This window comes from Cavia porcellus, unplaced genomic scaffold (assembly GCF_034190915.1).
Source record: "Cavia porcellus strain 051 isolate PalLab524CR breed Dunkin Hartley unplaced genomic scaffold, mCavPor4.1 scaffold_27, whole genome shotgun sequence".
Lineage (NCBI taxonomy): Eukaryota > Metazoa > Chordata > Mammalia > Rodentia > Caviidae > Cavia > Cavia porcellus.
Window position 1 is genome coordinate 35,301,707 of NW_026947510.1, and position 72,089 is coordinate 35,373,795.

Sequence of the window (72,089 nt, forward strand, 5' to 3'; positions counted from 1 at the left end):
TTTGGTGTGTGGCTTGTCTTTTCATCATCTAAATGTGTTTTTTTGAAGAGCTGTTTCAAAAATTTTGATAAAATACAACTGATCCTTTTGTTCATTTGTTGGAAGTGCTATTAATGTCATAGTTAAGAAATTATTGTCTAATTGTTGTCTAAATATTATGAAACTACTTTTCCATTTATATTTAAGTCTCTGATACATTTTATTTAATATTTGTGTATGGTGGAAAGTTTTAAATAAAAATTTGTCTTTAAAATAACTATTGCAGCAGTATTTGTTGAAAGAGTGTCTTGGACCAGGGATACAGCTCAGTGGCATAAGCACCTGCCTGGCAAGTCCAAGGTCCTGAGTTTGGTTCCCAGTACCAACTTTTAAAGAAAAGCATCTTTCTTGGTTCACTAGCTTTATAGCTACACAAAGCCAGTTGTCTATTAATTATTTAGAGGATGGATCATAAGGTGTCTGTTTCAAGGCAGTCTTGGTATCTTTACACATCCAATCCCACGCATTTGTGGAACTCTCAAATCACATAGAAGTGTCATTTTTCTATTAAATAAGTGAGTTGAAATTATTATCCATATGGAAAACATATTAATAAATGACTGCCTCATACCAGATCAGAATGATGTCAGTAGCTCCAATTGAATACAAAACTTAAATTTCTAAAGCCAAAATTTTAAGCCATTTAACAAGCAAGATTAGGGAAACAACCCCACCATCTAATAAGTGTTTGCTGCTATCCTGGTAGCTAAACAGTTATTAGAAATACAAGAAATGGAAAAAGAACTAGTAAAACTAACCAACTAGTAAAACCAATGAGAATGTATTTCTCTCAGGTAGATCCACTGATTTTAAATCAATTCATATCAGAATCCTATTAGACATTTTTGGAGGAGTGGTGGTACAAGTTTACACTCTCTCATGGTACACTGGGGCTGATATAGCAAATTAACATTGGCTGCCTTGTTTATACATAGCAGAAACGTATTTCTGGTATTTCTACAGGTTGTGAAGTCCTAGAAGGAAGGCTTGATTTCCAGTCAGAGCCAGTTCCCTGGTTTGTGAGTGGTGTCTTTTTTAGTCTGGGCTCATGGTGAAAAGCATAAACAAGCATCCTAGACATCAGTGCTGTTTATGAGGGTTCCACCTTCCCAATGCAATTACTTTACAAAGGTTTCATGTTTTAATATCGTCACCCTGTTAGTTTTTGCTTAAACATGTATGTTTGGGCAGATTACAAATGTTTTGACCATACCTGACCCTAATTTTAATTTTTTAGAATAGTTTTAACTGTGCAGGAAAAATGCAACGATATCACATGATTCCATCTATTCTACAGTTTCTTCTACTACTACCCAGCTATATTAATAGTGCATTTTTATAAGTCAAAATATACACACTTTATTAATGTATGTTATACACAAGAATGGTACATGCACATCAGGTACTTTGATCCTTTCCTCCATTACCCTTTGTCCTCTCTTTCCTCCATCCCCTTCTTTATTTACTTATTTTTCTCTAAAATATATTTACAAATTTACATATATTTACATATTTTCCTCTCACTCTCTGTCAGTCACTGTCTCTATCTCTGTCTCTCTGTCTGTCTCTCTCTCTCTCTCTCTCTCTCTCTCTCTCTCTCTCTCTCTCCAGTTATTCCCAGATACATTTCTTTTCTTATTGGCTTACTCTTCATAATATGGTATTCTTCAATTCCATCCATTTTGCTGCAGTTGGCACAATTTCATTCTTCCTAATCACTAAAAATGCTCCATTAATTAGTGGTCAAGTACTTGCCTAATATACACAAGGCTATGAACTCAATCTGCAGCACCGGCACCATATGAAAAAAAGAAGGAAGAGAGAAAGAAGAAAAGAAGGAAAGGAAGAAAGGAAGAAAGGAAGGAAGAAAGAAAGAAAGAAAGAAAGAAAGAAAGAAAGAAAGAAAGAAAGCAAGCCAAAGAAATAAAGACAAAAAGAAGCAAGGATCCACTCACAACTCTACTCAATGCTATAGTCAACCTAAAATTCATACTTTATTCAGACTTCCTAGTTTTTATCTGTGTTCTTTTCCTAGTGTAGAGCCCTATCTCTGTTATATTAGCCTGACTTGCTGTATTTCTGCAGGATCTTCTTGGTCTGATAGCTTTTCTTTGTTTTGGATGGCTTGGATAGTTTGGAGGCACCAGCTTAAAAGGTGGACTGGGCAGATCTGTAGATGTGCTGCTAGCTAAGATGGTAAACTAGATCACAGTCTCATGATATCAGAGACTTCTGGCTTCATACTTTTAGATTCATTTGTTTTCCACTGAGCATATAAAATGGGATCATTTATTTTAGTGAAATTGAAAAAACTATCTCATGCTCTCTCTGAGAAGACGGAAAGGCCCATTTTCCTCACATCACCATCTCACTGGGTACGAGTGAGTAAAATATCTTTCATGTTAAGGAACAGAGTGAAGGGGACTCAGGTAAAGGTGGTCTCGAACCTTGCTTCATCACCTCCATGTGTCTTTAGGTTATTCTCTCCTTTCTTGTGGAAAGGGAACTGGCTCCATCCTCCTGGGGTCAGCAGAGTACATTCTGTCACTGCTTTGTGACTGAGCAGTGGTGAGGATATTGATTATGTGGTCATCAGTAGAAAATTTGGAGAATTTACTCATTTTTAAAAGAGAAAATATAACTTAAAATTCCATTATGTATTGCCATTTCCAACGATAATTTCTAAGAAACTGCACGAAGCATTTTCCTATGTAGGCACATTCTACTGATCCTTTAGTAACATTCTTAATGCCTCTGTATGCAAATAATCCCAAATGATAATTGGTTCTCATATGTCTCTGAACGTTGGCTTAAAGGTGTCATGGTTTCTGTCTGTGGCCCTTAGGCCTCATGAGTTTGCATTGTGCATTTGTAATGGTTCATTGTCTAGGACTTGGATTGATGGTGTCAGTGCTCCATGCACATAGGGATGGAGCCAGGATGTGATGTAATGACAGGAGGAAGGCGTGTCTTGCTTTTTGCTGGTTCCTGCTTGCTGTTTGCGGCTGCCATGAACTGTGGCCCAGCCATGCCAGCCTGCCTTGGAGCCAACTGAATGTGGACTGAAACCTCCAAAAGCTGTAAGAAGTAAACCTTTCCTTTCCCAAGTTGGGCCTCAGGTATTTTGTCTCAGCAAGGAGTAAAAAGTAACTAAGACAAAAGGTTTGTCTTCTTCAATTAACTGTGAGGTAATTTTGTTCATAAAATTACCAGCATTGTGAAAAGTGTTTGGCACTAGTAGGGCTACAATAAATACTTTTATAATCAAGTGAATGAAAAAATTTGAGATCTTGGTAGAAGATCATGAGTTCTTTGTTAATTTACTTTACAATGTTTGGTATATTATCTCTTCCAAATACACAATTGGATAAAACTTGCAAACAGTATATACACAGCATTATCATACCACCTGATATAAACTCTTCTCTTCTTACCCTTTTGCTTTGGAATTCTGGGCATTCTTTATAGTGTAAGATCATATAATTCCCCTGAACTTCTTTTACAATTAGACATTATTGGCATATTTTATATATACATAACAATTACATTCACCATAGTTTGTACCTGTACATGATACAGCTTGTTCCTTTTTTTCCTTTCCCCTTCCTTCCCTTCAACCCCTCTTCCCTTCTTCATTTACAAATCCTTTATTCCCATTTTTTCCTTTTCCACTTTTCTTTTTACTTTTTTCCCTTCTTTCCTTTTTGCCTGCTCCATCTCTTGTTCTCCTCCCTAATTGAACATTTTCTTCCTATTTCACAATACTGTGATCTTATTTACACTTTTGGTTTCTCATACAAGAGAAGCAATGTGGTCTCATACAAGAGAAGCATATGTGTGTCCAATTTAATTCACTTAAGAATATGGTCTCTAGGTGCACCTATTTACCTAAGAATGTCTCCAGCATATCCTTCTTTTATCAGAATAGTAACCTATTGTATAAACCTCTTTACTCACATTTCCTTTTTTAAAAATTTTATTTAAAGAAAGAAAACAAAATACTATAAGGGTACAAGTAATACAGAATTTAAAAAAGCAGTAAGAAATCACTAGCTAATAGATTACATATTGTCATCTTAGAAATAGTTGCTCAAGTTACAGGATTAAAGCATACAAAGTAGACATTCAGGAAGTGAGACTGCAAACAGTTGTGTTCAATGATCCAACAAAACCTTAGTAATATGGTCATGTATCTTACACACCTAAACACACTTTCAGTTGGATCCTTTGAGCACTTTCTTCTCCTCTCTTTTTTACAATAATATTTACACATTTTGAGTTTTATTACTCTCATAGTTCTTATTACTTTTTTGGAAAACAATAAAGCCAAATATGACAAAACAAAGCAGTCAGTCAAAACAAAGAATGGACATAGTAAATGATGTAAAAACAGAATACAAGCTAATCAACAATCGTTACCATAATGCCTCTTGCTACCTTAAAAAGAATTGCCTTGAGTCTTGAGAATAATAAATTGCTGAAAAGAGGATTGAATGCACAGAATAGAGAAACATTTGTTTCTCTTTGTTTAACGTTTATTCATATCAAAATATATTTGTTTAGTTATAATGTACTTCTGTTGTTCTATGTGTCCTTTCTTGCTTGGGTAGCGCTGACTTTCTTTGCAAGGAGTGTCCTGATATTTGACGGCTTTTGTGATTTGCATTTTTTATTTTGCTAAGATCAATGCCTTTGGCCTGTACATTGGCCTCAGGCTCTACTCTTGGTCCAGATTTCTCTGGTGAGTTTCAGTAGGCAGGTACAACTTCTGAGAACCCTAAAGTAAAAATTCTTTTCCTGTTTTAAAATTGCTTCAATGTGGTAAGCTTTCATTCTGCTTCTGCTTCTGCATCTGCTTTTTTGTTTTGATGCCAGGAATCTAACTCATGACCTTACACTTGGCAGGCAGGCACTTATGCCGCTGAGCTAAACCCCTGGTCCTAAGCTTTCATTCTTGGCAGCATATGCATGGCTCATTGTTCACAAATTACAGTAAATACTTGTACACAGAAGCTAAAAGAAACCTCATAACTCAATATTAAGAAAACAACCCAATAAATGTTGGCTTAAGATTTAAATATGTATTTTATCCTGGTAGATGTGCGAATGATAAAAAAACTCAAGAAAAGATATTTACATCCTTTACTCACAGAGAAAAACAAATTAAAATTACAAATATCATATGGCCTTAGTAAATGGTTTTGCCGACACACAATTCTAAATAGTAGAAGGATGTGAGCATATGGAACTTTTCTGTATCACTGGTAGGAATGCAAAATGGCACAACTTCTTTGGAAAACAGTCTAGAAAATTTTTACTCAGAGGAAATCGCGAGTCAAAGATTGCATTTGCCAATTAGCAGAGAAGTACTGGGTGTGGTGTAGGCAGGAGATGTACACTTATAGGATACAGTTCCATTTCTTAGTACACTTATAGGATACAGTTCCATTTCTTAGTATACCATGCTGTCCTTCTCTTAGGAGATCATGTATCATAGGATAATTCACAACAATTCATACAGAATTATGACTTTATTTACTATTTCAGCTGGATAGGCATGGTCACTCTGGAAGTTTGGAGAAGATCTCTATGTTTGTGTGAATTGCAGACAGAAGATGTGCAGAACCACGGTTCTTTAGTCCTCGTCAGAAATTCCTGTGCTCTTTTACTTCACCAGTTTACACTTGAAGGTGTGAATAGATTATCTTCATGTGAAAGGAGAAGAATTTGTGAATCTGTGGCACCTCATTCTCATGTTTCCATCATCTCAATCATTCAGAGACACCCCCAAAATACGCTTCCATGGGTCAGGGTTTTTACAAGGAAAAATTATTGTGTTCATTTTGTTGAGGATGTTCTCATCCCATAGTAGCAAGACAAACGTTTTTCTTTTCACAAATACAGGGTGTTAATTTAGAACAGTCATGATCAGTCACATTTGTTGGCGTTAGACTTCCACAGTTTCCAGAATCTGTATCTTTCCAAACACTTAAAGTGAAATAAAAGGAAGTAAATGTTGTAAAATATATATTCAATACTGCAGACATAATAGAACATAATAACATCCAAAATTAGGCTGATGTATTTTGTTTGCTATAGAGACTAAATGTCAGTGCCCAAATGGTCCTCCACATCACCTTACCAGAACTTAGGTGTAGAATTAAAGGTAAAAAAACATTTTTTTTCTGCATCGCCTCACCTCTGTAGCCAAGTTTATGACCTTTGGGAATGTATGTTTAGCAGTGTGCCAACCTATTCGTTTAGATATATATGTGTGTGCATATACAATGTACATATTTTATCTATATGCCTTTGGGACTGTAAACCAGTTCTAGAACTTATTAGCTCTTATCCTATTGGAGAAACTCACCTTGGGAGAAAGGATGTTGAGTTATCTTCCCATGTCCAGTGTCTACTGATTCCTTCACGAGACAACCCAATCCAAGTGAAATAAGATACTTGGCTTTGAATAAAGTTCTGTAATAAATAGAATATTATGTATAGATAGGAATATATTTATGTTCCTGAAATGAATAACTAAGTTTGTTAAGATTTTATACTTAATGTGAATATCAGGTGGTGTTAAAAGCTTTATTCAGATGCTTTTAAGGACATAAAATAATGAAATCCCCTTTCTTTAACCTTTACTAAATGTGGAAGCATAAATAAGACCTAAAGTAGCTTTGGGTTTGGTCACATGTATTGGAACTCATCTAAAATCTCTTAAATATCTCTTAAAACTTATGGTTGTGGCTCAAACATGAGTTTTGAGTAGTCTGATTTTGGGGCCCAGGGATAGTAGTTATGAAATTTCTAACAATATTGTTTTATATTTTTGTTTCACAAGTGTTGTGTTCATTCTCTGTGAAACAGGCAATTTTGAATGGGACTACTATGAAAACAGCTGATATTCATCCAGCTATGTTTCACTTAGGGACAGAAGCATGTTCTAATTGATGCATCATTAATACTCTCTTAATCAGTGATTTTAGTGATTTCTTCCTTGTGGAAAAACCATAGGGGGTACCTCCCTAATCTCAGCTTGCTATGAAGCCACTAGGCCATATGGTTGTTTGTGATTATCATCTATCATTGATTGGAGAAACTTAATTATTTACCACATGACTGGATGTTACACTTTACACAGCCTTGAATTATGTATTATTTTATTTGATCTTCACAAATATGTTGGGAAGAAAATTGTACCAGTTTTATACCCACTCCTCAGTTTTTCCAAGTTCAGAGACCGATATTTTGTGAAAGATTTAAAGGAAATTTTTTGACTATGGTTCCATATCTATCCATCTTTCTTTATTTCATTTTCTTTTTGTTTTCTAATCATTTGAAACAATAATGAAATTACAAATCATCTATTCTCCCAAAATGCATATATGCATTGAGACATAACATTTGAAATTCAAATGGATTTTCATTGATGATTTAATTTTCAATAGAGCTATCCTGCAAGAAAACGTAGGAAGTTCAGACTTGGTAATTCTCATACTGTGTATCTAGGAATTCTAGGCTATCATCTCTTCCATCAAAGACATGTTATTAATTATTCAATTCAAAGCCTTCTATGATAGCTTTCTAATGTTCTATATCTCCAAACAGGTTACATATAAAGAGAGGCACAGCCCCTCCCGAGAAAAAAAGTTCCATATTCTAATACATTTTACTTCTTCTGTAAATTTCTGTAAGAATTCTGGTGGCATATATACAGTTGCATAAATAGTTTCTGAAATTCTATTACTGTCCATATAAATCCTATGATTCTTTTGCAAGAATATTATAAGATTTTTAATATATTAAAGTATTATTGATGTTAAAGACAAATTTCATATTCATATCACTCGATGGCTACTTTTAAATACATTACAATTTCAAAACTGATTTTAATTTTATTCTTAAATGTCTGATATCTTTATGCCATTGGTAGCGATTATGTTTTCTAAGCCAGAAGACCCTAGATTAATTCAGCCTCTATAAATGTCTTTTTTTGGTGTCAAATTTTGTTTGTTTTTGTTAATATTTTAAAAGGCTGTTTCTGAATTGTTGAAAGCCATCTATGTGGAAAATTGAACTAGGTCAGAGAGCTGAATAATTTTTAGTGTTCACTGGTCTATTATTGAGAGGGTATTAATAGATTATTCTTAACCCAGAAAATTAGGATATATTTCTTCTTTAGCAAGAATAATTACAAATTATTTCTATATCTTGTTAATAAAATTTCAAAGCAGGACAGAATTACTAGTGTATTGAAATATATTAATATACAATATCCAGTTTCCTATGTAAGATAGTATATGTTCAAAATTAACTTTAATTAGTATTAATTTTTTTTTTTTTGTCTTTTGAGATAAGGTCTTGCTATGTAGTTCAATCTGGTGTTACATTGTGACCCAGGCTGCTGATCTCAAACTCACAACAATTCTTCTTTCCTCAGCCTCCTGGGTGCTGGGAATACAGGTGAGTGCCAACATGCCAGAAAAATTAATTGATTTTTAATGATAAATTTATCGTGTTTTCCCTTTAATCTCAGACTCAGTATTTACCCTGTTTTTCCTGATATTGTTACACGTATAAACCTTTCATAGAGAGCCTGTTGCTAAATTTCTATATGCTACTCAAAAAAAGATATATAGAAAGTCATCAAAAAGCAGGATGAATGTTTCAACATTTAAAAAATATTATTACAGTAAAGTCACCTTGCTGTTAATCTCCCTTGTAACACTCTCCTCACTTGAAACACTCTTACCCCACTTTCTTCCCATTTACTGAAACAGTATTTAAAGTACCTTCTCCTGTACTTAGTTGTGTGGTTATGGCTGCTTCAGCACTCTGTTAATAAAAATGTTTAACTTTTATGGTTGTTTTGACTTTGGGGGAAAGCTGAAGTTTCATGATGCCAAACCCAGTGAATGAGGTGGACCAGGGCACCCCACAATGTTTTTCCATGTCTGCTTTTCGTTGAAAGACACAGCAACAGCAGCAGAATTCACCCTCTTTTTGACCATACCTTGTAAATGTATTAATGAAATAGGACTTCACAATTGCTTCAAAAGTGACAAGAATAATGGAAAGATTGTGTTTGAACAAAGATGAGTGTTTTGAAGGTGAAAAATGCCAGTGTCTTTTACCCTAAATATATTTCAATTTAAACATTTGATACGTATTTTGATCACCTTTTATACAAATTACTTTCATTGTTTCTCTTGATATTAGATGGGAAATGTGCAACATGTTAACAAAGTTAGTGGGAGCCGCATCTCTTGCATGTGGCATGAAAACCCAATCATCACACTCATGCACTCATGAAGGGCTTTGTACAACTTTAATGGACAGAACATGATCTATTTTAAGGATAACTTTTTCTGATGACTTAATGTTTTATCTATGTAAAGTATACTATAGAAATTCTACTTGTGGATGAATGAGATCGAACTACTAAGTTCTTATATTATTTTTGGTTGTATTTCTAACTTTCAACTGGACTCCATTAAATGTGTGTCTTTTTACTTGAAGGTTATTAGGAAATAAAGAGCTTATCAATAATGTAATGTAAAACTAATATGGTGTGAAATACAAAAAATATACGTCACCAGTTCCTGTGCATCATCTATCTTGAGAAGTGTGGAATTCATTTCTTTGCAGAGTTTCCTACTGTCTTCAAAGTTCTTTACTTTCATTGAGAAATAATAACAGCTCTGTCCACAACATGACCATTTATCTTTATATCCAATATATTCTCCTCCTTGAAAACAAAAAAACTTTCCTCAGACACCATTCATGGTGAATCCTGAGAGGAATATGATGGCCTGGGAAATAGCAAGACATTTTCTAGTTTTTCTAAAATCATTACATTTTTTTTAGTTGAATGTGTTCTATTTTTACCTTTGGAAAGAACCCTGGCCTAGGGGCCTGGGGATTTAGCTCAGCAGCATAAATGCCTGCCTTGCAAGCAGGCAGTCTTGAGTTCGCTCCCTGGGTACCGATAAAAATTAAAAAGACAAAAAAAAAAAAAAAAAAAAGAACCCTGGCCTAGGAATGATGTCACATTAGTTATGTCTCTCCAAGTTTATGTGCAGTACTGTCCACATTTTCTAGGAAATGATTTTTGAAAATAAAAAAATTCTTATTATCACTCATAACCTTTATAGGAGACACATTCCATTGGGAAGAGATTCTTTGTATTTTCCAGAACAACAGCTATTTTCTAAGTGTATTTTAACTATAGTTTCCAAGCATACCTCCACTTAATTCTTAAACTAAATATGCATAGTAAATGATAAAAGAGAATATGATAAAGGATCTTTGAGGGTGATTTTGATAGCAAATTTATTAATTTGAGCAATTGTGATGCAAAATAATATCATACACAGAGAAAACTCATCTTCCAGATTTCTGACACTGTTTCAATTGAATAAGAATAAAAGCTGGACCTAATTAGTTTCTATAAGAAAAGCCAAATTGAGAAGAAGTAGAGGATGAGGGCAACTGAGAAGACCCTTGTCGATCTCTGTTCTGACTTTTTCCTACATACCTGTGGTGGTTGGTCCCAATGTGAATGGCAGGCTTTGAACATGGGACTCGTCCTCTTGTGTTGTATTTTCCAGAGTACACTTTGGTGATTGATCTGTCAGGGAACGCTGGAAAACTTTATTGTGTATGGTTAATTCATGGAAAACAAACCAAGGAACTGAAGAAAAGGCTCAGTTTCAATTTGAATAGGTTATTTAATCATCAGCATTAAGGATGGTTTTTACTCAGTTCTTTTGTAGGCATCTACCTTTGACTATGATTTCCACACCCACATCTCATTTATTAAAAAACACATTAATGATAAGCCTTTTTTTGGACCTTGATGATGGAGACACAAAAGTTACAAATCTCTGTTCTCCAGAACTCACTGATTACCATGGTAACAGTAGGCATCTGGAAGATATGATGAGTGATGTGACATAAACTCAGAGAGTGTTGAGAATAAAGATTGAGCTACCAAATGTAGACGGAGGAAGATGACAGCTCAGCAGGACCTCACGTTACTAAAGGTCATATTAAGTTTGATTTTTTCCTATAGAAGAAATAGAATTAAGAAAGTAAAAAGGATAAAACTAGAAAATGCTAGAATTTTTGAAACCAGTTTGCCCAATTAGGCAAATCGATAGAACATGACATTAGGATGGTCCAAAGTTAGTCAGTAATTTCAGATGATGGACTGTGTTGAAAGATTTGTTGAAGTAGTCGGTGAATGATAAAGTATTAGGTTTCAGCCTGAGTCTCAACATTTTATATTTTTGCACCAAAACTAGAGAGAAAAGAGTAAATTTAATCATTCTCATCCTCTTTCTTGTCACTTCAGAAGTCAGATTTTAAAATGTCATTTACCTGCTAGGACAAAGTTAGACAGAGATGCAAAAATTCTGGAGTCAAAGAGATAAATTCAAAGTGATTCTTTCCTGAATGTTTTTCTAATTTCCAGTCATAGGGCTATAATATTTCACTGGCCATAGCTCCTTGGCTGATAACCGTCAGTTAAAAGATCATAAAATGTGTTCTCACTCTCCTTCACAGAACACTGTAATCTCCAATAAAAAATCATTTTCTTTTACTTAATTCTAGCCAAAAGACAAAATAAAGATGAGGTTTTCAATTTCCTTCATTTGTGTTACCATAAATCCGTGTAAGCTGACCTTCACATTCGCAGACTTCTTTGATTTACATTCCCCCTTTCAGTCCACAACTCGTCAGCATAAGAATCAGTCTAGTGTATTCCTTCATAAGTATCTGTTTTTCTGTTTTATCCCTTTCTAATTCTTCGTTATGAAAATGATAGACATTCTCTTTGTAACAAAAACATAATCTGAACATTTATGAGTGTATGGAGTGCTTTTGGAAAAGTATGTGGTCATAAGGTTCCTAAATAGTTATATGGTTTAGTTATTACTTTTGTAATTTAATCATGAAATGATAAAACTAATGTTTGAATGTTTGCAATATAAATTATTCTTAATGTATTGGCTCTATGATGTTTTAAACTTAATTCTTAAGGTAACCGAAGCTGTTGGTTCCAGCTACACAATAAAAATTTGTTATCTTTAGGAATTTTGTACAGTATATTTTTATTGTTGTTAAACCTTGTTTTACCAACTTTCTAAAGTATAAAAAAGAAAAGTTTTTATTAGATTTTTTTTGCTAACTTTCTAAAAGGAAAACTTCCTGTTAAAGCTGTTTAAAATATTGTTGATCAATGCTTATAGACTGAAACCTTCCACTGCATTTATCAGAGTATGTTCTTAAAAAGGAATAGAAGTCATATTTTGCTTTTATATGTAATGTATTGCTTTAAAAATTGCTTTTTAAAATATAAACTTTTATATATAATGTATTGCTTTAAAAATTGCTTTTTTAAAAACATAAATAAGTCTTAGAATATAAAGAAATGTTTCTTTAATCACAAAAACTGTTATGAAAGAGTTTTTTGAACTTCATTTATATTTATACCACTAGTAGTTTTGGTATATCATACATGTAATTATTCATATAAGTTTTAAAGTAAACTGTTGTTCAATTTAAATAATTTATTTTAAAAGAAAAATTTGCATGATTGCCTTAAATGGGGCCTCTTGTTTTCTGGCAAAAATTACACAAGTAAGATCTAATTGTTGAAAAGTAAATTTCATTTATGTCTACAACTATTCATTAGCCAGAGTGATTTGACAAGGACAATAAATGTGTTACATTAAAAATGATTGTGCATGTGATATCTATATATGCCAATCTCCAGATTAGTATATTTATTGTATATTATAAATATATACTAATAAATTAAAAAATCATTCAGGCTTAATTTTATCATTACATTGCACTTGTAAAAAATAAAACTAAAAGCTGTTTTCAATCTTATTCTTTTAGGCACTTACACTTTTAGAAGTAAAATAGAAAAAAATTGATTTAGAAAATTTTCAACATGTGTATTAATACACTAAAGAAAAGTCATATGGATAGGAAGATGTACATAGTAGGCTGAGGATGTGGCTCAATAGTAGAGCTCTTACCTTGTACACACAAGATCCCAAATTCAATCCCCAGCACCACAAGTGGGTGCAAAAAAATCTGTAAGGATTTAAGCACTTCCAATGATGGGCAAGTAATGCCCTACAGTGAAAGAGGGTGAAATATCTATGTCGATTTTGTTATGCAAATATAAATCTTGTATCAATGGCGAAAATTGGCAAAATATTAGTTAGAGCAATTTGTCGTTATCTAGTTTGTGTTTGATGCTATTATTGCTATTGATTATACTACTTTAAGTCAAGAAGACCTTGGAGTGAAGTATTTAGAGAGGTAAAAGAAAGGACCCTCCAACCCAGGCTTACATACCCTGAAAGATTATCTTTCAAAGTTCATGTAAGAAAGTATAAAGATGAGAGTAGACATTAATAGAATTTAGAATAAGAAAACACATAGAATCAAAGAAGTGATTCATTCAAAGATTAAATAAAATAGACAAACCATTACTCAACTCAGCAAAACAAAGAAAGAAAAGACCCAAATCCAACCAAGTAGGTATGAAAAGAGCAAAATTACAACAGATCCTGAAGAAAATCTGATTGTAAGTACTTACTTTGAGATCCAATACCTTAATAAAGTTGATAATTGGAAGAAATGGACAGATTCCTAGACACATATGAATTATCAAAGCTGATATAAGAAGATATAAAAATTCTAAATAATCCAATATCAGTCAATGAAATTGAAGAACTAATAAAACAAAAAGCCTACCAATGAAGAAAAACTCAATGGCTGATAGATTCACAATTGAGTTTCTCAAGACCTCTAGAGATGAACTAATGCTACTAATTCTCAAAATCATAGCATTGAATGAGAATCAACACTATCAACGTCATTGCTGGAAGCAAGCATTACCCTAAAACCAAATCCAGAGAAGAATCTAGGCATCTGAAGTGAATAAACACTCCAAATCCATAAAAGAGAATTATAGGCAAATTTCTTTAACATAGATGCAAAAAATTCTCAATAGGATACTGGCAAACAGAATGTAGCAAATCTCTACATATATACAATGATCAGGCAGGATTCATCCCAGGGATGCAATGATGGTTCAACATACACATATCAATAAACGTAATACAGCAAATTTTAACATAACCAAAGAGGGAAAAACACATGATCATCTCAATACACAGAAAAGGTATTTGCCAAAATCTAATACCAGCTTATGATAAAAACAATAAAAAATTGGAATAGAAGTATATCTCAATCTGATAAAAGGAATCCATCACAAACCAACAGCCAACATCATACTAAGTGGTCAAAACCTGAAAGCTTTCATTCTTTAAAGCAGGAGCAAGATAGAAGTCTGCCATCATTACTTTTTTTGAATATAGTAAACATTAGCCAGAGAGATTTGACAAGGACAAAAAATAAAAGGAATGTGGATGGGAAAATAAAGAGTTAAATTATCATTAATTGATGATGACATAATGTCATCATAAGGAATACTTTATATTTAAAATTCTATTAAAAGATTCCTAGAATTAATAACCAAATTTCAGTAACAACAGGATACAAAGTCTAAATTCAAAAATTGGTAGCATTTCTGTACACAAAAATCCTCACTATGAGAAAAAGTAAGAAAACAATAGAATCAAGGAAAATGAAACACTTAGGAAGAATCATTCTAATGAAGAAAGTGAAAGACATATGAATTAAACACTGCAGTATTCTGAAAAAGGAGATTGTCTGTTCTTGGACAGGCAAAACCAACAGAGAGAAACTGGCCATATTTCCAGAATTGATGTGCAGATATAATAAAATGCCAACAAAAATACCAATAGCAATCCTAATGGAATTAGAGAAAATAATTCTAAAATTCGTATGGAGTCAGAAGAGATGTGGAATAGCAAAAGAATTCTAGGCAACAGAGGAATGCAGGGAGTATCAAATCCTAAAGTTGAAGTTGTAGTACCACAAAGCTGCCATGATAAGTGTGGCAATGTTACTGGTAAACAGACTTCTGGATCAGTGAAACAGAAGAAAAGATGCATAAACAACTCCAAACACACTCTGATAAGCTATTTTTGGCAAAGGGACCAAACACCTTCAGTGGAAATAAGATCGCCTCTTTAATAAGTGATGCTGGGGAAACTGGTTTTCCACATGGCAAAGATTACACCTAGATCTACATCTCTCACCATGCAGTAAACTAAAGGCAAATGGATCAAAGATCTAAATATTAAGCCAGAGCCATTTTATTTGGTAGAAGACAGAATAGATAAAATAGAACACATATCACTTGAAGATATAGGTGTAGGAAGAATTGAACAAAACCTCAGGTACATACGAAATATTACAAATAATCAACAATTGGGATTATACAAATTAAAAAGCTTTTGCACATCAGAAGAAACCCTCACAAAGTGAAGAGACAACACTTAGAAAAGGAAAAAAAAATTACCAGCTACTTCTCAGACAAAGATTTAATATTTGGAATAAATGAAGAACTCAAAAAAGATAAAAATTCTTCCACAAGACTCAGTCCCAAAGTAGGCATCTGAAGTGAATAAACACTTCTCAGACATAGTAATGCAAATAGCAAATAAATACATGAAAAGAATGTTCAACATCACTGTTAATTAATTTGAGAAATGTAGATTAAAACAATTCTGAAATTCCATCTCCCTCAAAAAATAAAGGTTACCATCAAGATGGAAACTAATAACAAATGCTGGTGAGATTTTGTGGGAAAATGAGCCCTTCTCCATTGTGGTGGGAATGTAAATTGCTAGAGTCACTGTGGAAAAGAGTGGTAGTTTCCTCAGAAAGCTAAAGCTAGTAATTGCATTTGACTCAGCAATTTCCTTTCTAGGTATTTTCTTGATAAATTTAAAATTCTCATACTATAGTGATATATACTTATTCATATTTATAGAAGCTCAATGTATAATAGCTAAATTTTGGAAAGAGTTCCTATGTGCAACTAAGATGAACGGATAAAGAATGTCATATTTATATAAACAGAGTGTTACTACACCAGAAAGAAGGATAAATTTGTGATATTTCAGGTAAATAGATGAATCAACAGCATACTTTTAAGTGAAATAAACCAGATGCACAATATTAAATATCTCATTGTTTCTCTTGTGTGAGAAACCCAAAACATAAATAAGAAGTGGTGAAGTAGGAAGAATTTCTTTAAATGGAAAGTGGAAGAAGGCGTGGAGTCGAGGGAAAGGACGGAAAGCGAAAGTGATTAAGAAAACAAAGAGATTGGAAGGAAAAATCGGAAACAAAGCTTTTGCAATGAGGAGGAGACTGAGAAAGAATGAAAACATATTACATAGAGGACCAAATTCCCCATGATGAATGTGATCATTACATATGGAACACCTGTACTAATACAAAAACAAATCTACCCTAAAAGAATATCATATATCATATATTTAGACTGGAAAAAATAGGAAAAAAAAGCTACCTGTCAGAGTACCTTGATAGTTTATATATGAAAACAAAAGAAGTCTGCTGACAGTTAGGACTAATGAACAAGGTCTAAAATGTTGCATACATCTTGGAAAGAGAGTACTAGTACTTGGGTAGGGAATTAGAAGAGATATAAAGGAAGAATTGAAAAGTATTCAATGTCCTGTAAGAGGGATCTGATGGTACATATTTCCACAGGCTGATATGTATGCATGCAGAGGGCTGAATGAAACCCCATAAGCCAATGTGGAGACAGGAAGAGAGAGAGGGAGAGAGAGAGAGAGAGAGAGAGAGAGAGAGAGAGAGAGAGACAGAGAGAGAGAGAGACAGAGAGAGAGAGAGACAGAGACAGAGACAGAGACAGAGAGAGAGAGAGAGACAGAGAGAGAGAGCCAGAGAGAGAGACAGGGAGGGAAAGGGAGAGGAGGGGAGGGGAAGGGAGGGGAGGGGAGGAGAGGAGAGGAGAGGAGAGGAGAGGAGAGGAGAGGAGAGGAGAGGAGAGGAGATAGAAGACCAGCTTAGGAGGATCCTTAGGAACACTTCATCTCAAAAACAAAAATGATGAGCAAATTAATTATAGCAATATATCTCAGCATAAGGAAGGTACATACAAAAAGCCAATGGCTAACATACAAAATCTGAAAACTTTGTTTAAGATCTAGAGCAAGAGAATGATGCTCACTCTCACTACTTTTATTCAACAATTTTCACCCATAACATTCAGGAAAGTCAAAGAAATAAAGGCCATCAAAATTATTAAAAAAGTCAAATTGCCCCTGCAGTTGGCATGATATAATACGTGGAAAACTCCACAAAGTACTAAAAACTATTAGAATATACACATTCAGCAATGTTGTAATATACAGAATCATCATACAAATATCAGCAGCACTGTTCTACACAAATAGAAGATCATCTGAAACAGATATCAAAAAAGTGAATTTTTAATTCATATATTTGATGAGTATTGTTTATACAGATTAATGTATTTTATTTTGACAGATTTGTACATACACAGAGAATACTTTAGTCTTTTTCATCATTCTCATCTTTTCATCATACCTCATCCTCTTTGAAAGTAATCTTACTTAAAATAACTACATAGGCAAAATAGCTAGTTAAGTTTAGTAAAAAAGATCAAAGATATCCATAATGAAAATTCTAAAATGCTGAGGAAAGAATTTCAAGCAGACTCCTACAAATTAAAGGAAAAATATTCATGGTCAGAGATTGCTGAAATCGATACTGTGAAAATGTTCTTACTATTCAAAACCATCTTGAAAATGAGATGTAAGCTCTATCAAAATATGAAGGTCAGTTTTGCATAGATCTAAAGCTGTAATCTTTAAACTTGGATGGAACAACAAAATACCTGGGAGAAGCTTTGGTACATCTCTCTAAGCCAGGTAAGACCCTGCCCAGTGTCCCACATCACCAGAGACCACACCAGAACGTCCCTCTGGGCCTATTTGGGCCATGCCCAGCAACCCACAAGTAGCCTTCAACTGCCTGTGTTCCTCGTTGTAAGCTAAAAGTGCATGCAGTGATTTCCAGCCCATGGGGAAACTTTGGCACATTGCCCTGAGCCTGGGAATATAGGAAATTGACAAAATGAAAGAGCAAAATGCAATCTTAAACCTCCAGCCTATCCAAAGCAAGACCCCAAAAACTCCATTGAAAGAATCCTAGGTATTATAAATACATTCAGTAATGTAGCTAGATACAAAATCAATACTCAAAAATCAATAGCATTCCTATACACAAACAACAAAATCACTGATAGAGAAATAAGAGAAGTCACACCCTTCACACTAGCATCCAAAAATATGAAATACTTAGGAATAAGTCTAACAAAAGAACAAAACATCTATTCAGGAAAAATTATAATACCCTGAAAAAGAAATCAAAGAGGATCTCAGAAAATGGAAAGACATTCCTTGCTCATGGATACAAAGAACAAATATTGTGAAAATGTTCATTCTCCCAAAATTGTTATACAGGTTTAATGCAATTTAAATTAAAACACAATCAGCATACCTCAAAGATCTAGAGAAATCATTTCTAAATTCATCTGGGACCAGGAAAGGCCTCTAATAGCAAAGGCAATTCTGAGCAACAAAGGAAAGGCAAGAGGCATCACAATGCTTAACTTGAAGCTTATCCTATAAAGTTATCCTATAAAACTACTGCAATAAAAATCAGCATGGTACTGGGATAAAAACAGACCTGAAGATCAATGGAATAGATTAGGAGATCCAACTACAACTACAAACACATTCAGGCACCTTATTTTGTTAAAGGAGCCAAACATGTTCACTGCAAAAACGATTGTCTCTTTAATAAATGGTGATGGAAAAATTGGCTCTTCGTATGCCAAACACTAAAACTAGACTCATGCCTATCAGCATGTGCTAAACTAAAGTCTAAATGGATTGAAGATCTAGATATTAAAAAAAAAAAACCTTAAACGTATTAGAAGACAAAGTAGGTAGAATCTTGAAGACATAGGGTTAGCTAGAGAATTCATGACAAAAATCAAACTGCATGGGACATACTTTCCAGATTCAAAACTTGGGATTATATCTCATTACAAAGTTTTTGCATGTCAAAAGAAATCTCCAGCATAGTGACAAGAAAACCCACAGTTGAAAAAAATCTTAGTGAACTCTCTCAGAAAAAACTTTTGTCTAGAACATATAAAGAATTAAAAAAAAAATTAGATCCCCAAAATTCAAAGACCCAACCCAAAAATGGGGATCTGAGATGAATATACAGTTCTCAAATAAAGAAATAAAAATTGCAAATAAATGAAAAAAATGTTCAGCATCACTGGTCATTAGAGAAATGCAAATTAAAACTACACCAAGATTCCATCTCGCTCCAGAAAGAATGGCTAGGATAAAGAAAACTACCAACAACAAATGCTGGAGAGACTGTGGGGAAAAAGAAACTCTTGCACTGTTGGTGGGAGTACAGACTGGTTCAACCAATATGAAGGTATGAAGGTCAGTCTGGAAGTTCCTCAAAAAGCTGGGAATGGAAGTCCCACTTGACCCACCTATTCCACTTTGGGGCATATACCCAGAAGAAAAGAAAACATCATACCACAGTGATATATGTTCACCCATGTTTATAGCTGCGCAATTTGTAATAGCCAGGTCTTGGAAACAACCTAAGTGTCCATTAACTAAGAAATGGATAAAAAAGATGTGGTATTTTTATGCAATGGAGTACTACTCAGCTATAAAGAATGATCACATTGAGATATTTATAAGCAAATGGATACAACTTGAGACAATACTCATAAGTGAAATAAATCAAACTCACATGTGTAAATAACAATAGTCTCCCTAGTATAAGAAATGGTAAGAGTACTTAACATACAAAATCCTCAATCATACAGGGAAAAGATAAGAATATGCTCAAAGGGGAAAAGTAATATCTCAGGGTAAAAGAGGGAAAAGAAAAAAATATCTAAAACTACATAAACACACTTAGGATAGCTAAGATGATTGTGCTATGAATTCTATAAGTTCTTGGAACAAAACAGTTAACTTTCATAGGAGTGGAACAATTTTGCGTGTTTGTGTCTGGTGATCTGAGGAACTCTTGAAGATCGTTATGTAAAGTAACAACCCTAGTTTTACTCCTACCTCCTTGCTTTGAAGGCCTATATTGTCATTGTTTTGAGGTCTTTGCTCTTGTTATTTATTTGTCTTTTTTGTTTTTCTAGTAATCTGTTTTGTTTTGTTTTGCTTTGTTTTTCCCTCTAATGCAGAGAGGATAGGTATATGTGTAGAGGCTCATACATGCTTACAACTTATCCGAAACAGTTTATGAGAATCAATTATATTATGCATGATAAAATGAACCGCTATGTTGAAGACAAAGAGTCATTATGGTATCCATTACTGATTTGATATCATCTTGCTGTGAAATCCAGTAATGCTTTATTCTTTGTTCTGCGTGGTTTTAGCCTGTTTTATATTGTTTAATTTCAACATACATGAAAATATGGATAGCTATTTTGAGAACAAGAGACATTATGGCGGCTATTGTTGATTTTCCTATTGTCTGGTTTTGAAGGCCTGTAATGCCTTCATTACTCTGTTCTGATCAGTTTAATACTATTTTGTTTTGTATGAATTCACTGTGTGTGAAGATATGAACAACTATTTAGAAGAAAACATTAGAAACATTTCTTCTAAACAACTATTTAGAAGAAACATTATGGTAGCAAAACCAAACCAAAACAAAACAAAACAATAAAATACCTTGAATGACCAAAACAGTATTGAGCAAAAAAAATATAGTAGGTAGTACTAAACTATCTGACTTCAAAATATACTACAAAGCTATAGTAATAATAATATGAAAATAAACACATTGGTCAAAGGAACAGAACTGAAAGCCTAAAATGCAGTCCATGTATCATAACGAATTGATTTTTTGGACGAAGTTTCTAAGGACACATGCTGTAGAAAGAACAGTCTTTACAGTACATGGTGCTGTGCAAATTGGGTCTCCACATGTTGAAGAATGAAAGTTGGTCCCTTCTTTCTCATTTGTTACAGTAATCAAGTAAATAAGGATTAAAGAAAAGTATAAGACCTGAAAATATGAGACTACCAAAAGAAAGCATACAGTAAATGCTTTACAACATTGAAACGGGCAAGGATATTTTTTGGATAAAAGGACAGGAAAAAAGCAAAATAACTGACCAATGAAATTAGATTAAAAAGTTTCAGTGCAGTAAAGAAACAATAACCAGATTGAAGAAACAACATATGTAATGAGAGAAAATATTTATAAACTATACATCTGACTACGGGTTAGTAACTAGCACAAGTAGGGAAATCCAAAAATCTAACTTAAAACAGCAATCAAAACAAGCAAGAAAAAAACCCAGTCAGATGTTAGAAAAAGTCAATAGGTTTAGAGAGACATTTCTCAAATGAAGGCATTCAATTGGCCAACACTATTTGATAAAACACTTACTACCACTAAGCTGCAGAGTCATGCAAACCAAAGACACAGTCAGATATGATCTCACTCCTTTAGTAAGGATGGGTTTTATATAAAAAAAGATAGTGAGTACTGGAGAAGATGTGGAGAAAAATGAACATTTAACTATTGTCCACAGGAGTGTAAATTAGTAAAACTATTATGGAAATTAATGTGAAGGTTTCTTTAAAAATTAAAAAATAACATTACTATTTGATTCAGCAGTTTCACTCCTAGATATCTGAAGGAAATGAAAGCATTGTGTTGAAGAGACCCCAGTACCCCTACATTTACTGCAGCACTGGTCACAATCATCAGGAAACAGAAGCTGATGAATCCCTAAAGAAAATTTGGTGCATATACACCATGGAACAATTTTCATCCAATGAAAGAATGAAATATGATTATATGCATCAATGGGAAACATCAGGTAAGATAAGAGTAGGAAGATTTGACATGCTATTGCACCATGGTGTGTATGGACTATTTTTTAAAAATTTTATTTAAAGAAAGACTAAACAAAACAAAACGAATGGAAATAATATATGCTTTCAAAGAAAAAATAAACAGTAAGAAATCACTGCTTGATGATTACATATTGTCCTCTTAAAAATAATTGTTCAAGATACAAAAGAGAAATATACAAAGTGGAGGTTCAAACATTGAGACTGCAAACATTTCTGTTCACATTGATAGCAACTATGTACTGTATAATGCAAGAAGTTGGAGGAATGCATTTGGAATGTTTTAGTCATAAAGAATTACTAAATGTTACTAAATCTGAAACAAATTTGTACAAAATATTGTACATATTCATAAAATTCTAGGCTTTTCTAGTAGATCTATAGTATAAATAAAACTTTTCATTAGCTTAAGATCTCTATCGAAGTAGACAAAGTTTGAAACAATGATCTTTGAGGCAAACAATTCTGTTAGTGAAGAATATTAATAAATTTTATAGTCTTGCATATACTTAATGAGATTATACAGAATGAGATTTAAATATGGTTTCATAATTCTCAGAGAACAGATTTAGGGAAATAAAAGATAATTGCATTTTTGTTTGACTCACAGATATATTAAGTTTATCACTTTAAATACTTGAAAATTCTATTATAATTACATATTTAATTTTGCAGGATCAATAGATCAGTTTTACAGTAGAAGCAAATAATGATGCTTTAAAGGAGTCAGTTCTATAACATGCTGCTGTAAAACATAAAACACTTATGAGTAACAGATAAAAACAGCTAAAATAGTAAAATTGTTTTTTGAAGTTTCAAATTCAGTGTTTGGTTTTCTGTATTTTTATACTAAATTTATATATTTACCTACCTTTGAGAGATGTCAGTTTGTCTCTTCTTATATTATTATGTAATGGTACTTACTTTATACATTTTCCTTAAAATTATAATACCTTCAGGTACAGGCACTGGGTAGTTTGGAATTACTTAGAATAATTTCACATCAAACCAAATTAATGACTCTTTGGGAAAATGCATTTAAATGTCCAAATAAATGATGACACAATAAAATACTTCCTTTGAGGAGACAATTATTTTAAGCTCCATACCTAGTGACTTACCCATGAAACCCAGAACTCCAGCTGTCAAAAGGAGAAAGAAGCACAAGCCTGCAAGAATCACTACTGTGAGCCGCCAGACTATGGGAACTGAAGACTCTGTAGCCAGAAAGAAAGAGGCAGAGAGGATTGAATGACACAGCAGGTTTATGGAAGAAATCCCTGAAGGTCAGCACCCTAGCTCTTGGGCGCTTTCAAACTGGAAATAAAGACCAGTGTGAAAGAACACTGAAGTGAGAGTCAGGTACCGAGCTCTGCTCACTGTAGTTACCGCGCATCTCTAGGGAGGTCGCTTTGTACCAATGTAATATCCTGGTTTTTCCTCAATATTTTCAGAATGCAAAGTAGAATATTGGATGTACAGAAATGTATACAAAAGCAAATTTTTCTAAAATACTATTGTATAGATTAATTTCATTGACGAATAAGAAGGGATATTATTTAATAAGTATCTTGTGCCTCTATACTTATACAAATCAAAACTTTCACGTTGGAATTAATCTAATTTTCTTCATCATAAAGAATAGCCACAGTAATGTACAGAAGAAACGATAATCACAAATGTATGACAAATACTCCTAATCATAATACAGTTTGGTGAAATTTCACAGAACACATGTTCAACAGTTGGAGATTTACCACTGTTTCTAAACAAATGGAAAATTTTAATTTTTGTATCGATCAGTATATATAGAAACTGGAACCTAACTACACCTAGTTCTTTGTGATATATGTAACTTGTATTATTTTTAATTTTAAAGAGAAGGAAAATAGAAATAAAATAAAACAGTTTCACATTAGACTAATAGTGTAACAACAATTAACACATTGCGTATGCTTATCTTCATAGAAGTTACTCAGAGTGCAATATATAGGTATGAAATATGCCCAAAAGTACTAACACCAATTCTTCTTCTCAGTCAACTAAGAGAAATTCACTGTATTACTGTCTTAACTATCTTGTATATACATACATATATGTGTGTATACATATACATGTATGTATTTCCCTTTTCTTTTCCTTCTTTTCTTCATCCCCCATCAGTTACTCTTTTCTTTAAATAGTTTCCTACCAATTCACAATATTCACTGTGTCTTTTGAATCTTACTCATTCAGCTTTTCACACTAGTCAGGCAATACTATGCTTATGTATACGGGTCTGATTTATATCAGTTTATGGCTATGATCTCAAATTGCATGTATTTATCTATAAATGTCTGAGTAGTACTGCACTATATTTATTAAAACATATGGTTTTTTTCCCAGTCTTCAGTTGAAAGGTTGGGTTCTTTTCAAGAGTTAACTGTTAGAAATTTTCTGCTGTAAACATGAGTGCACATAAGCTTTGGTATGATGTTTTTAATTTCTATACACTAAACTTGGGTGTTTGGCTTTCAGTCTTTCTTTTTTCATTTGGATATAGTTTGAGCGGTCTTGTGAAGTGAAGTAAGCTAAATTAAATTTATAGCAGTCATTTCTGATTTACTTTAATTGCTTACAAATAGGCTAAGATTATGAAGGATAGCGAAGCTGTAGAGCCCTTATCTTTTTCTTTAGGTGATTCAGTTTTTATCTTTGTTTGGTTGATGTATAAAGGATATTCTTCCACTTCTGAGCAAATTTTCTGCTCTTTTTTCTCTAGTGCTATAAAGAATATGGGCTACAGTGTGTGAAGAGAGCTAACACATAGGATTTCTTTCAAATACAGAAAAGCAATGCAAACATTTTATTTCTCTGTAAATTTTATCATGAAAACTTTTAGGTCATAAAATCTTGGAAATGAGGTAGATACAAATCATATTCTAAATTATAATGGGATTATTTCAAACATTTATTTACAGAAAATAGTCAAGTCTCTCTCTGTAGAAGTTGGGGAGGAAAAATACTCACTATTCATTTCCATGTGCTTCTTGGAAGTAAGAGGTTCCTTCACCTGTGCAGATGTTGGGTATTCTTCATCCGTCTCTGAGAAATTTGCGGATATGATTCTAAAAGATATATAAACTAACAGTTTTCAAACCAAAATTTCAGATTCTGTTCTGAATTTTCTGTATGACATTGAGGTGAATACTTTATCTCACTTACCATTGATGTCTGAAGTTTTACTTTTTCCCTCCAAGGAAGATTTTTTTCCTTGGATGTTCTTTATATTCTTAAAACTATCAGCTATTTATATGTTTATTTACATAAATGAATATTGTGATTTCAACCACAACATCGGATTCTCTACATATGTTGCTTTATTATTTTTGTTATATTCCTTAATTTTGAAAGGGTAAATTTTATGATCTATGATGCATTTACATGTCTCTGAAAAATTATATGCATACATAATAATATCAAGGAAATATTTTTGAGTCACTTACATTGAAAATATAGAATATAGATTGTTGAGAAATTACTTAAAATTTACTTCCTGTTCTCTCTAGAACATTTTTTTCAAAATACTGTCATCTTTATAATTCTTATTTTGCAAGACTCAAACATTTTACTTGCCTTACTTCTAAAGAGTTCTTGCCACCTTTCCAATGTGTCACAGATGTCACTTGGGACAAAAATTGGTTTAGTTGTAGTCTTGTGTCATAACTGTAATACTGGAATTTTCTTTTTAGAAAAAGCAATCCATTTTTTTGAAATAGTACTTTACTTGAAAATTTCTGAAAAAGTTTGTTTCAAGCATTTAGATTATGTTTTATAACAAAAAATTGTAGAATTCTGACTCCATAAAAATCTAAAGAAATTACACTTTCCAGTATGCAATCAAATTATATGTTCTTCTATCTTTTTTTTTTTTTTTTTTTTTTTTTTTTTGGTACTGAGGATCAAACTCACAACCTTGCACTGGCCAGGCACTGGTACTGATGAGCTATACCCTTAACCCTCAGATTATATGTTCTTTACAAGCTGTATTTTCAGGGGGGTATCTGAAAAAGATTTATTTTATAAATCTTTTATAAAATCCATTTTAAATGGTATCTATATCTATATCTACATCTGTATCCATATATCTACCTGTGGTTAAACATTCATTTAGTAACACTGAATAATTTTTCATGAGAAAACATTCCCTAAGGAAACACAGTTTTATAGAAATATCTCAGTAAGTGGAAGCTATATTAACCAATAGGCCAATCATAGATATAGATACAAAACACACAAAGTATTACAAAAAATATATAATTAGTTAAATAAACACTTGAATTGCCCAAACTTTACTCTCACTATTGTAAGAATAGAAATTGCTTTATTGACACTTGGTCAGACCAAAGTTGTACTGGAAATATTTCCTAAAAGAATTGTTATATTAATGATGTCATGAAACATTTAGAGGGCATAATTCACTCAAAAAGGACCATCTAAATCTGACGTGGACAGCATTATTGTCTTCAAGATAGAATTTACTAATTAAAACTATCCATTCTTTGTGCTGTGTACCATAATCACGAAGCACACTGGATCCACCTTGGTGATACGATACCTGCGTCCGTTTATGGTTTCTGCTGCTCCTGGGGTCTGGTCCAGGTGGAAGAGCTGAGCCTCGGTGCCTGTGAGATACACTAGAAGATGATTCTTCCTGGTGTCCTCTCTGCTCCTGTTATTCAGGGACTTCAGTATTTTTCAACCACAAGCAATGATATGAGACAGCGATTCATATTTGAGCTTCAAGCTTCACCATTTGTATCTGCTGTTACTGAGAGATGTGTGGTTTTTCTTTTTTTCTTTTTTTAAAAAGAGATGAATGGAGGAGATAATTTAAAGGGACCTGCCCATTTTCTAGAGAATACAAATCAGTACTGAACATTGAATGAAAATATTTAATGAGATATTTAATCCATCCTCAAAACTAGTATAATATTGCTAAGAAAAATATGTGGTCGCTTCCCTGCATTTATCTGGAGGAGATTTCAATTTAAAAAAGGTCGTAAAGTTGATTAGTAGAAAAGAACTCATTCTCTGTTTCCTTTAGGACACACCTAATTTCACTTACATTATCATTTCAAAATCTGCTTATCAGTTTATTCTAGCATGAAGCATAGAGTATACTTCACCTACACTTCAGGCTTGGATGAGTTTTGCTTCTTTTTTCTTCCAGAATTTATTAGGATTTTCACATTTTTTCTTTTAAGGCCCCTCTTTAAGTCACAAGTCTATTCTCTAAGATTTTACTTTATATATAACATGGAACAATCTGTATCTTTTGGTTTTTGCCGTAAATTTTCATTAGGGAGATTGACTTATAATTCCCTTTTTTTGTCTGGGTTTTTCTCTCGTTTTGGTATTAGGATAATACTTGCTTTAAGTAATGAGTTAGGAAAAATTGATTCTTTTCAATGGTTGAATGTTAAGGTGAATTTACTTAATAGGTAAAAGAGGTTATGTTAACAAATGTCATGCATCATTCTGTCTAATAAACTTTTTATAATTTAAAAACATATATGGAAGCTAGTGTCAGTTTGATAGTTAAATTATTTGCATATTGATGACAATGAAAGTATGAGTAGTATTATGTTTGTTTTTTCTTTTTCTCCAAATCTGTTATAGAAAAAATTGATTTTCATTCTCTGAGTACTATGGTCTAACCCCAAACTTTTACGGAGTAGAACTTGGTCTTTGATGAGGTACTTTTTAGAGGATCTAGTGGAAGCCCATTACTGGAGGCCTCACTCCCCTCAATCTGGCTTAGTAACTTATGATGTGGTCTCTTGCTCTTGCATGTGATTCCTTGAATGTAATGCAAGAGCCATGGTGTCCTCACTCAAGCTAAGCTGATGCCAGCACTGTGCTCTTGAACGTCCAGAACTGTGAGCTAAGTAAATTTGTCTGCTTTATAATGATACCCAGACTAAGGAATTTTGCTGTCGCAATTAAGAACAGACCAATACCCAATAGCTGTCTTAAGAAGTGGCCTATGAATCCTCTGCTGCCATATTGTTTTTGTTTTGTTGTTGTCTTGGCTTATGGACATTTGCTAAATTTCAGGTCAATTAATTTACAGAGCAGAATCCTATTTGAATAAACACATTCCAGGTGAATATGATAATCTAACATAGTAGTTTTTGATTATGGAAGAATTTTTATATGAAACTACTAGTAGTGTTAATGAGACATCTAAGACAGTGCAATTGAAAAGCAAATCCATGTTTGTTATACGAAGTGGGAAAGGCTGAAGGAGGTGATATTAGGATTTTAAGTAAACAATAAAATTGTCTCTGAAATTTATTTAGAGGTTAAGGAATATCTTACCCAACTTGTGGTGCAATTACAGAATACCTGAGACCTCACAATAAGTTACAGCCATTCTTTCTGATGTAAAGAAGAGAAATATATTTTCTTTGGGTTCAAGAAGCTCTGGAGCCAGTGATCAAGCTTGGCAGATTTAGGGTCCAGTGAAGGCCTATTCTCAACATAGCATCTTTTTGCTGTGGTTTCATCTGACAGACAAAGAGAGAAACATTCTGTATCCTCATATGGCAGAAAAAATTGTATGACCAAGCATCTCTTCTGTGAAGGTATTAATCCCATTTTTGAGATAAGGATCCTTTGGGCTAATCACCTCCCCATGGCCCCATGTCCTACCATCTCTTTGGAGTTTAAATACCAACATATGAATTTTGGAGGAGCTCATTCATTCTTTAGAGAGGTATTGTTGAAATACTGTAAAATTTTATTTAGGAGATCTATGTTCCCGAGATCTATTTTATAGCCTGGTGTCTATAATTGATAACAATGTATTATGTTCTTGTAAATTGAAATAACAGTACATGTAAAATGATGCATGTATGAGATTACAGCATTTTAATTATTTCAGCCATTTTACAGCTAGTACATATTTCACAACATCAGGTTGTACACAATAAACATTTAAAATTTTTAATTTTTAGTTAAATGTTTTCTGGGCTACAGTATGACACTTTAGAAAAAACATACACTTAGGTTTCAAAGACCTCACTGATTCATGCCTTGGAAACAACAATCAGTCATTCTTTAAAAATATTATTTCCTTTGACAGATTATCACAGGAAAAGACTGTAAGGTTAAAAAATTATGTTCTGTATGTTTTTAACTTTTAATACAATATGGATTAGTAATTTCTTTTATAATGTTATATGAACTGTCATTAGTCTCACACTATGGAGGCTGAGGCAGGAGGGCTGTTGCAAATTTGAGACCAGTCTGGGATAAAAAATGAGCTTGTGGCCTGCCTGAACTGCATAGCAACACCCTGTCTCAAAAAGAAAAAAACAAACAAATAACAACAACAACAATAAAAACCCAGTCATTAGATGTTAATTTTATTATTAATTTCTTTAAAGTTTCTGTACTATTTGTAGGAGAATTTGATCACCTTCTCAGAGATTTAACGGGAAACATTTAAAATTATACCTTATTTTTCTTAATGATGACTTCCAAAGAAACTTTGAGATCAAATGTCATTGCTGTTCTTAGAAATTAGAGTGCGTTATTTATTGAAAATCAGAAAACTATATAGAATTTTAGTATATGTGCTGCCTAAGCAAGCACTAAAAGCTACATCAGTGAATAAAGAATATACACAGTAATTGTACTCATCTCAGAGGAAACTACTGCATCACTTTAAATATGTACTTCAATTTTCTTTCTATCCTTGTCTAGTTTTGAATTATATTTTTGTTTTTCTGGTACTTTGATTCAATTGATTCATTTACATAAACATATCTGTATGTCATAAAGCATACTTCATTCCAGTGATTATACTTGATGCACACTCAATAAAGAAATTGGTAAGTTCCCCATATATGCACATATATTCGTCTAATAGTATGTTCTCACATGCAACTTTACTACAACATTCTTTTTGTTTTTGTTTTTAATGGTGTCTCACTACATAGTTTAGCCTAGCCTGGAGCTCACTTGTAGCTCTATAGGCTGATGGTGAACTCACCATGATTCAACTGTATCAGCTTCCTGAATGCTGGGATTAGAGGTGTGCAGTATCACACGTTGGGAATATTCTTAAAATAAATACTTACCCACAACATTAGTTCTGCCTTATGTTGGATTATTATGTTTGCCTTTACTTCTGTCTACTAGAATTTCTTTCAGAGCATAACAAATATGTTTTGGAGTGATGGTTTGGTGGTCATAAATTTCCTCAGATGTTCTTTGTCATGGTAAGTATCTTATTTCTCCATCAATTTTGAAAGATAGTTTTTTGGGGTACATCAATGTAGGTTGAAAGTTGTTTTTTCTTTAGAACTTGAAGTACTTTATTCCAAGTTCTCCTTGACTTGAGAGTTTGTGCTGAGGATGCAGCTGTAATTCTGATGGGCTTTCCTTCATAGGTGATGTGTGTTTTATTTTCTCTAATGACTTTTAGGATTCTATTCTAGTGTTGAGTTTCTGGAATCTTGACTATGATATGCCTGGATGTAGATTATTTTTTGATCATTGCTAACTGGACTTCTATATGCCTCTTTTATCTGTGTGTTAAATTAGATTTCTCTACCAGAAAAGTTTTCTGTCATGATGTCTGTGAAAATATTTAATGTCATTTGTGGTATATCCTGCTTGTTCATTGACTCCTATTACTCCTAAATTATTATTCTTTGTCTCATCTAGCAACTGATGGGTTGATTTCTCATGGTCCTGTGTTACTTTTGAGAAATCTTTCTTTTCCTGGTCACTAACTTCAAGCCTGTCTTCAACATCTGAAATCCTGTCCTCACAATGGCCTTGTCTGCTTCATATATTTTCAATACAGTTTTTATTTCCCTGGATATCTGCTTGAATCTGCTTTATGGATTTCATTTCTTTCCCATGCTGCGTTTTCATAATTTTCTTAAACATGTGTGGTACTTTTTTTTTTTTTTGATCTGTATCTGTTCTAACGTTACTAAGCACGCTGTATACTTTGATAGACTCTTTAGTTATCTGAGAGATTATTTCTTATTATCTGAGAGATTTCATCTTTTTCAGAGCCTCATTCAGTTGCTTTGTTGTTACCACCTCAGAGAGATCTGGTAGGTGTTTTTGGATTGTCCCACCTCATTGTCCCTTGGGTTTGCCTTTGGTGAACTGGATGTCTGTGATTGCATCTCACTTGTGTCTTCTCATTTCTTTTCTTTTTTAAGTTTAATTCCTGGGGTGATGCTTGTAAGTTACTTATGATGGGTTGTTTTATTGGTAGTATTTAGGACCCTTAGGGGATGATTGTTTCTCTGGGGTATCTTCCAGGCATAGCTGGGTTTGAGTTTTGAATCTGTTGGAAGATTTACCTCTTCAGTTTGTTGGAGATGAGAAGTTGTTGCTCATTTGTCCTAGTCCCTGATTCTTTGGCACTGTGCCGCAGTATTTTCTGTGACCCTTAGTTAATCTCAATCATGGATTTTCAGAACCAACAGTTGTTTAAAATAATTATGTCTATTTTTGATGTAGTGAAACCAATAGCATCAAACACAGCCTATAAATCAACAAACTGAGATAACCTTTAATTTGTCACTTTTAACTGTTTGAACCACATTTGTGATTATATAACAAAATGTAAAACAAACCAGATAATTATATGCAATATATAAATCTGTAATGTCAATTTTGCTCTTGGGGTTAAAATTTAAACAGATTAAGAAGAAAATAGAGAAGTGGAAAAAGAGGAAGAGATTACAAGTAAGGTTGGAAGTCAGAGATAGATCCTGCCACCTGGCGAAACTGCTAACTGATGGAAAAGAGAGATGGAAGAGATACAAGAAAGGACAGAACAGAACCACAGCCACAAGGAGTTTAGAATCCAGTTTCATACTCATGTAAAAACAATGAAGGAGAAAGAGACATAAAAAACAAACAAAACAAACAAATAAACAAGAAAAAGAAAAACAAACAGTCCTCTTCCAGGATTCAAGAAAAGAAAAAACAGTCCACTTCCAGGATTTGCTCTGGTTTCACTTCTAGACAGCCTGTGGAGACAGAGTCCTGAATCATGCCACTCTATACAACTAGCCAGCACTTGATTTATGGTGGAGAAGTAGATAATTTTAGTAGGCCTGACTACAACCAAGACAAGACTTACTGAGCTTGCCACATTCCAAGAAATTTCCATAGGTCTGTACTCAGCTGGGAGCTGCTAGAGGAAGCTGGCAGCTGTTCTGGTTCTGGGTTTATCCAGCCTAACTCCAAAATGGCTCCTGGCTAGTCACTCTCTTCTGTGGAAGAACTGAGTCCTCTGCACTCACAACCAGCCAATGCAATCCTCCACGTCTGTGCTGCTCCCCTCCACTGCAGTATCTCTATGCAGAGGCCTCTGGGGTCACCAGCCACTACTGTCCCCATGACCCTGCATCCCCCGGTTCCAACAGCTCCTCTCGTTCAGTGAGTCCAGCTCTGGGTGAAGGTGCCTTTTTCTTCATTGAATTTTTTCTTTTTATTTTCTCTGCATTCTTCCATTCACACTTCAGACTTTTTCTGAGACCAGGGGACCCATTTCCTTCTTTCTTGGCTTCCTCACGATGCTATATTTAAGTGTCAGGTCAATGATTCTGAGAGAGGCTTTTTTTTCCTGCTGCTTACTGATCTGCCATTTTCCTGGAAGTCCCCTAAAAATATAATAAATACAATATATGCATATAATACGATATTTAACAACCAAGAAAATATTAACCATCTTTTTGTACACTCTGTAGTTCATTCTTCCTACCTAAGATCAATGCAAATAATCTCACATATCTTTAAATTATTGAAGCACATTTGTATAGTTTGTTTCTTTTTTGTTGTGTTGTTTTATTCTCTTCTTTCTTTGTTTTCCTTTCTGTGGTATCATTAATGCACATTGCTATGCAACTTTCCTTTTGCTCCTAAATCACAAGTCATATACAGCTTTCCTTCTATCTCATTAACTAAAGAATTATCTTTGACATATAGCCACCCAAATGGAGACAGTATTAATCTTAACCCAAGGCTATAGAAAAGTTATTTTAGTACCATAAAATCATTTCATTGCAATAGAACATATGGATTTAGAAATAAGATCGTATATATGTCCATATATAATTAGTCATATTTTACTCTTATAAGTGACAGTCAAAAATACCAATCAATATTTTTCTACCTTTTAGAATTATCTGAATCCAGGCCCATGGTAATTTTAATATATTGAAATCAGATTTTAAATTCTGAGCCAGAATTACACAATAAAAATGCACTAAAATTAGTCAGAATATCAGTAAATTGAGATATTTTTAAATTAGACTTCTGCTCTCTTCATTCATGACTCCCCTGAGGTCTTACAGTTAATATTACAGATATAGAATTCTTTCTAATCGGTCAGTTTGCCCTTCTTTCAGACATTAAGTGGTAAGACGTGATGTACTTTTGTGGTTACATGTAAGACCAGTGATCGGAACTAGACATGGACGGATGGAAAGGGGCTTGAACCTGAGGCATCCTGTGTGGTTTCAACCAAGCTGGCTGAGATACACATTAATTTTTATGCGGTTGTGGCCCAAATGAGAATGTCTCATGTCCATTTTTGTCCATGTACTCTATCTATTTATATACATACAAATATTGAGTTTTGTTGATGTAAACCAAGTGAATAATAAATATCTAGAGTTTTAGTGGTTACCCAGCCATATGTCTATGAATAGAACTTACTTTGACTTTAAAAAGCGTTTTTACCAAGTAACCTGAGGTCAAACTGTCAATGTCTATGTAGAGTCTAATATTGATTTCTATCCACAAATGTTATTTCCTAGCTTTTCACTTAAGTCTACATTTAATTAACAAGTTAGGTGTTATTTCCAATATTATTCCTTTCCTTGTTACTCTGGATACCAGTCTTTTCATTTCCATAGCCTTTTCTGTCTCCCAGTCATGCATATTTGTTTATAAAAACTATCAGCCTAGGTTGTTTTATTGTTGTTTTTAGACAATAGGGCACCTTTATAATTCAGTTTGCATTTTTAGAGCAATGGAGAAGATCTTGTACAAATCAAGTTCTTTTAAAAGTCTTCTTGTATACAATTTAATTAAACGGTGACAGTTTTCATGTTTGAAAGCTTATTAGAAACAGGTTCTAGCTATCAATTCACATTTTCTTCGTGGTTTTCATCAAAAAGAATTAGTAGCATACAACTATAAGTAACTGCCCACTTGAGGTTACCTCTGTTGCTCTTGAACTCTAGGGGTCAGGAGGCAGAAATATCACTTCAGTCACGTGCCAATAGCTGTGTGGACACTTCTGCACCATTGGGACAAAGAGATCCTCAAAAATATAAGTCCGTAATGTCAAATTCTTCAGATTATAAGGAACCTCCAGGTATCTTCTTTGTTAATTTGTATGTTGTATGTTATTTTGGTAACAATGAAAAGCATAGTTATTTTTGTCTATCATCACTGTTGGTTATTGTTAGGACAACTAAATATCTTCTCTATAATACTTTCCAAATGTATCTGAAAAATTCATTTCATGTTTAATTAGAAAGAAAATTATCCCTGGCTGTATCAGAAGTATAACCAGTCAATGTAAATAAATTTAGAGGTACCTGATGGCTATTGGGGAGAAATGTGACCTGAGTGTCTTTTGTCAAATTTTCATGCCACTGTTGCTCTTAAAGTTTTAGTGATTTTTGAGTGGCTTAAATCTAATTTTGATTTAATTTGTTTTGTGAGGTCTTACATTAATAATATATTTTCTGTGCTAAAAGAAAGGACAGAGATGACCTCCACTGTAGACTTGAAAGTGTTATACATTAATAATATATTTTCTGTGCTAAAAGAAAGGACAGAGATGACCTCCTTTGTAGACTTGGAAGTGTTGCCCTCTGACCTCCCTCCTTTTCTTCCTCAAGAGGATGAATGGCAGCAATTCCTAAAAGAGCCAGTGAGCATGGTAAAGTATACATAACAGATTTAATTCACTGTTGATCTTTCTTGTCAATAAGACAACCCAGTTACTCCTATTTACTAATATCTAGTTGATGCTATTTGGATTTTTATATTTAGATAAAGTCTAGATTTCAAAACATACATAGAAGAAACACAATGGCATTTCTTGCCATAGATGGGTTTGCAACTTTCATACATTAAGATGTTGAAGAGCTACTGGCCCAGGTTTAAGCTTGCTTCCTTCTATGAACCCGAGGGACAACATGAACAAGGTTTAAAATTCAGCAAGTTGTGAAAAAGGAAATACAAAGGAAACATGCTACATCTTGGCTGCTGTTTTGAACATAAAGTTAATAAAACTTAGAGTAGGCCTTCTAAATGTCAGTACGGCAGACATATTGGGCCAGGTGTTTCTTTGCTGTGGGTGACTTTCCTGTTATTTCAGGGTGTTTAAAAGTGACCCAGCTTTTAAACCAAATGACCCCTCTCTTGTTCCTCAGTTATGATAGCAGACATTCCCAGGTATTCACAGCTGTCCGCTGGAAAACAAATTGTCTTGATTATAATCACTCGGTTATAGCGTATTTTACAATTGTATTATAACCTTGTGTTTTCAGAAGAAAATTTTGAAATATTTTTGGTATTAGGTTCAATTTTGACATTGCATTTTCTTTCATAGAAGCTTTGCTTTGTTTCAAGTGTTCAGTTCTTTAAAAATATGTTATATTCTTCCATAAGAAAATAATTCTGTACTAGAGTATACCAATATATTCAGGAGGGAAATAAATATATCAATAAAAAGAATATGAACATTGCTGTGAGGGTTTAATTTCTAGGTGGAATGTGGGGATGGAACATTTTATTTTTATAGAATTAAAATTTATACATGTTGATGAACCTAAATGCAAAAATCCTCCAGTTGAATACTTTCTGAGGCAAGAATGCTGGTATTAAGCCTAGAGAAATAATTTATTTTAATTAGAACAAATTAAGCATTTCCCTATTAGATCACATTAATGAGGAAAATGTAATCTGAACCAACATTTTGTAACTGGTATTTAAGGAAATTTACTAACAGTTTGCATGTGATATTTTTGTATGTGTTAAAGATCAACAAGATCATGCTCTGATTTGCTGATTCAGTAGGAAGCTTTAAAGAACTCAGTATATAAGTTACTCAGCACTAAGATTTATAATAGGGAAAAGACATCAAACAAATCATTAGAGGAAAATGGTCAGAGCAGTGAAGTGTGGAGAGACCAGGCACCGACATCTGTGGGCTTTGCCCAGCAATGTCATAGAAGCCCTGCTAATTCCCCAGCAAAGAGTTAGAAAACTGCTGTGAAATCAAGGAACTCATTAGAGGTTGAGTGTACAGTATCTTTAGTGTGTGCTGATCACCTCGGCAGCTTTTAGCTGGCATGTAGCTATTCTAGATTTCCAGGAGAAAGGCAGGTATCCAATATATAGAGCACCACTTGTACAAAGAGTGTGCTTATGGGAAGGCACTCTTTGGTGATGGAAACTTTCTTCAAATTTAAGTTTTCTGATGCCAGCCGAAGGGATGTTTCATAGGCTTAGTGGCGTGTGCTTATAATCCCAGGATTTAGGAGACTGAGGCTGGAGGATTGCTGTATTTGCAGCCAGCCTAGGCTACGTAGTGAGCTCAAGACCAGTCTGAGCTACATAGTGAGTGGCCTCGCCAGAAACTAACAGATCTAATACACTAAATCTTTTCTATCCACACTCTTAAGTAATTTTTGTTCATTTAGTCTGGTAGATAACATGAATACACACATTGGATATTATCTTTTTAAAAATTCAGGGCATTTTGAGAATAATATAAGATGCAAAATTGGTATTAATGTTTCAAATGAAAAGAGCTCATACAACTTTTCATTAACATTGTTTCTATTTCTCAGCTCCACCTTTGTCTTACTCTGTGGAATAATTCCTGTGATCCTGGGTATCTTCAGCCTGCTGCTTTTGATATTGTGTAGTTTCTTTGGTTATCAGTATAAGTCTGACTAATTGAGGGGAAAAAAGGAATAGATTCTTTCTGTCAGGTTATCATATGTCTTTAAACACATATCAGGCAATCCTTTTGGTAAATGTTTTATTGCCATGCTAAAGAGAGAACAGTAAAAAATCCCACACAATGAATGCACTTAATATTATGAGCTCCTAACAACTTCACATTTTACTGAGTCAGGTTATGTGGTTGTCATTTCTCTAGATATATTGACTGTAATGAGTGATTGTTATTTTGAAAATTATAATTGAATAAGGAGTTTAGCTTAGTGAACTTGCAACTATAATTACTTTTCAGATAAAATATAGTGTTTCTTATAATCTCTTTCTAAATGTCAGTGCCCTCTGCATTATAAAATATTTTAGCTGTAATAAAATTATTTGCTTAGTGATGACATTAGTTTGAAATTTAAAATTCTAAAATTTTGATTAGAGAATAAAATTACAAGCATTAACTTAAACACTCTTGATAACAAAGCTTGTTCAAGCACCTAGTTGTTGTTGCTGATATTGCCAATTGAACAATTGTCCTACTAGGATCACATATATTGAACCATATAATAAGGTGATACTTCAGTTTAAGATACGAATTTTAGGAATATTATTGAATAACTGAAAACACACTTAAAGCTACTGTTTCATAATAGAGCATATGTTTAATTCATGTTTTCAACTTTGGTTCTTAGACTTTCAAAGTGTTCAGGCATCAGAGAAAAAGATAGAGTCATAATCATTGGATTGATTATTTCCAAACCAAAGCAGAAATATTCCCTGAGATCCAAAATGTTGCCAACCAAAATAAAGGTAATATTAGAGCTGGGATAACTATCTCTACAGAGTGCTAGAGTGTTTTGCTTCTTGCAGAGATAAGCTTTTTAGAGTGATTTTATTCAACAGGGAGCATTCTAATATAGTACCATGATAGTTTTGGTAGGTTTTTGGGTGTTTTTTGAGCTGTGGTCAAAATATGCAATGAATGTTTAAATTGTAAAAAAAAAAAAAAAAATTACAGTGAAAGACACATTGCCATTATTCCCCCTACAAATGCTCTGCCTTTTAACACACATTCACTGAACATATTTATCTTTCTTGCCATTTTCTAAAGCAATTCTGGAACTCCTCTTTGTGAGTGTCTTTATAGAATATGATAAAAAAAATATGGCGAATGCTCCTACTGAGTGCCATCAAACAGAGAAGTAGGCTCACAAAAATGTTATGTTGTGTCCTCATCTGTTTTATTTCTTGGGTCTGTCACTATGCAACTTCTGGTTCTTCCTGAAAGTCAAAATGACCATGACAACTAAATGTTTTGAATTAATTCAGGATGTTGAATTCACTCAGGATGTTAGGCTTATTCATGATGGCCAAACTAAAGGCAAGGCCGTAGATTTCCAGAACTGCTTCCAGAAATAACAACAACAACAAAAATGGGATAAATGTGTCTAAAGTGAAAGGGAATAAGTTTGAGGGAGGGATGTTTCATAGCCAAGTATCTTTTACGGTGGCAAATTTTTAAAGAACAGTCTTATTTCTTATCTCATCACGTAGTATGCCATCTTATGAAATGCAATGAGTTTATAAAAAACTAAGTCATTGTCAGCATAGTTTTATAAGTTAACTAATTTTCACATATAATCACAGATTCACATTTATTCAATGTACAATGCATGCCCATTACTAGACAGTTGATCAACAATATGAGTCCTACACTTGGGAATTTTCAGGAAAACTTATGGACTAAAAATAAACCAATGTGTCAGAGCTATTACTATTGCAGTTTATACAAGATATTCAAGAAACTCAGAAAGAGAACTTAAATATCTGAAAAATGATAATTTCACAGTGTTTATGTTCCTCTTTTCTTAAGGAAGAGTTTAAAATACCAATATAATTATATGGCTTCTTCATACTAGGTAAAGCATAAAATAAAAACAGTTTATGTTCATGGTGAATATTTTATAAAAGCCTTGCATTAACATATTCTCTTCAGCTTTAAGAGACTGAGCAAATGATGAACAATTGAAACAAGAAATTCAGAATTCTTCAATAGTTACTCCGGTAAAAAAACAAACAAACAAAAAAACTGATATCCTAATAATCAACTGTTTCAGCCAACTAATTCAGCAGGAAAAGTGACTTGAACAAAAATGTAAGTTATAGCACTTGATTACTATCTTTACATAGCTTTTGAAATAGTATACAAATCAGATGCAATGGCATTTTCATCTGATTTCCTACAGAAATCCTCGAGAGGATACAAAAACAGAATGCTTATCTCACTGAGGCTGTGCAAGAACTATCAGCCAAAGAAGGTAATCTGTAGAGAGTGTTTTGAGCTGGTACTGATTTTTTTCATCAGTTTCATTCTTTCAACTGGGAAGGCTGTGAAGCATGAAGGCTTCATGTGTGAGGTTCTGTGGGTTCTATTACAAACACTCATTCCCCAGGACACATGTGTGCACATCCTCCCAACCACTGGCTGCAGTACAGAGGCCACTGCTACTATCAAACTGTAGAAATGGTTTCCTGGCTAAACTGCTCTGATCTTTGTGTTTCTTCAAATACTACATTTTTAGAGTCTGAGAGGAGCATGTTGACGGTAAAGTTGACTTTTCTTCTTTACATCTGTGATATGAACACTGAGTAAGAACCATACAGAAAGACTCATTGGCAGCTTTGAAAATGATGTTCTTGTATCATTGTGTATGGTATTGTTGGATGTCCTTACTTCAGCAAGGTTTTTATTCCTTTCACCCAGTTATCTCTTGCTGTAGGACTTTTACATGGTAGAACATTCTGCATTCAGCATTTCCTCATACAGAACCATTGCTCACTGCTCACTTGAAGACACACCTTAAGTGCCTACTTAGTGAGCACACTCTTAGTGATAAGGACTTCCCAATTGCCCTAATCAACAACAACAACAAAAAAAAACACCTGCACATCTTCTCAGATACCCTCCTTTGTATTTTCAGGGCCCTTTACCCCACTCTAACCTTTCACAGAATGTTTCCTTAAATGCCATATAATTTCCATGTATGTAGCTTAATTTTATTTGCCCCAAATCTCTCCAAAGCAGGGATCATCGCCCAGTTGTACATCTCAAGATTGAAGGATAGAGTTGAATAAATCATGAAGGAATTAAGAAAAGTAATTCATGCTGTGGTGAATTGCCCTTGATGTGAATCCTTCCATTAGCTGTCTGCATCCTTCTCCGTAGTGAAATTGTGGTTTGAAAAATAGACAGACAGACACTAAAGTAAAAAATATTATTTTTGATGTCTCACTTATCAAAGAGCATAAATAGATGGCTGTTCTTTTATGATTCTTTCATTTCTTGACATAAATTCATACCTGTCATCTCTTATGCTCTGTTAATAAGGAACTTCATGTATTCTGTCTTCATGCAGAATATCATGAAATTACTTTCAGGAAATCGTACTTGGCTTGGCCTATCTTATAAGGAGGAGGAGAACCAGTGGAAATGGGGGGACGGCTCCTCTCCTTCACTTGGCCTGTGAGTGTCTGGTGGGATATTCTTTACTCCTTTTCCGGTATCCTAGTGTCCTTTTTTTTTTTTTTTTTTTTTAACTTTTTATCGGTGCCGGGTATCGAACTCATGACCGCCTGCTTGCAAGGCAGGTGCTTATGCCGCTGAGCTAAATTCCCAGCCCCTAGTGTCCTTTTGTTTATAGATCAGGGAGTATAGAGAAGATTCCTGGGGTCAGAATTTTCATGGCTTGCTCCTGTTGTTTCATATTATATTGTGATTATAATATAATCCTAATTATAATGTATTGTGATTATAATTATAAATCCAGAAATCATTTAGATATTTCATAATATGTGGATAAAGTATCCCTAGAATTAAGTGACTCTAATGTTAATATACTTCTATTATTAATTGGCTTGATTGATTATAATTTTGGTAATAAATATGTTGAGATTAACATCTTTCTATAAGGAGCACAAATTGTTTTTCCCCAGCCAATGACTTGGACTGCTTTAAATGAGTTTTAACTAGATATTATTTAAACTGACCTCCAGAAGCAGTGTTAAATAATTGTAGGAAAAAAACATAGCAAGTAGTTTCGTCAGTGTTAGATAATGTTTCAAAGATTAGGCAATTTTGATAGCTCACTTTTATATCTTGTGCTTTTATTTAATATTCTTTTAATGCTTCTAGTGACATTTATCCTGTAAGCTGTAGAAAAAATATTACCTGTTTTTCTTATGTATCTTTTAGTTCCTGGCATAAATTTCTTGTATTTTAAAATATAATTTCTTTTTCCTGAAGCTTTACCATTTTTCTTTACTACTTTATTTTTTAAGTCTTTTTGTCTTCATTACATGAATTAAATGTTTAACATTTTACTGACTGAAATTGTCTAATTCATTTAAAATTTATTTTGGGACATGAGGGGAAAATTTGAGATACTATATACACTTGTGTATGAATATGCAGCCATAATTCTCACTGTCTCTCTTTTCCTATATAATATATATATATATATATATATATATATATATATATTTACATGTATATCAACTAAATAATGCAGATTATTGTTTAAGTGATTTATTTGGTTTTACTTGTAGTCATGTTTTTATAACACATGGTTTAATGGTTATTGTAATATTTAATGGACTATTTAAATAATTTACATCAATCTAATGTATGTTAAATACTTCAAAATCTGTGTGAATATTTTGTATAAACATACTTGGATATTTTTCTAGACTTGCTTGTACTATACATCAAGTTATGAGTCTACTTTTACTTTTATAGTAATGATTTTACTTACTGGAATTTTGTTGTTGGTAGATTTCTTATCCTTCAAACTTTGTGCAATGTTTGGGATATAGAACCCTCAGAAATCAATAAATTAGGATTGTGTAAAGTATTATGACAGTTTTTATTTACTAATAATTCATAATTTTCTTTTTCATATTCCCCTGGCACTTTGGAATGAAATATATTGTGTGCTTAATAGTTGAGCAGAAAAATTTACCTTTATCAGAAACTATGTCACAGAAACAATTTTGTGTTAGTGTTGAGAAGTCGTCTTGTTGATGTTAACCTCAAACCTCAGATCTCCAGTCAAAGAAAATTCAATCAGAATACTTGCCAACATCTTCTCTGTGGTATTTCCATGAGTGATGATTTTTTTACATTGAAGCACATATCAAAGAGATTGTGCCAACATATTATACATATATATATATATATATATATATATATATATATATATATAATGTATATAGTTCATTATTGTTTGTCTGACCTTTATGTCTGATGAAATGTATTTATAAGTAGAATATACCGTTTTTTATCGGTACTTATACATGAAAAGTTAAGTGGCTTGTAGCAGGCTCAGTTGCATTCTAATTTAATTTTACATACATTTATTTCATCTTGAAAGTTATTGCCTGTTTCAGCCAATTGAGCCTCTTCTTCTACACAAGTGTATTTTTTTTACTCTTATATCAATACAATACTCTATAAAACTGGTTATTATTTCTTCTACAAACACATAAGAGAGAGAAGAATTTTTATCCTCCTCACAGCCCACGGTATAAACAGATTTCATTCAGAAGTTCTAAAGTTAGGCCATTTTGTTTTAATACATGAATGGCTAATGGAGCTTGTTTTCTAATTGCTCAGGAATCTGCCAGAACCAAGTGTGGATTCCCAGGGAAGTGTGTCTTTCTGCATAAGCAGGAGATTGGCACTGAGAGCTGCAGCACACCCTCCTCGTGTCTGTGTGAGAAGTCTGCTTATGCTACAAACTCAGAAGGTTGTTAAGGAAGAGCTGAATCTCACCTATCGTTGTTCCTATTATCTCTTTTAATTTGTAACTTTTTTATGTTCATGAAGTAAACTATGAGTTTGAGATAGAAAGAGGCAGAATATAAGATTAGATTGATGCAGCCTCTCAAATTTAGAAATTTAAGAACTTGGTTATTTTGCTAGAATTATATAATTGAACAAAAAAATATATCACTTGCCATAAATGTTTTGACTCTTCGATCATTTCTATGCTTTAAAATGTATTTACATGTTCACTTAGAACTGGGATACATGGATACAAACCTTCAAAAAATGCAATGAGAAACGTACCATAAACGATTCAACTCATGTAGAGTATGGTAACGGTACAAAACTATCAGTGGAAACAAAGGCAGAAAATTTAAAAAGTAAAATTTAGTGAAAACAAATTTCTGAAGTCATTTATTTTCCAAGTCATTTGTAGAAGTATTTCTGGTAGATTTTTAAATATGTCAAGAAGGAGTTTAAACTCTGTGCTCGTCTTAGTGACATTTTTCCTGAAAAGGGTGTTCTAGAATAGGATTTGGGTCCAATTTTCTCCCCCAATATAGTGTTTCCTAATTAATAAGGCAGATGATATAATAACTGTAATAGTTTCTGGGGGATTAAATACTATCTTACGTTTGAATGTTTAGAAGACTACTTTAGAATAGCACAGTGAGTGAGTGTAAGTATTAGATTGGTATTGCCTCAGTTAAGCAGGAAAAATTTAAGTTCCTTGTAAGCTGCGAAGTTCTATGAAATTTTAAAGAATTTATTCTACAAATGATGACCGTGAAATATATAGATTTTGGTGACTGAAACAAATGATATTCATAGATAGCCCATTAACCTCTTTATCACTTTAATGTGCTTTTTTGTTTTTGTACTTTCAGTTTCTTTATTTTTTAATTTTGTTATCACTACATGGATGCCCAGTACCAAAAAAACCACTACCATTATGTAGTTTTTTTTCCTGTTCAATCTAAAAGTATCAAAAATTAAATGTGTTTTAAACCTAAAGATATTAAGGAAAAAGTAAATAAAATAATAGTACATAAATAAAATTTACTCTGTGTTAGATACTATAAATGATTCGTAGGTATTAATCTTGTGCTAAAGATAATTTGTGCAGGTTGTAGTATCAATTTTTAATACTACCTACATTAATAACAAAGAGAAGCAGTTAAATTTTTCAAGGATTTAGGACATAATAGCAGATCTAAAATTTAAACTCAAAAACCTTAATTCTGAAGTCTATGCTGGGAAACTCCACCATATTCATATTCACTTAAACAGTACCTGCTCAAAGAAGTGCATGGCATAAGTATAAAACATCACTTCATGGAAGATAGCATTATACTAGAAACACTAAAAAACAGTGAATAAAATGTTCAGGGTCCTACATCAACCTTTTTGTTGCTTGGCACAGTACTTGACATCCGTAATTTAAACAGCAGATATTTATTTTGACTCAAGTTTCAGAGATTTTGCAATGGCAATCAGAAATACTGAAATCACACCCAGGATTTGGATACAGATTTATTTTACATTGAAGGGCACTGATTGACATTATTCCCAGAATATCAGGCCTCAATCTGATAGTCTAGGACTTCTATATGGCGCACAAGCAGGAGGTGCAAAGGGGGAACAAAAGTGAGATAAAACAGCCTGGCTGTTCTGATGAGCTAGCCGGGAGAGATCATCAGTTACAAGAGTAGATCAGTGGTAATCAATTTATAAAGCTTGGTACACAGATACAAGCAGGAATCCTGGTATGTTAAGTTACAGAGGTCAAGAAAGTACTTACAAAGCTGTGAAGCAGCTAGAATGAGACTATTTCAAAAGAGCAATGTTTTGGAAAGAACAATTTCTCTGGTATGTTTTTTTCTTGTATGGGTTCAGTCCATTTTCAGCTAGGTCTCAGGCAGCAGCAAGGTTATGGAAGAAGGGTATGGTGGAGCAAAACTACTTACTTCATGGTGGCCAGGAAGCAGAGCACAGAGAATAGCACCACAGTTGAAGGGAACAGGAACCCCAGACAGTCGAGGTCGTGGATCCAGGACCCACTTCCTATAACTAGCTCCAATTCCTAATAGCCCACTCAGTTATAAACTCATCATTTATCCCATAAGTGACACTAGTGTCCTAGCAATACAATTATCTTCTTAGAAGTCTCTTAATCTAGTCAAATTGGCAATCAAGATTAAGCAACACATCAATATACATCAGAGAATTCAGAAAACAATACAGGCTTGTGAAGTTTTGCAGTAGAATTCTACTGACAGGCAATATGTTCCTTGGATAACAGAGTTTCTCAAGTTGAGGTGTTTTAAATAGATTTCAAATCAGTTTCCTGGGAAAATACCACCTGAGCCAAAAGTTAGTGTACTGAAAGCATTGTTAGGGTAAACACATTGGAAGAAAGGAGGATGACATGTTGGACAGAATGAGATATAATGAACTTAGAACTGAGCTTCAGCCAAATTAATAGAGATCTTTTCATAACAGTCACAAGTTGACTGAGGCTTGAGACCTTATGCTTCTTGTGTCTGTCAGTCCATTGAGCAAGTGACCCATAAGAGGGGTAGCGGTGAGTAGGTAGCATTCTCAGCATCTGTGCAAAACATTACATTACCCTGAAAGAAAAATCTGGAAGCATTGTTGTATGCAGGTATTCATCCTCGGACAAAGTACTCTAATCTGAAGAACTGACTTGAATTTAAGAGATATGTAATGGGCAATCAGTGCTCAATTAGAGAAAAGAGGGCCCATAACAACCAAAGACATTGAAGTAGTAATAAAAAGACTCCCAAAAAAGAAATGACCAGAACTGGGAAACCCACTGCTAAAGTTTGTCAGACTACTAAAGGAGAACTAACACCAAAGTTCTTTGAACTATTCTAAACTATTCTCCAAACTATTTCCAAATTTGCAAATACGCAAGCAATATTTTGCAACTCATTCTAAAAAGCCAATATCACCCTGATCGTAAAACTGGATAAAGACACACACACAAAATGAAACGATAGAATGAATTCATTGCTGAAATAGATGCAGAAGTACTCAATGAGGAGTTGCAAACACAATTAATGCCAAAGAAGAACGAGAAGGACATCACTTGCAGTCTCAATTTTAACAGTTAATAATTTTCAAAAAGAATTAATTAGCAATCTTAGTAGATTACATGATGATACATTATGGAGAACAAATTGATATTGCCATGAACAGAAGAAAGGATATCTGTTCTCAGTGCTTTACTGAATTTTTAAGAAGATTTTACTTTTGGAGGAATTTTGAGAGTTTATACATCTTAGAAATTACGCATGCAAAAAAATGTAATAGGTGAGCAATAGTAAGGTAACTTGGATTATTTAATAGAATCATCTCCAACATATCAGTAACTTTATTTAATTTAACAAGAACTGTAATTGGTATTAATTATAAAGAAATAATTTTTTATTTTAATTTCACTACACCAACCAGAAATAAGCAGTTAAATGTCTGTAAGATTTGGAGTATAAGCATACTTGACAAGACAATCTTTTTATTTTTATACAATTTTATATGAGAAAAGTGCAAAATTAAATCATGATAAAAATAAGGACAGTATATTCTCCTTGTGCTTGGTAGGCACTTTTTGGTAGAGACATGTTGCCTAGTTATCCAACCCATTCTTTATTTTACAGATTAAGAAACCAAGTTCCAGTAAGAATGTAAAAATGCTGGGCCACTCAGTTGCCTTAACTACATTGATTTGATAAAGAAATTTGTGCAATATATGAATTCAAGTATGTGTGAGTGAAGTAAATAGCCTTAGCACTCCTTATTTGTATACCTTGCAGAGTATTTTAGGATTCCTTATGTTCTTGTCTATTTTTAAATTTCTGTCTTGTAGTTTTATGAAAGAAATTCTTATATATTAACTAAGATCAATTGTACTAATTTCAGTAGTGGCTTCAGGAAATAATTGTGAAACTCCTGGTCAATTTTTCCATCCAAGGAGAAGGTCAATAACTGACCCTTCTCAATTTGAAACTATCCGATCTCAATTTCTTCACATCATTTCCAGTGTTTGGTTTTTTTTTTTTTTTTTTCTTTTCTGTTTTACTATTAGCCATTCAAGCAAGTGTTGGGTAACCTCACATATGACTTTGACTTGCATTTCCTCGAGGATTAGTGAGGTTGAGTATGTTCGTGTATCTGTTGGCCACATGTAGGTCTTTAATGGAAAAATAGATATGTAAATCTTTTGCCCAGTTCAAATTTTTGTTGTTGTTTTGTTTGATGATTTGTTGCTGGGTTTTTTGTCTACTTTGCATGTGAATTTCTTAACACATTTACAAATATTTTCTCCCCATAAGTTGTCCTTCACTATGCTGTTTTCTTCGGTGAGCAGAAGTTTCTTAGTCTGATGTAGACCCACTTACCTATAATTGCTTTCTCTTCTTGTACTTTGGGGAGGCTTATCATTAAACTGTCCATACTATCCAAAGAGAACCACTGACTTAAAGCAATCTTTATCCAGACTATAGAGGCCTTCTTTATTCAGAAATAGAAAAGTTCGTATCTAATCCCCAAATACCTAAAATACAAGAAGAACAAAGCTGCAGTTAATATACTTCCTGATTTGAAATATGTATTTTTGGATTAAAAACTGGTGATCAATTTAACACCAGCTGAATTAAATCAGCATGGTGCTGAGTGTAGATGGTCCACCTAAGGAACTTTGGCAGCATAAATAGAGGCATAGAGAACAGGAGCTGAGAATTGTGGGTTCTCCTAAGTGTTGTTTCAAGCCATTGATTCTCCTGGAGGAGCTGGTCATGGCTAGCTTCCCCAGTGTGAGTTTAGCCATTATGATCAGAAGAGCTTGGGACCTTGTTGGGAAGAGTGGTTGTGGTTCATTTTGGGGGAGCTCTGCTCCTTGTACTGAGCATCACTTCCTGGCTAGAGGGAAAGATGTATGCTGTTTGATCTCTAGGAGAAGCTTGTCATGTTTGCTTCCTGGTATGTGCTTGACTGTTACTGTCACAGGAGCGTGGGACCTCCTTGTTGCTGAGGATGGCTGCGGTAATTTTCAGGGAAGCCCTGGTCCTTATTTTGAGTGTGACTTCTTGGCTCCACTACAGGACTCTCAGCCTAATGGTACAGTTCCTTCATCTCTCTGGCATAGACTTTCTAGCTTCCACTGGTGTCCTTTGGGCCTTCCCAGTGCAGATCCGTAAAACAGACTGGCATCGGTTCTTTTTATGGGCTCTACACCTTCAGTTGGACTCATGGGAAGCTTTGTCATGGGCTGTAGGTCTTCATCTAGATTCACGCAGGACATTGCTGTGGGATCCATGCCCTTGGCTGAATATTCTGGGTTTTTAGTTTTGTGGACAGATTTCCTGCACTTTCTTGTGTTTAACTCCAGGTGGCCATCATAAAATAGTATTATAAATACTGTGACCTGATTCCAATTGTTTTCTACACAACTCCTGACTACAACAGTATTATAAAGCTAAATATAAAAATAAACCAAATGATTAAACTTGTCAGAGAAGTCCTTGGTCTATCACAATTTATTTCATTTTTTGTTTTGACAATAATCAGTTTAAATTTTTGTATTTTCTTGAATAACTATAATTCGCTAATGTTAAAAATGTTTTCTTGACAGAATAATTACTATTTACCCGTGAAATGTATGAGATATTGATGGGACTATAATTTGTGATATAAGAAAATAAAAGAATTCATAATGTTAACCAGCTGGTAGAAATACAAGATATTGACAATATTATGACTTGTTGTTGTTGTTGTTGTTGTCATAAGTTCATGATAACTAGTTCAAGATTAGTGAAAATAAATGAAAGAATAGTCACCGTTTCCCTTCATGATTTCAGAAATTGACAGAAAGTGCATAAGAGAGGAAATGCAAGTTGCCAAAATCTTGATCCCTTAAAGAAATCTTAAATTTACAAAGGTCATGGAAACCACACACACACACAAAGTCATACTTTTTTGGCATAAATAGGTGCCTGATTAAAACTAAAACTTCAAATTACAAGTAAGAAAGAAAATAGTTGATTTATAGTGCAGTTATTTCTGGATTCCACCACCAGTACCTTACAGAGATGTAGAGCTGCAGATAAACTGGGGACTATTGAGAAACAGGAGGACCAGAATTCTGGTGAAAATTCCAGAAAGGAATCATGATAAATCAGATTCCTGGACTGAAGAATGGAAAATAAAAGTAGGCTCTGGACTCTAGGAGTCAGTGTTGGAAAGATAACGTTTCTAGGGAGAAGAAAGAAAGTATGAAGAAAGGGAGATCAGTAAAGAAGGAAAAACAGCAGTGTGTAGGAGAGAGAGTCGTAGGCTGATTCTAGGTACTCTCTGTGTCTCTGTCTCTGTCTCTGTTTCTCTGTCTCTCTGTCTCTCTGTCTCTCTGTCTCTCTCTCCCTCTCTCTGTCTCTGTCTCTCTCTCTCTCTCTCTCTCTCTCTCTCTCTCTCTCTCTCTCTCACACACACACACACACACACACACACACACACAGCCATCCATTTAAGAGGCTGCATCACTCTATTTTGACAGAAGGGGACAGTGCAGACACAGAAATCGAACCAAGTACCCCAAATGTCTACATTCACAAAAACTATTTTCCATATATATGAAAATTCTATGAGAAAAATACAGAAAATACCAATCAAAACTTGTTGATTTAACTTACCTCAATAAAACATTGATGAAACACAAAAAGTAACAATACTACAAACTGGTTCAAATATTTTAAACCAAATAAAAATTAGATATCTGTACTGAACTGTATAATTCATAAAGACTAATGAATATAAACTAGAAAAAGTAACAATTCTCCTCTTTTCCTTTTTTCATTCACTTATTATTTTAGAGAAATTTTTAATTTAAATAAAACATTTTATAGCTATAAGCTTCTCCTGAGAATGCCCTTGATTTTAGTTCCTTTCAGTAGTACTTTTCTGAGGTAAATGTTCATTAAATTCATTTTTATCATAAATAAAAATTTTTCTGAAAGCAGACTATGTTAAATCACTTCCTGCATCAATCAATATATCTTTACTTCCTATATTGTAATTATATCCATCATATCAAATGTATAATCACTAGCTCTTATAGTTTGTTCTTTTTATATGTGTACTCACAGCATCTCTTGTGTCTCAGTGTCGGTAATAAAATTATTTCTCTATCTGAAAGTACACCTCAATGTTAAATATTTAACATGTGCTAGGCTCTGGGTAAATCTCCAGCATTAAATAAATTGATAAATACGTTATATATACATATATATGTAAAATATATATAGTTTTCAAGTAGCAAGATATATAGATACTGAGTTCAATCCTCAACATGTACAAGAGAAAAGAAAAACATAATCATTTCATAGGATAATTTTCCATACATAACTACATTTACTGGGCAGACTGCTTTTATTTTATTTTTTTTATTTTAGTTTTTCATGCTATCAGTTCTAAGAGATAAGAAAAACCAAAACATGGATAACAATTTTTAAAAATTTATATCTTCATGTGTATGTTGGAAAACACTGTTTCAATAACTATCTCTTATACAGATATAATTATTACTAGTTTTAGTCAGGATTTCAAAAATGCCAAAAGGGAAGAAAATATGGCAGAAATACAGGTTCTCATCTCTTTAAAACCAGTAGAAGAGGAATTTATCAAAGACATTGTCAACTCACTCCCCTGTTGTTATTCTATTCATGGTATTACTTTTGACTAGAATTCTCTTTCTTATTTTTGAATGACGGTTTGCAATATTTTAAATTCAAGTAATGTTACATATATGGTTGAAATAGTTAAAAATAAAGGGGCCTGAGGATTTAGCTCAGTGGTGTAAGTGCCTGTCTGGCAAGCACAAGGTCATGAGTTTGTGCGGTCGTGATCTTGATCCCTGGTACAAAAAATGAAACTTAAAACTGAAATCAGAGCATGAGACAACTGATAATTCTCTCTGAGGTATGATCAATGTGCAACAATACACTCGCCAAGAAAGTATACAAAAATCATAAATTCGAAAGAAAGAATTCAGATTGGAAACTTCAAGACTTCCAATTTTTCAGGTTTTTGTCTGAAGATAGCCCTTATATTTAGATAGTTTTTTCAGCAAAAACACTTTGGGTGTCTCCACGTGATAAACCGAGTAATGATTTGCCTTGAGGTCACCATTCCCTTTGGTACACAGCACTGCGATTAGCTTTCATAGGCTTGGGCCAGGCATTTTCTCTTCCTGGGTAATGTCCTCTTGGGTATTTTCTTTCAGTAATGCTCAGTTTCATCACAGCTGAGGACTTGATAAGGGCAAAAGCCAGTTTTCTGTGTCATAGTTTCAAAGTGGTGTATGTAATTTTCAGCAGCCCTTTTACCAGCACTGGCTGCCTCATCATGCCTACTTACACTATGAATCCCAGTTCTTGCTTTAAAATTGTGAAATCATCTCTTCCTGGCATGAAATATTTCATCATTATCACTTGTTGATGGATTATCCTTTATGAGATCTGCATTTACAGTCCTAGCTTTTTTGCAGTTTACAAGCTCAGGGTGTAACCTCCCATTTGCCTTTCATTTATCCACGTAGTAACAACAGCCTTTCTATCTTATCTAACTCTGTTGATGTTGACTTACTAATTTGAGTAACACCGTCAGCAACACTAGCTTCTTCATGCAAATCTTTTATCTGTAAGGTTGTTGAGATGGTGGATTTTGACATGTTGTACACATTAGAGAGATTGGTCACATGAATGCCACTGTCATTTTCTGTACAGTTTCCCTTTACTTTTTAATTGTGATTGCTTTCTTTATTTTCTCTTTCTTCTTTATTTTCTTTTCTAGATTTTTGGGGCCATTTTAATAGCAGAAGTCATAGCAATTATATAAAATATTGACCAAAATCACATCCACAAACATGCACATCTGGGCTCAGATTGATGATTATGTTAGCTTACATACTCTTCTGGTGTCATAAGTCTTTGTTCAGTATTGTGCAAGTGGCCAGCTTTCCGGTTGAAACTCAAAAGTTTGATCATGAATTAAACCTAAAGTTCTGGTATAACCCAAATTGTTTATATCTGAAGCAGGTCATAACTCATACTATCGCATTTATGCCTCTTAAGCCAAAAAGCCAGCCTTTCTGGTAAGCCAAGTAAACCATGTGGGGCAAAGGAAGAGAGAAGTCTCATAGTACCAACCAAGAATCAGCTGTGCTGGGACTGGGAGCAGCCCACCAACAAGTCAACTAGCCCGCCTTTCTGGTAAGCCATGTAAGCGAGGCAGGGCCCAAGAAGAGAGAAGTCAGATAGCACCTGCTGTGAGCCTATTGGTGTTTGGGCTGAGAATCAAGATCTCTCTAACATAAACAACCTTCTGGTTCAGGGGAGTAGCTGAGCTGATAGCAACTGAGGTACAAAAAGCAACTGAATACTTGTATTGTTTGGTTGACTTAGCAGGCCTGGGGCCAGCTGTATGAGTGTCTACTGGAAGGATAACAGAATGCAATATAGTAAACATGGGGGATTTCCTTCTATCTTGTTTTTGAAATCCAATATTGTTCTCACTGTTTTGATTTGTTCCAGTTAATTGTTTTGTTTTATTCAGTGTTATGTTTTGATTGGTTTTATTCTGTTTTGTTCTGATTTTGCTATACCTGTTGGAATGGACAACTATTGTAAAGATAACAAGATATACCATCGTTGTTTGCTTATCATCCTGCTTTGAAGTTCTGCACCAAATTCATTGCTTTGTCTTGATTAGTTTTATTCTGTTTTGTTTGGTTGGGTTTTTTATCTTTAGAGTAAAAAATAATATTTATGCTACCTTTGAAAGTTATCCCTTAAAGGTTAAACCTTTCACAATTTGCACTCAGAAAACTCCCAAGGAGATATACTTGTCCTCATGTAAAAACTTGTTTTGTCTATAAGTCTTTAAAATAATGAAAAAACTAAAAGTTAACTATCTAATTATCTATTTATCTAATACTATGCATATGCTAGCTTTCCTAATCATGATGTACTGCCACATATATATTACCTGTAAAAATAATGTTGAATGAAAAGTGTTGGTATTATCTTAACATCTTAACAAAATAAAGGAACAAAAATCCTAAATAATATTTTGTCTCATTAAATATACATGTATCACTATTAAAATAATCCTGATGAGATGGATAGAAAATAACTTCTCAAAGAGAGAGTGAAACATATGTAATCTTTTCTTTAAGGTCAGTGGTGACTAATTATATGGTAAGTGCTTGACTTATGAAAATTTGAAGTGATAACTTTCATAGATATGAATAGATCTCATACCATGAACATTTGTAGATGGAACAAATAGCAGAAGAAGCTCACATGTCTGCTGGACATTGTCAGGTTGTGCAGCTCCTTGCTTACTGACCAGTGTGCCAGTGTGCAGCGGTGAGTGCCCAGGCAGAGTCAGGTGACTGGAAGCAAGATGAAAAGCAGTGCTGAGGGGGAGCAGATGCTGGGAAGTGCAAAGCGATAACCTCGGGAACAAAAGTGAAAGTAATTGAGAGATTGAACCAAGGTGGTAGACACTGCTCATTCTTACTGCATGAATCATTTAACCACTGGCATCATTCTAAAGAACAAGGACAAGACCATTTGTGTCTGTTTGCTTTTTAAAAATGCTTTATATTACATATTTGTATCAAAGATGTATAAGACTAACTTTGTCAGATTTACAAATGGACCTGACTTATGAATATTCTCCTGGAAGAGAATTCATGTGTAAGTCAGGGACTTATTACATTTTGGATGGTAATAGGAAATTACAAAAACGAAGAAAATTAACAAATTGTGTAGTTAAGTAGTTGGAGGATGCACTAACAATTATTAATAAAAATATACAACAAAATGGGAATCGAGTGAGTTTTGTGTTATAAAATAATATATTTAGTCAGTAAAATATGTGTACCTAATTTTAATCATGTCAAATAGGCTTAAATTATTTGAAAATGATAGAAACAGGGAGGTAATGCATCTGGAAATGGGAAGGGGACCAAAAGATGGAGGGAGGGGGAAGAAAAGGGAAGGAAAGGGGATGTAAAAGCAATTAAGATGTGTTGTGCACTTGCTCTAAATACTCATGATGAAGGCAATAATTATGTACTGCAGACACGCACTAATAAAAATAAAGGGTAAAATAAAATTATTGAAATACATTTTGCTTATTCATGTCACTTGATTTTGACTTTTATATGGAAATTTTAAAACAAATGAACAAATATTTTAAGTTATTAATTACTGTTATCTATCCATTGTGTAACAAATTGTTCAGAAGTTTCAATAAAATGCATAAAGTTGGGGTTTAACTGACTGGCAGAATATTTACCCAGTATGTATGATGCTCTGCTCTCAATTACCTGCTCTGAAAATGCTTAACACTTACTTTTTATTTAATATTTATCTGTGTTATAAACACATGAATGTAGTAGCTGCATTGATAGCAGTTGTTTGGTAGTACATATTTAATGTTTGCCTTTCATAGACTGTTGCTGTGATCTTTGTTCAAAGAATTGAATTGGGTATGGAAATAGGTACCATCATTTTTCTAGTGAAACCTAAACCTGGTCAGAACATCACACTGCCTGTGTGGAACTGAATTCAACTGTTCTGAAGATGGATACCCAGGAAGAGCCGGCAGGGAAAACACTCCTACTTCTCTGTTACATTGCAACTGTATTTTGTTTGGAATCATCACTGGTGAACACCATATTTTGGCAAATAGTGTTTTCAAGGGCATTTGTGATAGGTTTTGTTTTTTTGGTCTTTTTGAGACAGGATCTCACTGTGCAGTCCAAGCTAGCCTTGAGATCACTTTGTAGCTAAGGCTGGTCTCAAACTCACAACAATCCTCTGCCTCAGCCTCTGTTGTGGCCTTCGGGTAAGTCCATGGAGACCTTAGAGGGGAAGTGGGGATGAAGAGGAAACAAGAGATGCAAGGAACAGAGACAAGACAAAGAAGTCCGAACAAGTCTCGTTTATTCAAGGAAAAAGTATCAAATACATAGGGTACTGAGGAGGAGGGAGTTGGGTTCTGAGTTGTCAGCAGGTAACTTAGCAACAACGGCAAGACTGAGGGTCATAGGTTAATTCAAATTTCCCGTGCGCTGGGCTCCTAAAGCAGGCTGATTAACATAATTCCTGAATAGGCCATGCCAAACAAGCTAGGTAGGCAAGGTGCTGCCTAACTACCAAACTTACTCCTAGAGGGAGTTAAGGTGCTGCGGCCTGCAGATATAAGATGGCAGCCAATTACAGGGCTTCGCACAAGCCTCCTGAGTGCTGGGGTTACAGACTTGTTCCACCATGCCCAGTTCTCATGCTAGTTCCTTATTTTAACTTTTCTTAGGGACAAATTAGAGAAGCTCCATCATTAAAACATTTAATGCTACAAGCAATCAATACTATTATGAGAGAATATCCTGATGTTCAGCCTATATTAATACAATGTGGATATATGCAAAATTTTGGAAAGTCTTTCACCAGAAGCCTTTGAACCAAGAAGCAGCAGACCCTAAGAGGCACACAGTTGCAGTTTCTTCACTTGTTTTCCTATAGTGAATTTTATGAGTTTTTGGAAAGACAGGTGATGGACAGATTTCAAAATGAATGAAATCAATTTGTTTTCATTCTGGGAAAGTGTCACTCAACTGATATAAAGCCCACAGTTACAATAATTGGATGAACCAGACTTCCTGATAGTGGTGTAATTTTCTGTGTCTGCTACCTGTGCGTGGCACGGAAGACCAACAACAACAGAAAGAAAGAAGAAAGAAAGAAAGAAAGAAAGAAAGAAAGAAAGAAAGAAAGAAAGAAAGAAAGAAAGAGAAAGAAAGAAAGAAAGAAAGAGAAAGAAAGAAAGAAAAAAAGAAAGAAAGAAAGAAAGAAAGAAAGAAAAAAAGAAAGAAAGAAAGAAAGAAAATAACTGACACACAAGGAACAGAATATGGGAAATAATTGTGAGAAATTTTCAACCCTTTCTAAATATGCTCACCTTTAATACGTTTGTCATGCTTTTGTTATTTGACTCACGATTTCACTTACAGAGTACAAACAAGGTAAGATTAGACAGTGCCAAATATTTTCTGATGAGCTTATTGTTTTGTAATTAAAGTTTCCCTCATGTTTTTAAAAATTATTTTATTTATTTTTTGATTGATTTATTCTTTTCTAGGTTTTATCTTATCTAATTTTAAGGTTAAGCTAGTGTTACTATTTGCTAACACTACACTTTGATTTTAAAGTTGTTTTTATACTAGTTAGCATTTTTGGACAGGAATAACAATGGATGTGTTTACATGACAGGAAAGTATGTCTACCATAAATAAAGACTTCCTCTAGGAAAATATATGTCTGCAAATTTAATATATAGTAACATCACTTTTTAATTTTATTTTTTATTTATTTAAGATTAAAATGACAAAAAAGATTTAAATGACACAGAAAAGAAAAAACCAAAAGCAATACAGCAGACAAATAATAATAAGAAATCAAATATAGTAACAGTATAGGTTTAAAAACAAGATGATAGGAATTTGACAATGGTTGTAATATCAACCATTGTCTCCTTCAAGAGGGCTGCTTAGATTAACAGATATAGACATGTAAAATTGATCTAAACATGGAATATTAACTATTCACGGTACTAACACATTAGTAAATCCTGACTAATAAAGTATTTTATATGGATTTTTTTCTTTTTTTAATTTTTTTTGATAGTAGTAAAAATGCAAAGGAACAAGACAGAACAAAGCCAATTGAGACAATGCAGTGAAATTGGTACAGGATTTCACAGTAGGATACTGGGATAGTAGCGATATGTACTATGGTATATCTCTTTAACTTCACAATAGTTGTCCAGTCAATTAGGTATAGCAAAATCAAACCAAAAATAGACCACTATAAAACCAATTGAGAATACTGAATAGAGCAAAAGAAACATAACAAAACAATGAAAACAACCTATGCCTTCAAACAGAAGATAGAAGGAAATCCCCCATATTTGCTATACTGCATATGGTCATCCTCCCAAGAGATGCTGAGACATCTCTTCTCAGTAGCTATGGGACAGGGGGAAGGTGCTTGATTTTCAGCCCACGTGGCAATAGGCTCACAGGTAATGGTTCTCCTTCAGGCCCACACTGCAGGCACTTACCAAGAGGGCAGGTGAATAAGCTGCCTGAGTTCCACTATGGCCGGATCTCTTATATGGATTATTTGTGAATTTTATAATTGTTAAATAAATTATTACCAAGTATTTTTATGACCTTCCCAAAACATTAAATTTTTGGCATTCTAAATTTCATTGAGCATGAGGAAAATTTACAACTTCCAAATTCTTTTAAAGTATTTATATTTCCAATAACATTCAGATTAATATTAATTCATTAAATAAAGTTAACAACTACCATCAATGTCCTAAACAACTTTGAAAAATCTTGCAGTATGAAGAAAGGTTTGAGTATCAGGGTTCTTTTCCTTTTTTCTTTTCCTTTCTTCCCTCCCTTCTTTCCCTTTCTTCTTTCCTTTCCTTCTCTTTCTCTCTCTCTCTTTTCCTTTTTCTTTCTCTCTTTCCTTCCTTCCTGTCATCTTTTCTTTCTTCCCTCTTTTAAATCACTCACATTTAAATGCATTTTAAGACTCAGTTCTTTTGTCACTGAAGATACATTGCAATTGTACCGAAGCCAGAAAAGACTACTAACTGTCACATGAGGGCAAAAGAATGACTTCTCTCTCCCAAGACACATTTATCTCACATTTCCATTTAGCCTTTCCAACATTTTGTAACATAACACTTCTTATTTATACTGATTGAATGTTTACTGACCATTTTACTAGAATAGTTGGCATTTATTTGATGGTACAGAGCTGTGCTGTTTTGAACATCAGTGCTTCCTTGTTTGTGCAATGTGTCTGCAACTTTATGATGTCTTTTGGTCATTTTCTTTTGATTCTTTTCTTTCATTGTCTATACAGATTTGAGGGAGTCTTTATAAATTATTAATTACTTTTTATAATTCACCTACTTGATCACTTGTTTTTTTCACAATGTTTTTACTCATAACTTTTAATCTTATCTTTTGATAATCACGTACTTACCAATTCTTTTGATTTATGGCTCATACTTTTCCTACATTTTAAAACACAAATTCTATCCTACCTTATTCTAAATGGTTCAAATTTTTGGTTTTGACATGTAAATTTTAAACCCAATTGAAATTAGTTATATTGTTCTGATATGCTATGAAGTAAATGTTTTATTTAAACATGTTTTCATGTAGATAAAATTTTCAGTCCAGGGGTTTAGCTTTGTTGCACAAGTGCCTGCAGTGCAATATTGTGAGGTCAATCCCCAGTATATATAAAAAAATTTCTACAGATCAATTATCATATAACATGTCAAATATGTATGTCTTATATGATGTTTCAAATTTGATGAGTTTGACTTATATTAGATGGGATCACATTCTACAAAAACACTCTGCTCTGATAAAAGACTTGTTCCCACAAGAATTACTTATAAAACTCATCAAGAAGAAAAGATACTCTACTCAAAAATCATAAAGATTTAAACAGATATTCAGACTTCTGGGAAGATGATGGAGTGGTAAACAGCAGAGAAAACAGCCTCTCTGAAAGTTACCCTCCAGAAAATGGAATACAGCATCAAGAGGAAGACAAGAGGAGGAAAGTGGGTCCAACGGACCCAGGAAGAATCTGAAGTGTGTATTGAAGCCCACAGAGAGAGTAAAAAGGAACAACTTCAGTGAAGGTTAAGGCAGTGGCTGGTAGTGGCTTTTTCCTGAGACAGGATTTGCTTCATGAGAGGAAATGTTTGAACTTATGGACACACAGTCATGGGGATGGTGATGTCTGGTGACCCCAGAGGCCTATGTGGACAGGATGACAGTAGAGGGGATCAACAGATGTGGAGGATTACACTGGCTGGTGGTGAGTACAGAGGATTTAATCTTTCTAATAAAGAGAGTTATTAGCTGGGAGCCATGTTAGAGATGGGACAACTGGGCTCAGAACCCAGAACTGGTGCTGGCTTGCCATGCAGGCACTTGTGCCACTGAACTAAATCATTGGGCCTCAAACAGCAGCTCTTAGCTGGCCACAGACCCATGGAAATTGTTTGGACTGCATCAAGTCCAATGAGTCTGGTCTCAGGGCAGCCCTGCTGAAATTATCCACTACTCTGCCACAAAGCTACTGTGGTTTTGCTGGGACAGCTCATGATTCAGAAATAGTGGAACTAGAAAGAATCTTGGCAGTGGGTTGTTTGTTCTTCTTATTTTCTCTTTCTCCTTCATTGTTTTTATATGAGTGGGAAAGTAGTTTCTAACCTCTTTGTGGATGTGGTTCTGTTTTTCCTTTTATCTCTTTTGTCTCTCTTTTCCTTCTGACTTATGCACCAGTTTCCAAAGTTGTAATGATCTTGCTTTGTCCTACAAGCTTACTTCCAATCTCTTTCTCTTTCCCTTCTCTATTTTCTCCTTAATCCATTTCAAATTTTAACCCCTGAGCACAAAATAGAAACATTGCAGACATATATTTATATTTATATTTATATTTATATATTTATCTTGTTTGTTTTACATTTTGTTATAGAATCACAAATGTAGCTCCAAGTGTCAAAAGTTGCAAATTAAGAGTTTGCTGAATTTGTCATTTTCTAGACATGGAAATCAAATAAGCCCTAATATAATTATATTTGAAGACCTTAATGCCCCACTGTCATAAAAAGACAGTTCAACTAGACAAAGAATCAATAATGAATTAGAACTAAATCAAATTTCTTAACAAATGGATCTAGTAGATGTTCATAGTGTTCCAAATCACACATTCTTCTCAGCTGCACATGGGGCATTCTCCAAAATAGACCAGGTACTGTCTCATAGGACATGCTTAAGTAAATGGAAAGAATTTTATACTATCAGACTATAGTGCAAAGAAGTTGGAAATCCATGTCAAAGGAAACCACAAGAATTTCACATACACATGAAAATTAAATATCACCCTACTGAACAACCAATGGGTCACAGATGAAATTAAAGAAGAAATTAGACATTTTTCCCAGTTGAATGATACTGACAGTACAACACACCAGAACTTGTGAAAGGAGTCGTAAGAGGGAAATTTATAACATTAAATACTCATTTCAGGAAAACAGAGCAATTATATATAAACAACTTAACGTTGAACCTCAAACTTCTAGAAAAAGAAGAGCAGGCTATGCAAAAAGTTCATATGACAGAGGAAATAAAGATGAGAGCAGCAATTAACGTGCTGGAGCCTAAAAACCAACACAAAGAATCAATGAATCAAAGAGCTGATTCTTTGAAGCATTAAATAACTTCAGACACACTAAGCTATCTTATATTTGAAAAAGATTTCAAACACATTCACTGGAAGAAACTAGACTCTTTTAGATGGTGATGGAAAAATTGACTCTACACATGCCAAAGATTAAAACTGACTCATATCTTTCACCATGCATAAAGCTAAAGTCAGAATGAATCAATGATCTTACTATTAAAACAGAAACATTAAATTTGTTTATAGATTGAGCAGGTAAAACTCTTGAAGATTTTGTTGTAAGCAAAGGCTTTATGCAAAAACCCACACTGCACAGCAATTATCAAAAAGAATCAGCAAGTGGGATCTCACCCTATTGAAAAGCTTTTTCACAGCAAGAGAAACCACTAACAGAGTACAGACAACCCACATCATGGTAGAAAATGTTAACCAGCTGTACCTTAGACAAAGTAATCCTATCAGGAACATATGAAGAACTAAAAAAAAAAAATCAGTCCTCTCAGATTTAAAAACCCAGTCCTAAAATGGGCATCTGAGACTAATACACATTTCCCAAATGAAGAAATACTAATGGCAGATAAGTAAGTGAAAAAAGGTTTAACATCACTGATTGTTTGAGAGATGAAAATTAAAACAATACTGAGATTCTACCCTACCCCAGAAAAATGGCTATTATCAAGAAATCAAGCATTAACAAATGCTGGAGGGTCTACGGGGAAAGAGGATCATGTGCATCTCCATTGGTGGGAGTGCAGACCAGTGCAGCCACTGTGAAAATCAGTGTGGAGATTCCTCAAAAAACAGGTTCCATTTGGCCCCAGCTATTTTGCTTCTGTATATCTTCTCAAAAGAATTAAAAATATCATACCACAGCAATATACATGCACCCCTGTTTACAGCAACATAATCTGTAATAGTCAGATCTTGGAAACAATCTAAATGCCCACCAACTTAGGAATGGTTAAAAAAGATGTGGTATTTTTGGCAATGGAGTACTTTTTGGGCATAAAGAAGGACAAACTGGAGACTTTTATAGGTAAATGGATGTAGCTTCAGAGCACACTCAGTGAAATAAATAAGACATGTAAACATCACATTGTTTCACGAGAATGAGAAGCTGAAAGTAACACCATATGTATATGTATGTTTATAAAAATAATTAAGGTAGCTATACTATTGATCTTTGAATTCACCGAAGAGAAAGATTTGTACTGGTCTTCTTTGGACAATTGTAAACAGATGTCTTGCGCTCTACATGAATGATTTGGGTGATAATGCACAATGTATTTACCACTGGCGGCCCTGATTGACGTGTTTTAAAATTGTTTTACTTTTTTTTTCCATTTGGTCATTGACATAAAAACATATAATAAAATAAAATTATAGAAAAGCTAGAAGTTTTAAAATTGATTATGCTAATTAGAGAAATGCTTGTGGTGGTGTTGGTACTTTCTTTTTAAAAAATTTATTTTAAAGAGGATGAAACAATAAAACTAATCAAAACAAACCAGTACAAGAGACACAGGACTTCAAAACATTACAAAATCAACAATAGTTACCATAATGCCTTTTGATGTCTTCAAAATACCTGCGGATAACTTTGGACATAGTAAAAATCAAACAGAATAGGATAGAAATAGAAACAATAAACACAAAACAATAAATGCAATAAAGGAACTCAAAACAAGCCAAAATAAAATCCAAAATTGCGACCATAATATATCTTGCTATCTTTGAAATAGCTGCTCCTGAAATCAGATTTGACATAATCAAACAAAAAAAAAAAAGAGAATAAAACTCAACCCAACAAAACAATGGAAATGATATAAAAGGACTTCCAAAACAAGACCATAGGAAATCAATAATGGCTGCAACCCTCAGAAGGAGATCCCCTCTAGATGCCACACTGTGTACCACTATCTTCTGAACTTATGATCAGGCCACTGGTCCCAGACCTGCATTGTTAGTGAAACCAAAGCACCACAGGCATCTAATTGCATGTCACCTTGATAGCTATCATCACAGCCTGTGTTTCTCTGGATAAACCAGCCTCTTACGGTAGCAGGGAAGGGGAGAATTGGTATTTCTTGTTTGCCAGCCAGAAGGGGATGGGGTCTGGCTGTTCCAGTCTGAGGCAGCCCTTACATTATGCTGGTTTCTAGACTGGATTTGCTTGCTGGTGTTGTTTTGTTCTGTCTGCTTTTATACACTGCTATAAGGATGTAAAATGATTCCAGCTTCTTAGAAATATTTGGCTGTTTCTTCAAACTGTAAACATACCTTCTATATAACTCAGGTGTTCCTTAGTATTTATTCCTTAAATGGAAATATGTTTATGTAGTGAATTATGTGCACATGGTCATTACTAATAATCTGAAATTGGAAATAGTCTATGTGTTCATTATTAGATAGATGAACAACTGATGTTATTCCCAAAAAATGTAAGACTAATTAAACAGCAATGCACAACTAATAGACAACATGGGCAAATAATGATATATTTATGCTGTGTAAAAAAACAAGCAAGAAAGTTTACATATAGTACCTAATTTTGTATTTAAAATTCTGCTTAGTGAAAAATTATGTATTGCCAAGGATTGGCTCAATAGCATAAGTGACTGCCTGGTAAGTATGTGGTCATAAGTTCAATTCCTGGTACAAAAAGAAAATGTATTGTATTAATAGACAACAGCTCAGTGCTTTCATGGGGATGGAAGTGAACACAAGCTATGAAAGAAAAAGTTTACCCAAGCAAATTTTGGACAGTGATGAATATATTCACTGTACTTATTAGTGATGTTTTCACAGGCATTAACATTTGTCAAAATTTTCCAGTTGTACATTTTAAATATGCACAATTTATTTTGTGTATTGATTATGAAACATAAAGCATTAAAAGCTTGTGACAGCACAGACTGACAGAAGGAGCCAGTGGGCCTTGTCCAGTATAAATCAGATCTGGTAGGTAATAGGCCTCTATTCATTTTATTAGGTAGATCCTTTAAGTACAGATAAGTTTCTTTTTTTTGTTACTTTGGTTAATTCTTCTGTCCTTGGTTAAATATCAAGAAGCAAGATTAACTCTGCATTTACATGCAGCTTTGTTTTTTATACTGAATTCTTTATTCTTTGCTTTAGACAATTCTCTGCTCTTTGGCTTACCATAAAAGTCTGAAAATTGGTAACATAAGGTAAGAGGATCATAAATTCAATCTTAGCCTGGAGAAATTAGTAATTTAGACAGATCTTGTCTTGAAACAGCCAAACAAGCAAACAGACAGATAGACAAATGAAAGAGCGGGGGAAGTGGCTCACTGCAAAGGTCTTGAATTTAAACCCTAGGAACTAAAAGAGAAAAAAAGAAAAAGAAAAGACAACATTGAGAGTTGACTGATCAGGTTCAGGTAAATACAGGGTGTTTTTTTGTTTTGTTTTGTGCTTTTTTTTTTGGTACAGAGTCTCATTGCGTAATGTAGGCTGGCCTTGAACTCACTTACGTAATCCAGGTTAGCCTCCAATTTATGGCGATCCTCCTGATTTAGCCTCCCAAGTGCTGGGATTACAGGCATGTGCTGCCATGCCTAGCAGTTTTGATTTTATAAATCTGAGTTGTACTACATTTATAGAACACTTACACTTCAGGGGGGGAGTTTTATAACAGTACCAAATTTTTGTGTCTATTAGTATGGGATGGTTCTCCATTTTCTTCTTAATTTAAAAAAAAAAAAATTTGTCTTTTTCGTTTTTATCAGTACTGAGGATCGAACTCACAACCACACACTTGCAAGGCAGGCGCTTATGCCACTGAGCTAAATCCTCAGCCCCGTCTTCTTATATCTTTTGAGAAATCTGTTTACATATTCATTATGTTTATCTTTATGTTAGATTTACATTGATTTTAATTTTCTCCCTAATTTAAATCTCATGTTCTAGTAAATCAATTTTTTAGGAAAATATAGAATTCCTGGGCAAATTATTGATGGATGTTCACAAAATGAAAATACCCTTATGGGTTGAGTTGCATCCCTGCAAAATCTGTGGTGAAATCCTAACAGCCAATAGCTGACTGTGAGCTTTTCTGAAATAGCTTTTTGTAGATTCAATCAGGTCAGAATAATGGTATTAGGATGGATTAGGAGTCATTTCGAGAAAAGAAAATATTGACTAAACATCTAGGGTGGACAAGTAATGAAGGACAGGTGAAGGACAGGACATGTAGCTGGAATCAAAGATCCTAGGGGTTGTCAACAAGCACTGGAAGCAGAGAGAACCCAGTAAAGGTTCAGCCCAGAGCTTCAAAGCTAAATCTTGCCTTTACCAGACTTTGAGTTTCAAACCTTCACTACTGTGAGAGAACTCTTCTGTTGTGTTGAGCCACTCAGTGGTGTTTCTGTTGTAGCAGCCCAGGAAACTAACACATCCATGTAACAAGCACCTGGATTAGCAGACACAAAATAACTGCCACCTTTGATATGTGCCTGGGACACTGTTTCTTTGCAGAAATAACCTCCCCATGGTAACTTCTATTCATTCCCTATTAAACCTGTCAGAGAAAATTGCCCTTTTCAGTAACTTTTCCTCCTCTTCCTTATGAGATCAAAATTACGTGGTTTTGAATCTGTAAATAAGTTGAATTCTAGAAGATAACGTTATTTGGTGTCTAGTTTACTTTGCTCAGAATGGTGTATGTTATTAATCTATAATGTCCAAAAGATTTGAATAACAGTGATAGATAGATACTTTGTCTCATAAATAACAAGAAATTAAAAAATTTAAATGACACCACACCCTTACTTTGGCCAATAAAGGGGAAGACACTGTCATGGCGAAGGTCAGAAGGTGCAGCTTTGAGAACAGTGCTGTTTGGGGAGGATGGGGGTGCAGTCTCTGCCAATGGTGCTTATTCAATGTCTACTAAAGTTAAAATGTTCTTGCCATGGACAGAAGTTAAGAGTCCTGGAAATGTATTATGCAGTCATTCTAACGTAAAGTGCTACAAAGCAATGTGTTATTAATTCAGTTACAGAACAATCTTAATAACTATTGAAATGCAGCTGGTTAAATAAACTTTGGTTCATCAAGTTAGGGCACTGTTGTGCCTCCTCACAAAAGGTTAGGCAGCTCGTAATACACTGATATTGAGAATATCTGAGATATAGTTGTAAGGAAAAAATAATTAGGACTCTTGTTTTTATTTATGTAACATTTGGTTTTGTAGTTAGCACTGGCATGTTTGCACTTTTCCAGAATACGTCTTACATATTATCAAAGAAACTAGTTGTCTACTTTTAAGGAAGGGATTAGGTCAGTAGAGGACAAAATAAAAGACAAAAATATGTCAATTTCTTGTGTATTTCAAACAATGTAAATGTATTACCTGTAGAAATAAGTTTAACTAACTTAGAAAAATAAATGAAAAAAAAATTCTCCCAATTGAATTAACTTGTTTCTTGTTCCTTTTTGTTAATTATTGACTTCCAATAAAATAAACATTATCTTTGGATCGATTTGATTTTACTCTATAGACAATTTTAATTTTATCTTTTCTCAGGCATGTTTTTGGAGAATAACATTTCATAAATCATGCATAGTTGATTAATAGAAGTGCATCCCCTAAATTGCTGTTTTTGTTAATAGTCACTGAATAATGAAAACATCAAGACTTTGATTTTAATAATTCTTTGCATTAGAAAGGTAGGTAAACATCTTTTCACAAATATAGTTAATTTCCTAGCAATATTAAAATATGCCGACTTGAAGTTTGCATGTTTAGCATCAACTGTAGTGTCTATTAAAAATCTCAGTAGAAGAGATTTATTGTACTTCTGAGGTGAAATTGTACTATCAGAATTTTAAACACATACATGTGATTATTTAAGTGGGCATCATTGTAATAAATATATGTTACATAATAAAGTATAGTTGTTTCTAGAACAAATATGTAGTGTTACTAATGCATGATTAGAAATCTGAAGGTGTGGAACATTCCTGAAGCCGGTATGTAGACAAGAATTAGGGCGCACATCAAGCACCCTTCTCCTAAGCGCTGAGGCTTCTGAGAAGTGACTAAACGAGCAGACCATTCTATGACTCCTTGTACCCAGATATAAAAATGTCTTCAGTCTCCTATGACTCAGACTGGTGTGTAAAGAGCAGGAAGTTTTGATGCCAGCTTCACTTCCAGTAGAGAAGGAAGTCATTGGTGTTTCACGCATGAGTTACTGTTTCCCCATGAGCCCAATGTCCTGAACATCATAAAAAATAAATCAAGATTTATATAAATGGAGCAATAAGAGTTGAAAACATATCGTTTACACACATTTTCAAGATACGTCCAGTATCTGGTCAGAGTTCCTCAGCACTGACTACCAATCATGACCTTCTCTCACCTCGGTGAAACCAGGCAACTCACAGAGATTCCCTGCACTGCAGTCTGAACTGCTGCATCTTCCCAGCCCTGCAGTACAATCTAATGTTGATAGTGTACTCACTGATTTTATAAAACAGGAGAAAACCCTCCTGGTTTATCAGTGTGTTCATGAAGGACGCTCAGTATCAGCAGTGACCTCAGACTCTTCCTGCACGACGTCACCCTTGTTACCTCCCTGGCCTACTTCTCTCTGTTACTCTGCTTCAGCATCGCTGGTGGTTTTCTCACCCATTAAAACCCTTCTCCTGTCTCACAGTCCTGACATCGCCTGTTTTTCCTTTCAGAATGATTTTCCACATAGTTTGCCCACTCACTCCCTTCAAGTTATTGAACCAATGTCAGTGTCCTTGATCATCCTGATACAGACAATGAAATCTCTTCCTCCAACCCCACACACAAACATGCGTTCCCTGCCACAGGCCAGTAAGTAGCAACATAACCATCCATAGTGTCAACTGGCCTCCAGTGTAGTATCCCTGCTTTGTCCTCTTTGGTTTGTTAGCACACTTCTTGCTCTCTACTGAGCCCCTATCATTGTACAGTGAACAGGAAAAGCAAAAGTCACAGTAAATCATTTATCATGTATGTTTGCTCAGCAGCCTGAATTATTTGAGAAATAATGTCAGAGTAGCTTATGTATTTGTGCAATTCTACTGGGAGGAAGAAAACTAGGAAAAATAATAACTTGTCTGTAGACGGTAGAGACAAAAGAAACAAAACAAAATAAGGATGTTAAAATAACCTAAAATGAACCTGACATGGTGGCCTGCATATTCAATCCCAGCACTTTGGAAAGTTGAGACAAGAGAATTAAATGTCTGAGCTCAGCCTAAATAACAGTGAATTAGTGGGTCCTTGTATCAAAAAAAATTAAATAAGGATGAGAACACAGCTCAATGCAAAGGCCCTTGATTCAATTTCTGCTACTACACACACACACACACACACACAGACACACACACACACACACACACACACACACACACAGAGAGAGAGAGAGAGAGAGAGAGAGAGAGAGAAGAAAGAAAAAACATAATTTATTATATGAAAAAATGCTTGAATTTCAGGCAATTATGAATATTTTATTAGATAATGTATTGGTTCAAATCAAATAGATGATTGTTATAGTTTTAAAATGGGAAAAATCATAAAATGTGAGAAAATTGAGATTAAAGGGAATCAAAAAGTCCAAGGAGAATAATACACTCTTGTAAAATTTAAAACATGTTCTCTTTCAAAGCTGTCCTCCTCATTCTTCATTATTTAGCCACATAAGGCTTTTAGTTGTTATTTGGTGGTGCTAGGAACGAAACTCACGACCTCACACATGCCAAGCAATTGTTTTGCTACTGAGTCACACCACTAACATTCTTCCAAAAGCTTCTATGGCAATACACTAGAAGATATGTAAGAGAATATCTGGAATCAATCATTAAAATGGTGAATTAGGAAACTAACCATAACTTAAGAATTTGATTTATTTGGAACATACATGTAATATGCAAACAATAGCCTTAAGCAAAGGCTCACTGGGCAACATACATACAAGCTGATTCTGTGTCACAGGCATTTTGCAAAAAAGAAAAAGCTTCATTGCAAAGTTTACTAGCAAACAGCAAATGAGTAAACAGCTCAACTCTCTATCTGTTAGTAACAGAGAAATGAACAGGAAGAGAGAGAAAAGCTGATTTCTGGTTGGATGGTAAGAAAGGGAAGACGTAGGGCTCTGTTGCACAGACATGGATGGTCAACTTGCCTCTTCACAGAGGTAGCTATGAGTTCGTAGGATTTGTGTCACAACCTTCTCAGCTGGAAGAGCTGGCTACTTCTGTGCATCTCCATTCTTGAAAAGTCAGTTCCAAGGCACGCTTGAAAAATTATTATTGCAGAAGACAATTTAAGCAGTTTGTTATTTAAGGAATTTATATTTGGATGTCTTCAGGCCTTATCTGGTTTCAAAATTATTTTTAAAAATTCCAACAGAAGTAGAGGAGTTCATTATTATTTTGTGTTCAAATGAAGATTTATCATGTAGCCGTTTGAATATATATGCCTAATCCTGTCACATGGATTTATGTTATTTGGACTGTATCTTTATGCATACAATTTTATATTGACTGTGATATAGAAAAATTCAAATCAAATTCAGAATATTTTCAATTATTAATTAATATTAGCTATACATCATGTAAAGATTAACAGTGTTACAAAAATGCATAAATTTTGCTATAGTCATCTGTACTACAAACTGTAAATCTGGTATTTATATTAATAATCGTGACAATATTACATATGCATATGATATACCTATTTGTCTTCCTAGAAAGATCCTATGATTCTGGTTCACACAACTAGATTGAGCTAAAAAACAATTATTACCATTTTTTACACAAAAATTGCATTTATTTCAATAGTTCAAAAGTGAAAATACAGTGAGTCAGCTCACAAAGTTTCAAGATACAGATTTAAGTAGAAAGAAAACTTACTATATAAAAAATAAATGGTAAATATCAGGAATAAATCTAAAATTTTAAAAAACGTGAGTAATTTGAAAACACTTTTTACTAAAATGTTCCACCTGAATCAAATAAGAAATGTTCTAATTTTATAGACAGCAATGAAAAATGACTCCCCGAAGCATCACCCTAAACTAGTCAGAAGCAGTCAAGGGTTAGAATTCATGGTTTGGGCTGCTGCTGATTTGCTATCATTTTTTAAAATAAACCTTAAATCTAGGCAAAAAGCAACAGTGCTTGTGAAGAGCAGAATTCTCACCATTCTCACCCACCAAGAGCTGGAAGGGCCAACATTCCTCCTTTTCTGTTATATTATAGCCATATTTGGTTTGGAGAGTTAGTGATCCATACCAAGTTGGTAACTTCAAATGGACCCAGGTGACACTGAACCATGAAAAGTTGTATAAATTCTTGGCCTAAAAGAGAAAACAGAAATTTAGGAGTGGATTGGTGGGAGAGTTATAAAAGCAATGATGTCTGACCTGTTGATAAAGTCCACCTGTCTTCTTGGCTGAGTACACAGTATGGCACACAGTAGGGAACCGAAGGAGATCAGTGAAGAGGCAACTGGACACTGATGGAGCTGAGGGTTGCCCAGGGCAGTGGAGCATCTGGGATTTGATTAAACCTACAGTCAGACTGATCTGGGGGCAGGGAAGAAAATCAGACACAAAGGAGAAGCCTTAGCTGTTTACTCTGCAGTTATAAAAAAGAAATGACATGTATTAAGGACTATATTTTACTAGATTACTTTAAAATCTCTGAATAAATTTCTCTTATTATGATTTACTGGCATCTATGTATTTTTAAGGGATAGGCTGGCTGATTTTTAGTTATAGACAATTATGAAGAAAGTTCCTTTAAACACTCACATAAATTACATGATATAACAGGTGTGGACATTACTTGTCCTCTAGTTTGGGTAAATAGCCCCCCAAAAATTACAAGATCATATTGTATAACTATATTTAGTTTTGTAAGAAACTATTAAGTTATCTTTGCAAATCACTGTACCATTTTACAAACCCACTAGCAATAAATGATGATTTCTAATGCTCCACATCCTTGCTAGCACTTGGTGTTCAAGAGTTTTGGACTTTAGGCATTTTAATATAAGCATGGTGGCATTTTAATGTTTGAATTTAACTTGCCCAATGGCATTGTGTTAAGCATTTGGTACCATGCTACTTTGCCATTTATATAACTCCTGACGCCAGGTTTTATGTTCAGATTTGGTCATTTTAAAAATTACATTTTCTCATTGCTAATTGTTAGGAGTTCTTTGTATATTACCATTAAAGTCCTTTACAAGATATGTAGTTTGCAAATATTTGTCCCTGTCTGTGGCTCATTTGATCATTCTTTTAAAAGTATTTTTTGAGAGCAGAAGTTTTTAATTTTAAGCATGTCCAGCTTGTCAACTTTCTCTTTTATGAGTCATGACTACATTGTGTCTAAAAGCTCCTCACCAAACCCAAGGCTGCCTGGATTCTCTTCTCTTAAAGTTTGTTAGTTTAGAGCTTTACATTATGGTCTTTGATCCATTATGAGTTACTTTTTGTGAAAAGTTTAATTTCTGTATCTAGATTTGTTTACTTTTACTTACGTGCATCAACTTGTTTTAGCACCATTGTTAAAATATTGTTTTTATTTTAAAACAGAAAAGTAACTGTCTGAGCCTCAGGTTGCCTGCCCTCAACATTTCTGCTCACACCTATAGCTGCAGAGCTGGTGTCTGTGGCTTCCAGGGGACACAGGGCAGCTGAGACCTCAGCACAACCTAGGTGCTGTTTGCTGGTGGTGGGCCTGAAATAGTAACCTGAATTATGTGAGAACTGCTTGCTGGAACACTGATAAAATCACCCTTTACACTTCTGTAAATACATTTCTTGAGAACTGAAATACTACACTCAAGCAGAAACAAGAAACTTTTTATGGCCAATGAAGTGAATAAGACACTAGTCAATGAAGGATGGTTGATCTAAAGATACTCACAAATATATGGGGAAAGAGGGAGAAAGAAAACTGAGCTCTTCCCAGGGTTCACTGCTTCCCACATACCTATTATGTACATGGGGATATGTCAGTTATTATGGCTTGTATCAAAATTTAATCACTTTTATCAGATACAATAAACTAGGAGTTCACAGACTAACTTTGATTACATTTTCAAGCACAACAATGCAAATGTGAAATCTGACATTATAAAACAGATTTTTCTAAAGAGACACTGAAATCTATAAGTTATTGAGTGAAAGTGACCTTATAAACATTGCAGACATAAAATATTTTAGTCTTGTGAGGACCGATGTTTTCTTACAAACCATTTGTTTAAAACAAACATGAGATCTAGTTGTTCACACGTTGTAAATTCCCACATTTGTACAAAATTGTAGATGTCTTCATACTGGTTGTGGAAGTGATCACGAAGGGATTAATTTGCCTTTCCCGCACTCCTGTAATCTTTCCTGTTCCTTTCTTCTCTCGGGCCTGTCCTGTGTTAGACAGACACCATTTCTTCTGGTTTTGTCCATGATTCATTGATGTCTCTTGCTCTGGGTCTGTTTCATTCCCTAACTGACATCCCTAAAGTTTGTTAATTCTTTAAGATTTCAAGCCACCGTTGTTTTTTAAAATATAATTGTTCTTAACTTTCACTCTATTTAAATAATTAACAACCATGTTTCCACATCATTTATTTGTACTTGGAGTTTTTCACACAAGAGAAACAATGTGATATTTAAACGTGTCTGATTCACTTCACTTAAAACCATAGTGTAGAGTAGTACTTCACTGCATATAAATACTACTTTTGGAAGCCAGTATGGAGATGCCTCATAAAACTGAAAACTGAAGGTTTCTTTCACATCATTCGTATCTTTACCCACTTTAAAAAAAATCTTTTTGAAATAAAGTTTTGCTGTGCAGTTCAGGCTG

At 34.0% G+C, this 72,089-nt stretch overlaps 1 protein-coding gene and 1 non-coding gene across 2 annotated transcripts; both read right to left on the reverse strand.

Moving 5' to 3' along the window:
* Positions 1 to 4,050: 4,050 nt before the first annotated feature.
* Positions 4,051 to 26,797, reverse strand: LOC134473551 (C-type lectin domain family 7 member A-like). Its single transcript, XM_063238209.1, has 7 exons — positions 26,608 to 26,797; positions 25,020 to 25,117; positions 23,132 to 23,227; positions 10,583 to 10,696; positions 9,642 to 9,793; positions 6,410 to 6,516; positions 4,051 to 6,027 (listed from the first exon to the last, which is right to left on the reverse strand). Exons 2-7 carry the CDS (start codon positions 25,030 to 25,032, stop codon positions 5,898 to 5,900), a joined length of 612 nt encoding a protein of 203 aa, XP_063094279.1. The 5' UTR covers positions 25,033 to 25,117; positions 26,608 to 26,797; the 3' UTR covers positions 4,051 to 5,897.
* LOC111757061 (small nucleolar RNA U13) lies at positions 9,259 to 9,362 on the reverse strand. The gene has a single exon (XR_002791444.1). It is a non-coding gene; the product is annotated as a small nucleolar RNA U13 (small nucleolar RNA).
* Positions 26,798 to 72,089: the final 45,292 nt, after the last annotated feature.

Coding starts and splice junctions, on each gene's coding strand:
- LOC134473551 (XM_063238209.1), bottom strand. Junction 9,794..10,582: donor ATTGGGACCAACCACCACAG/GTATGTAGGAAA, acceptor TTTGTTTTCAAG/GAGGAGAATATATTGGATAT. Junction 6,028..6,409: donor TCAACATCCTTTCTCCCAAG/GTGAGTTTCTCC, acceptor TTTCACTTTAAG/TGTTTGGAAAGATACAGATT.